The sequence below is a fragment of the Manis pentadactyla genome, chromosome 1 (assembly GCF_030020395.1).
Source record: "Manis pentadactyla isolate mManPen7 chromosome 1, mManPen7.hap1, whole genome shotgun sequence".
Classification (NCBI taxonomy): Eukaryota; Metazoa; Chordata; class Mammalia; order Pholidota; family Manidae; genus Manis; species Manis pentadactyla.
In genome coordinates, this window is record NC_080019.1 from 81,737,044 (window position 1) to 81,809,132 (window position 72,089).

The window sequence follows — 72,089 nt, forward strand, 5'->3', positions numbered from 1 at the left end:
CTGCTACTTCTATAGCTTTTCTTCTTCCTTCCTAATTACAACCCTTAAATAGAATTCGTGCCTCATATCAAATTTACCGAGTATCATAACTCCTCCAAGTGGTAAAGATACCTCAAGACAAATGCTGGGCATAGAAGCCACAGGGCATAAATATGCAAAGAAGTAAAAAGCTAACCTTTTCAAACAATAAGGCTTCTCTCTCACTTACCAACTTCACATTTCCCTGTATGGCCCCGGAAGATGACTGGTTAGCCAGAGACGGGTAAGATTCCTCAAGGGAGGAACAACCTAAGACAGGCACAGTCGCAGGGGGGCCATCAGGTGAGAAATTGGGGATCAACAGAGGTGAGGCTTAGAACCTCACCCCCCCGTTCTGAGAGAAATCTTCTGCATACGTGGATGTTTTATTGCCCTGGTCTAGCTTGGATTAACACATAGTCTACAGGCACACACCTGATCATCTACATTTGCTCTCTTACAACACTAAACTATGTTTTCTACCTTTATCTTGTATCTACCTACCACTTCAGCATTTTATTAAAAATAATAATAATAAAGAGAGAAATGTGGTATCCACATATAAATCAAGTATAAAAACCAAATGAGTATTCATATTTGAACTGATTGTTTAGAGTTTATAATGCATGAGCAAAACCGAAAGTTTCTGTGATGACTGCCCTTGTACTGTTCACTATGTAACTTATTCATTATGTAAGAATTTGTTCTACATGTAAGAACTTGTTTGTTATGCCTCAGAAGATTGGAGACTCACGAAAATTAGGCTTGGGGTGGATTAATGATTGTGCATTGAGCACTGACTCCCCTATACAGAATTTTATTGTATTTGATCAATAAATATGAGAGATGCCCTCACAAAAAAAAAAAAAAAAAAAAAAAGGACAGACTTCCAATGGTAAAATAAATAAGTAACCGGGATGTAATGTATAGCATAAGGAATATAGTCAAGATATTGTAACAGCTTGGTAGGGTGATAGCTGGAACCTAGAATTATGTATATAAATGTTCTACCACTGTGTTGTACACTTGAAACTAATGTAATGTAATACTGTGCGTCAACTACCCTTCAATAAAAAATAATTATTTAAAAAAAAAAAAAAAACATGTTGTTGTAAACTTAGTGTGTTTTTAGGTTGGAGTGAAATTAGGGGTGTGTGTGTGTGTGTGTGTATGTGTGTGTGTGCACATGTATGTGTGTTTTCATATTAACCCAGAAAAAGCACTTGACTTGAATTGGTTATGTTCCTTGGGTCAGTCATGGGGTGGCTCTGACCTGGGTAGCCTGGTGCCACATCTAGTGGAAAGATCTCAGTGGCCTGGTCTGTATATCCTGCTCTGCCTGCCCTGTTAGACACACTCAAGCTTGACTCCTTACATTAGTTTCCTGCCAGATATCCCAGTTCCTCCAGGGCTGGAATCTTGTTCTAATCCTCAGCCTCATCTTGCTAAGCAGGAAGCAGAACTGGCAGGAATCTTTCTGAATATAAATAGCTGGGTTTTTATAATAGTAACCCTGAATTGCCCCAGTTCCTCATAGCTTTCCAGTGGGACAGGCCAGAGGCTGGGGTTTAGGGGCCTGAGTCTGATGGCTGTGATGTTCATATTCTCCAGCCATGTGATGAAAGGAAGTGTGGGTTATCTTGCACTTTGTCCAGCCTAGCAATACTCACCTTTCGCCTTTGTCTTCTTTCTTTTTCCAGATTTATGACCCTATGCTGTCCCTATGACCCCACGACCTTCCTCCATCCCCTTTCCCTTCTGTTGTGTTTGTGGCATCTTCAGATCTTGGCCATCCCAAATCTGCTCCAACTGCACCTAGGTCCTGATTTAAGTCGCCCTGGTTCTTAGAGCTTTACATATACCAACTCACTTAATAGTCACAACTCCATCATTCCCATTTTACAGATTCAGAAACTGAGGCACAGATACAGTAAGCCACACAGGCAAGGCAGAACCCAGATTTGAATCTAAACAATCTGACTGCAGAATACATCTTTAAACCACTATGTTATAAGCCACTTACAAATTGCATCCATGTGCCAAACACTATTTTCTGAGATACATATACAAATTACTATACATATATACATTCATTCAGTCCTCATAGAAACTGTAGATCAAGCAACCAACTGAAAAGGAAAGATGTTGAGGATCCATTAGATCAAAATTAACATCTTGATCTAATGGACACATAAAGAATCCTACATCTAATATTTGCAGAAAACACATACTTTGAAAGTACATAGAACATTTACAAATATTAGCACAAAGCAACTCTTAAAATGTTTTAAATATCAGAATCATATAGACCACATTCTATGATCACAATACAATTAAGTTGGAAATCAGACAAGAAAACACAACACAAGCACATGTATTTGGGATTTTAAAGCACATTTAAAAACTCACAGATGGAAAAATAAATCATAAGGAAAAGTAGGAAATATTTATAACTGAATAAGGAAAATATAGTATTTTAAAACTTGTGAGATGAAGCCAAAGTGGTACTTACAGAAGAAAATGCAGTCTTAATGTTTATTTTGGGAAGACATGTTGTAAATTAGAAAGCTAGGCATTTAAGAAGTTTGGAAAGGTACAATGAGATAGAAGCAAGGAAAATAAGAGGGAAATAATAAATGTAAGAACATCTGTGCATAAAATAGAATTCATTCTCAATTAGGATTAGCTGGCAATATTCAGGCTCTCTGAGAATTTATAAAATGGAAAGAATATTTTCTAAAGAGGGTAAGAAAAAGGGCTATCACTCACATACCCTCATGCCTAGTTCTTCCCTGTTTTAAACTCAAGTGGATTTTACAGAAAGCACTTGCTTTTTAAATTTTTTCTAATTATTCAAGAAGTACATTTTCAAAGGAAAATTTGAAAATAGAGAACAATGTAAAGAAAGGAAGTATAACTCATAAAATCCCATCATTTGGCAGTAATTATTAACTATTAATATTTTGGTGTTTTTTCCATCATTTTTTCTATGTATCTGAAAGTTTTGTACATGTCTACAATGAATTATATAGTTGTGTAAAAATGTGGGCTAAACTGGACACATGGATTTGCATCCAGCTTTTTTACTTAAAATTACACCGTCAACATATACTCTTTAAATACAAAATTTTTGGTGGCTATGGTAATATTTAATTTACTAATAGATAGATTGTACTGCGTTTAACTGTGCCCCTGTTGTTAGGCAATGTTTCCAGTTCTATGATGGAGTTACTCAGATGACGTCTATTCATGGTCCACCCTTCGTATGGTACCATATGGAATCTAAACAATATTAAGATAATCTGCAAGTGTCTAACTGACTGGTGGGGTTGACCCACTGGAAGTCTGTATACAAAAGGGCTGAGGAGTCTTTGGGAGAACCGGTCAAGAGGCGCAAGATATAATGAGCTTCTGGGCTGGACGGAGTAATCAGATACTCTCCGTGTGCTGGTGTTCTTCCTCGTCCTTCAGTGAGCTTTCTGATAGCAATGCCGGGGGCTGCCCATTCTTCACTTCCCAGTTCAAACTCTCAAGCAAGATCGACCACCCATGTGGTGTGAACCCTGCTTTACTTTAGGCTAACTCAGAGCCAGTGGGGTGGCACCTGGCTGCCCGTAACTTGGTTCTGGGATAAGGGCATGGGGGTGATGGGGTCCACAGTATGGCTCGCTTCCAAGAGGCTTGCTTCAGCAAAAGCTGTGGACTGGGTGGCTATGCTTAAAGGAGGCTGCAGGCAGTTCCGGCACCAAGGTGAGAGGCATTTCTCCCTTTTCCCCCAGGCTACAGCCCAGCGTTGGCAAGAACAGGTATTGGCAGAGCATGTGGACAGCATCCATGGAGGGCAGAGTGGGGAAGTGGCAGAAGTGTTAGAGCCCAGTGGACCTACGATGGAGACAAGTGCTCAGCAGAGCAGCCGCGGAGACCAGAAGGGCCTGCCCTGAATACCCAACACCTGAGTGCCTACTGTGCCCATCTGTGCTGGGCCTATGGATGACAGGAAAATATGAGACATGGCTGCTGTCCTCAAAGAGGTCATGGTAAGTATAGGCAGATGGTTTATAAATGTTTTACTTAAAAAAAACTTGTTTTTAAATCTTACCATTTGCAGCAACATGGATGGAGCTAGATGGTATTATGCTCAGTGAAATAAGCCAGTGGGGAAAGACAAGTACCAAATGATTTCCCTGATTTGTGGAGTATAACAACAAAGCAAAACTGAAGGAACAAAACAGCAGCAGACTCACAGACTCCAAGAAGGGACTAGTGGTTACCAAAGGGGAGGGGTGGGGAAGATCTGGTGGGGAGGGAGGGAGGAAGGGAGAAGGAGATGAAGGGGTATTATGATTAGCACACATAATGTAGGGGGGTCATGGGGAAGACAGTATAGCACATAGAAGACAAGTAGTGACTTTACAGCATCTTACTACACTGATGGGTAGTGACTGCAATGGGGTGTGGGGTGGGACTTGATAATATGGGTGAATGTAGTAACCAAAATGTTGCTTGTGTGAAATCTTCATAAGATTGTATATCAATGATACCTTAATAAAAAAAAATTGTTTTTTATAAATAAGGTAGTAGTAACTCCTCACGACACAGGTATCAGCTGGTCAATGTGCACCTTCTCTAATCCCATCTGCTCATTTATTTCAAGGCTAAGACTGTGGCCACCACACTCATCACCACAAGTGAGAAAAGATGACCAGCAGCTCAGTTAGAATACCTAAGTTTATATAAAACTATTTTGGGCTTATTTATCTCACTACTTTCCTCACTGAACATTGAAATGTTATTCTTTGATGTTGACAGCTACTCGAGGTTGGAAAATGTGGAAAAAACATATCTTTAAAGGTTGGAAAAACAGCAGAAATTTTTCATAGTAAAAATACAAGTTTTGTAAAACATAATAAAACTTAGAAAACAGAGAAAAGTAAGAACGGTCACCTGTGACCCAAAAATCAACCACAGTTGGCATTTGTGTAAATCCTTCTAGATTTACTTTTGATCCTCAATTTGATTATCTGGAGTTTTGTTTGTTTATTTTAGATAGTAATGTTTATACTGTAAGCAGAAATTTGTAATCTGTTTTTCACAGAGCTGTATTCATAATCTTTAAAACTTCATGTGTAATGACTATATAATGTTTTGTAATGATTATATTCTATTATCACTAATGTACCACTCTTTATTTAATCCTTCCCCTGAAAGAGGCTTTGTGGTATTTCGAATTTTCCAGAATATTAAATAATGTTGCAATGTATCTGTATAAAGTTGCATTTGTATCTTATTTATTCCCATAGTATAGATTGGAAATGGATGTGTTTGATCAAAGAGTGTAAACATTTCTGAGTTTCTGACACATGTCATTTAGAAAAAAGTTCTAAATGGAAAGGTGGCATGATTGTAATTACCAGCAGATTTCACAAATGGGCAAAGTAAACACCAAATGGTGAAAATACCATCATTTGAATATTGCCCTCCAGTCTACACAGTGGCTATGAGACAGTTGACCATATCTTGATGATTGGAAACATTCTTGTCCTTCTTCAAATAATTCCAGGCTATTAAAAAAGGAAAAATAAAGTGAGTAAAATAGTAAATTTAGCTTGATTAATGATTCATAATCCAGGTGACAACTTAAACTTATATTAAAAACATGATTGAATAGGAAAATATCTATTTGAAACCACTAGGAAAGTTATTATATGTTATATGTTATTATATGTTATATTATATGTAATAACATTATATGTTATTAAACAAGACACATGGTAACTTATTGTTTTCACTCTAGACTTGCTGGAAAAGTTTGGAAGCTTCAGCCATAACTAAATTAACATTAGTGTTTAAGCAGATGAAGCAGAAGCAGTTGCTAATGATTCAGTATAAAGAAGGTTATTAATTAAATGTAGCAGCGTGATTCAAAAGAGAAATTATTTCAATGGAAAAATGTTGTGAGCCTACAATTATCTTATTAACAGGGAAATTCTGAATAAATGGTAAGACTTCTTTGTGCTTTGGGTTATTTCTCCATAGTGCACTGAAATTTTGCTTATTCATAGCACTTGTACTGTTTTCATTGTTCAACATGGAATGCAGATTTTACAGTTACTCCATTGACCTAGTCCATTCAGACAAGCCAACAAACACATTGGAATACCAGAAAAAACTGAGATATTAGAGCTTGAGTAAAGACAAGGGCAGTAGGAATGGACAGAAGATGAAGGAGTTCTAAAAATCTTTTCAACAAGACTCACTGAGACCTGGGCAGTAGGGGTAAAATAGAGGAGGTACAGGTGCCAGTGGTGGTCTGTTACCTGGATGATGACTGAATAGGTTCCACACAGTATCTTGGATAACTGAATGACTACTCTGGCGAGGCAAACGATTACTTGAAGCCCACTGAGAGCTATGAGAATGGAAAATAAAATGATGTTCCACTCCACTACATGTGCAGGTTCCAGACACTGAGTCCATATGCTGGAATCTGTGAGGAACCTGAGAGAAAGGACAGAAATGGCTGGTAAGACCCATGGTCAGGCTTAAATTCTTGGTCCAAGGAAGAAAGCTACAGGTATTTCTATGTTTGTGAAATTCATATATATGATTAATACGCATAATACTATTACACATTAATTAACATATTTTAAGAAATCATTCAGATAAATATACTGAACACATAATACGCGTAACACTGGGCTATGCTTATTATAAATGTGGTGCCTGCCTCAGAGACAATTCTAACTCGTTTAGAAGGCAAGACACATACTGAAAAGTTTCAATAGAAATGAAAGACAGCACATGTCAATAGCAGGAGAGGTAAAGGTTGCCCATTCCTTAGGAGTCCAGAACTTAGCTCAGGATGGCAGGGACAAGGCTGAGCTTATGCTGGAAATAAAATCAGGCATGTGGCAAAATAGCAAAGAGAAATGCTGCTAGAAATTCCTAGGATCTGTCACAAAGCCCTTCAGAGCAGCAGTTCTCAAACTTGAGCATGCATCAGGATCATCTGGAGGCAAGTGAAATGCAGATTGCTGGGCCCCACCCCAGAGTTTCTGATTCAAAGGATCTGCCTGGGGCTCAAGGTTTTGCATTTCTGACTTCCCAGATGATGCTGTTCCTGCTGTTCTGGGGTCCACAGTGCGAGAACCTCTGCTGTAGAACATGGCAGTACTGCAGCTGTGAAGAAGAGTTAGATTATGGGATAAGAATGCAAAAGATTGAACGGTCCAATGAGTCTGGTTTAGGACAGGATTATGAGACTTAAACCATTCCCGAGATACTCTTGAAACCACACTGAATCTACCTGACTGACTTCTGCTCACTTCCAGGTCGGCCATGGCCATTTGCACCTCTAAGGGTCACCGAAACCCTCTCCATTCCACTACATCTAAATGCAGAACTGGTCTCTTCAAAAAATTCCCCAAATGAAAACAATCAAACCTATTTATTGGGCAGAGTTGTTTATAAATATCTTGCCTTTTTTTAAAGACAACGATTCAGCCACTCTGGATACCAGCCAAGTGGCCTGGGCACTGTCGTCTGTGGTGAAAAAGGGTGAATTCTCTATTTTGGTGACCACCACCACCATGACCTCTTCCTATCCCTCCTCTATTTCTCCCCTACCCCTTCCTTTAGCTCTCTCCTTCCTTCCTTAATTTCCTACTCTCTCTGTTCCAGGACAGTCAGCAGCACTCTGAGGATTTCTAGATGTTGCTAATGCCAGTGGCCCTTCGGTCTCCAGTGGCAGAGCACTGAGTATGGAGCAGGAACGCTTGCATCTGCGGGTTCTTTGGCAAGGGGCTTTATGTCACTGACCGCCCTGGTCTTGTTTGGACAATGGACTTAAAAGATCCAACCCTACGGCTAGTATTGAATATTCGGTAAAAGGTATGTAAAAATGAGTTGGACTCGGTAAAGCACGATACGGATGTGATTTCCTGTTACCATTTCCCTAGACCCAGTTCCTAAGCCCTCATACTTCTAACTCCGTCTCAGCCACCACGGAAGCTAACCCCTTTCAGATTCTTACCCTGGACTGGTCTCAGAAGCTCTGCACAGATCATCCAATACTTAAAAGCTGGATGATTTGCAGGGTTTCTATTTTTCTTCCAGACTCTGGTACTATTTCTTCTTATAAACCACGGACAGTCCTAAGTGCACTAGCGAGGTCTACAATGATCGGAGAAGCTTTCCCTGACACTCACTCCCTATACAATCTGCATACACAGATCTAACCTCATCACTTACTCTGGTATGTTGTAATTCTGTCTGAATCTGTATCTGTATCTGTATACTATACTGTGTACTCTAAGAGCACTACTGTGATTTATTCATCTCTGAAGAGCCAGGTCTAAGACCCAAGGCAATACCTGGTGCATTACAAAGATCAACAAATGCCTGTTGAATGAAACACTCAGCATCCTTGCCAGTCACCATGCCAGTGGCTGGACCTATTGGCCAACTAGAAAATTGAGGACATTATGTGGCAAAAAAAAAAAAAAGCAGGGTAATGATGTTAGGGATAAAATCTGGCATGTTTTGATAATTTGTGTTTTACTTCCATTTAATTCTCAATTCTGTGAGGTAGAAATGATTATTATCTTCAATTTAGAGAGGCTCAGATGCATCTAGGTATTTTTCTAAGGTCACACAGTTTGTAAAGAAGAGACAAGAGACTGAAGCCTCGATCCATAAGCACTGAAGGCCTGTATTCCAAGGGCAATGTTCACGTGAAGGCTTCCATCTCAGTAGAATGTTCTGTCAGGTCTGTTTGAGTGCCTAGAGGGAAGGCAACCTGTGTAATTTATCTTTATTCTCTAGCACCTAATTCAAGGCCTGGACAAAGTAGGTGCTCACTAAATATTTGTTGAATAAGTGCACAGTAAATGAATAGCTTATTTGTGTAACTTCAGCTTTAAGGTGTGCTCCACCCTGAATTTTCCAAGCCTTAAAAATTTCTCTAGGAGACAAGAGATTTAGCTTCCCCTCATGGCCTCCAAACAATGTTTCACCTGCAGACATTTTTATGTAGCTGTAATCAGGTGAATACAAACGTCAAGGGCAACTTCAAAGGAGTAATGGAGAGGCATGTGGCAGCCTGAGATTTTTGCATTGAAAGAGGAGGCTTCCTTGGCTTGGAGTGGGGAAAAATTCAGGAGCTGATGGCATAAAAATGATTTTTTTTGCACTCAGTGGGGTGTTCTACCTTAGAGTCCCCTTTCCTGACCCTTCAATACCACAAGAATGTCTCCAAGTGCTCAGAAAGGCCTGAGGCTATCTTCTAGGTTCTCATGGCATGAGGGCTCTCTGCTCACATCACGTGGCATCTTGCAGAAGCTTTGGGATTAAGGCAGCTGTGCATGCAGAAGCAGTTTGGCCATACAGGCCTGACCATGTTAGACCTCAAAGAGATGTGGGCCTTGAATAGAGCCAGACATGGGGAGTCGAGAAGAAATTGTAATTTCCCCAGATACTCCCTCATTTTATTCCATCAGAACTCTGAGCACAGGACCAGACAGGGAGAGATTCAGGGGACCTCCTCTGTATCCATCTGGGCCCTGCTACCTCGTAACCTGCCTCTGCAGGTGCTGGTAGGCCATGAAACCCAGCACAATGCCAGTGTGAGGTGTTCTGCCATCCAAGACTGGGTCTGTCAACACCTGACCGAGCTACCAGTCGTCTGAACAAGGGGGCCTCCCTAGACTTTCCTGCAACACGTGCTGGCTAAGCTCCTGGCTCCTTCTACAGCTCCTGTACTTAGTCATGTCTCTGGATCTCAGACTGCACCTTGCTGCTCACCCTGCCAGGTTCTCTCTCTGCATAACCCCTGACAGTATGGCCAGGGGGTACCAGCCAAGGGCACTGTGATTCTCTCCCAGCCAAGCTCTTTCACCTCTGTCACAGACCACAAGTCCAACCTGGCCACAAAATGAGATGGAATTTCTAGAGCCACTGAAGTCCCAGGCTCCGGCGGTCACCAGAACATAATAACCACGAAGCTTTGTTCTGAAGTATGGGAGACACATGCATGCCTCCCCTTCAGATATCTCCATGACAGCCTCAAAATAGTGAATGCATGTGGCATTAAAGACTGGAGAAAAAAGCATCTAAACAAAGATCTTTGTAGGAACAAATTGATATTAGTAAACTAATAGGAAAATTCTGCACTCTGGTAATGTGATCATGCAAATGAGTATGAGCAGGAAGCCAGGTGCCTCCGGTTTTCAGATTCCCTTGATCTGGGGAATTATTCCTTACCGTCCTGCAGTGTCTTCAAAAGCATACTCCCAGCCATTGGGAGTGTGGCAGTATGGGCCCTGAACAAGGCCCAGAGCAGATATGGCCAGGCAGTATCCAGAGAAAGCAATTCCAAGGGCAGAAAAGATAATCGACAGCAGTGTCTAAATTAAATATAGAAGAAGGAAGTTAGTGCCATAGAAGGGGACAAGAGCATATTGTGGATTAATGATCAGATAGGTACCTTCCCAAACTCACCCAAGCCCACTGCAGTCTATGTAATACCAAATGTCCACGTAAAAACAGAAGCATTTAATCCAAACCCACTTCATCTTAAAATTATTTTTTAAATGACTTTGTTTGGCATTCCACACAGGAAACTAACTTATTTACTAAATGTCTTCTTTTTTTCCCTGGAATTCTGATATCAAAATAATGATGACATCATTCATAAATACTATAAAGGGATGTAACCAATCAATCTGTACTTTTTTATTGAAGATATTATTTTCTAGGTAGAGTGGGTTCTTTAAGAATCACAAGCTATGATCCCTGTTTTTCTCTTATGAAGATGATATTTGAATATCTTCACATACAGGACTATGAAAGGAAATATCAGGTGTTAGCCTAGATGGTCATATTTACATTCAAGTGAGGGTGGGATTGAAGGGAGGGGGCTGTTTTCATTTGAGTAGAGAGAATGAGCCGCGTTCCCAGGCAAATTGGTACAAGCAGAGTTATGAGAGTAAGTAGATCAGTCTGATCTAAGGGGGGTCCTACTGAGGAGTAGAGGGGAGAAGTTCTTGAGACCAGTTTGACACAATGCTCATGCTGGGAAGCAGGGTTGCTAGGACACAACCCAGCCCTGGAGTCACTTTGGAGTGAGTGCAGTTCGGCAGATCTGGGCAGAAGACGGCTTTGAATGCTGGGTGACGGAGGCTGGACTTCATCCTTCAGGACCAGTGACTTTTCCCCCATAAGTAAAATTTTCAAATCTACACAAATCTGAAGGTATAGTACAATGAACCTCTATATACCCTTTTCACCGAGATTTACCTTTTATGAATGTTTTACCATTCTCACTTGCTCTCTCTCTGTATGGATATTATACACACACACACACACACATTTATTTATTTCCACACCTATGTTGCTGAACCGTTTGAAAGTTGTTGCAGACATTGTGATATCTCACTTCAAAACATATCAGCACTTATCCCCCAAGAAAAAAAATACTGTTATTCTACAACTGTTTTGACATTTTCATGCAGGATCCAATGAAGGTTTATGAACAAGGTTCCGTTTCTTTAGTTTCTTTTTATCTACACTAGTCTTGCTGTCATTTTGTTTTTCAGAATATTAAATTGTTTTTGAAGAAAATCTCAGCCAGTTATCTTGTAGAATGTCCTACATGGGGCTTTCCTGTTTGTTTCCTCACAACCAGACTTGGGTTAAATATTTTGGCAAGAAAACTTAAGTGGTGTGGGTATATTATAGGCCTCTCATTACTATTGGTGACACTAAGTTTGATATCTTGGTTGAGGTAGTGTCCTTCAGATCTTTTAAATGTACATTTTCCAGTTTGCAATTGGTCAATAATTCCTGAGCTCATAACTTTGAGACTGTGTCATATCCTGTCCCTAAAAACATTTTGATGGATGGGTTTAACATCATTGATGATCTTCATCTCTACTGATCACCATTTATCACAATAATTGGTTGCAATGTGCTGCTTTTCTAATTTTATCATTTCTTCTGCATTTTACAGGCTATCATTTGTCTGCCCAGAACAACTTCTATTTCTCATTTCTCTATCTGCCTTTCCTGTATGACTCTCCTGTATCCTCTCCTGTATTACTGCAGACTCATGGATTTTATAATTCAATATGTTCAAATTCATAAAGATGCTCAGATGGTCCATATATGGCCAGTGGGAACATCCCTTCAAGCCAATTCCTGTGCCCTTTGACAGATTCCAGCCATGCTTTGAACACTTCCTTACTTCCCTGCACAGGATGTCCTAAACTCATTTTAAATTCATGCTGCCCTAGACCTGGAATAACTCCTTGTCCAGCAAACCATGTAGTTGGGTTTGGAGGAAAGAAATGACATGAGCCAATATGTAATTTTGGAAGGCTGCTCTGGCAGTGGGGGTATACCAGCCGGGCATGAGAGAGCCTAAAAATAAGGATTACACGGAGACAATGAAATCCAGGAGACAAAGATATGCAATGGAGGTAAAGACACTGATGGGGAAATGACTATCTGCAGATGGATTGAAAAAAAAATCCCAGACCTTGGGCCTTGGATGAAAAGGAGACAGAAATGGGGATGGCAAGAAGGGTAGTTTGGTTTGGAAGAAAATATTTAATTTAGCTTTACAAAATAAGTTGTACAAGTGATAGTAGGAGCGAAACAGAAACATGCAGTAGCCAGGTGGTGATAAAATCCAACGCTGGGAGCAGAAAAATCAAGACCTGCAATAATTTGGGACAAAAGTTATCTCAGATGATGCTTCTTTGTTTAAAATTATTTTACTGATTATAACATGAATACCTGCTCATTATGGAAAATTGGAAGAAAGATTTAAAAGCGCAAAGAAGAGAAGAATAATTCTGCTTTTTTCCTATTTGGTACTAATTGTTTCATTGTCATCTTTGCATATGATTAAGAGCTTTCAAATTATTTTTCTTATATTGATAGTCAGAGAGTTTTGGCTCACAGGGGATAAAATAAAGAGAGCTACTTTTTCCTTAATAGGAGATTATACTGTTATACTTTATAAAGAAAATTTACCTATTCACCCATGCTCTATCTTCGAAAAGGGAAGAAGGATGTTTTGAAAAGACTGAGCTCTTTGTTTACCAAATGTAAGCTTAAGCGGTTCACTGGGAAGATCAGTGAAGGATTTCTTCATTTAAGGAAACTGGCAAGCAGAGCAGGATACATATGTGTGTACACATACACAAATTACAATCCAGTGAGTGGATACCATTGCACAATCAAGGTAAGCTTCAAAATAAAGTGGGATTAAGAATCGCAGTTCCATTTTCTGTAAAATGTAGGTGATTTTAGGTATCAGGACTATTTCGAAAATTAAAGGACACAATGGATATAAAAAGTACTTTAAAAGCATAAAGTATAATCAAAATATTACCTATTATTTCAGGTGCCCTTATTTAGCCATATTTATTTTCAAGGGATAACCACCCACCAAATCTTGACAGAAGAGACTCTACAGAGGAATGGGTAGCAACCGAGACATTGGTAGGGTTCAGGTCACAATATGCCAAAATACGGCACCTGGGTATGTGGAGTAGTTTAAGCTGAAGGAGTGCTGAGAAAACAGTAGAAGGAGGAAGGTCACTCTGACCTCCCTGAGCCCCTCACCCTTCTTCTCTGAAACAGGTCATAGCATTCCCTTGTACAAGCTTCTCTCTCTCTACCAGGGGGAAGCAGTGCATTCTTATCACAGAAGACAGGGAATTTGGGGCCGAGAAGTCTGTATAAGCAAACCTTGTTAAATGAAACCTCATCTCCATAGTTCATCTTCATGTTTACTACCACTAACTCAAACACCTCTGTCTTGGCCAATTCTTTACAAATTTACTGTTTCTTTGTCTAAAAGGTAGAGAAGCTTGCTGCTCTGCTCCCTTCTTCAGGTATTCATTCTCTTGTGAAAGCTCCCAGGTGCATGTAAAAATTCAATATAATTTGTATGCTTTTCTCTTGCTAAACTGTCTCTGTCAGTTTAATTTTCCAGACCCAGCCAGGGCCCCTAAAAAGGTCGAGTGAAATCTTTTCTCCTCTACAATTTCTGGCACCCAATGTGGGGCACCATCGGCTGGAGGCACCTTGCTCAGTCTGGAAGCGTCAATTAGAGATCCTGGACCTCTAAAAGACTGCTGGCAGGAGAGTCCTCACCACACCAGTCTCTTGTATGTTCCTCTGTACAAACTGGCCAAGTGAAGGTGGCGAGAGGCGTTTCCTTTCCAGATTTAGAGTGGTGAAAGAAAAACATCTGTAAGAATTTGTTCTTTGGATTTTGACTGGTTAAAATTTGGTTTGGGAGTGCCCATCAGCTACTGATCCTTTCCTTCTTAGGAACAGATACTACTTTCCTGTTTGTCTCTTGTTTTGTGTCCCGAGAACTGGGCTTGGCTGTCTGCCTGTCAGGGCACACAGTGTCAGTTCCTGTATGTGCAGGCCACCAATTGTCAGATGGTGGACCCCAAAATATGGCTATACAGAACTGTGGTTTGCACCCCACTTGTGGCTAGCATCTTCCCATGGACTGCTGCCAGCTCTCAGGAGGGCTTGTCTAAATCTTCTTTCCTTTTGGCTGTCTTTGGAAGTGGTTCTTATCTTGAGAGGGCTGCAAATTTTGTGCATGCCTGTTGCATCCGTAGTTAATTACTGGCCTTGGTTTTTAAGTCACTTGACAGGTATATCTTTGATTTAAATATTTGAAAAAAAAATTTTTTAAAGGAGTCCTATGGTCAGAAGTTGGCCAGGTTGGTAGTTGATATTCAGAGCCTGGTAGAAAATTTTTTATTAAGGCTTCTCTCCTAAGCTAAAATGGATCTCTGAACTCAGAGGAAAAGAAAATATGCCAAAAGTTTTATGGAACAATTTTTGAAAACATCCCAAAGACACACAGTTCTAAATCTAGAATATAGAAATCTATGTCTCTGAAATATAAACACCCCAGGAGATAACTAAAACATTGCCTACAACCACCTGAAACTGAAATTTTAAAAAAAGGGAAGAGAAGTGTCTTAAAAAATACAAGCTGCTATAAAATCTCCCTTACCCAAAATCTAGTCCACAGCCTCCATAAGATTTCTTGTCAAAGGTAGTTACAAATCTTAAAAGTCTTCTCCACAAATATTAGGAAAAGCTTGAGCCATCTGAATGGAGGTAACCATAACTTTACCCATCTGACAGAAACATAATTTGAATTCTTTTATAAGCTAGTGAGTCTTGTATTAATGTACCTGACACAGGCTAAAATTAAAAGCAAAAACTACTAGATGTCTGTTTGCATCTACCTGATTATTTGTGTCTATATATGAATGTTATAGATGTGTGATTTTTTTCTACATCCAGATGGTATTACCAAATTAATTTATAACATCACTCAAAAGATTCTGTTCAAATTGGTGCAGAGATAAATGAGCACTCGTATAAATTAAGTATTCTTAAAACTCTCAGAAATAAACTAATTCAAAAAAAATTTTTTTAAGTTCATATCATTTGCTTAATCTTTGGTAAATAAAGGTAGTTTTAAAATTGTTGGGAAAAAACCCGACAAGCCTATCTTTACAGTTGTCAGCATTAAATATAGTGCAGTCATGCCATTTTTTTCTACCTAGGTTTATTAGTCAAACAAATTTATGTCTACTAGATGTTTAAGATTATAAAACTATAAAGCCAACCTGAAAACAAGCATATGATAAAAGTAAATTTCTTACTATACATCAAACACAACAGTTAAAATTAAAAAGAGAGAAGTAATATGTTCAACTTTTTAGGTACTTTGTTTCCGTGTTTGATGCTTGCCAAATATATATATGTCATAAAACTTATTAACAAGAAAAATAGCTTAAGATGATGGCTAACTTTGCCTAATGTCTCATGAAATTTTCATGAGTAATCTGAACATAATTGTGAAGAGCAAGTGAATTAAATAAATGTGATAAAAGTTTATAAGTGAATTTTTAAACAATGATTGTGTTTTATAAAATGTGTATGCTTTAAAATAGCTTCCAAAATATTTTTGGTAATTTGAAACCATAAAGTTATAACCTTAAAATTAAGTTAAATGATGGTAATTCACTGAATATCTAGATCATTTACAAATAAAATAAAATACTGAAACATCAATCACTGAATATAATTTCCCTACTTTGTCTTCCTATTACAGAGGGACTGAAGATATTGGGTCTGTAAGTAAACATGTCTTGTGCCACACAGAAAAGTTATACTATAAGGAAATGTATACTTCTAGAAATTATGAAATGTATACTCATGAAGTTGCCAATCCACAGAAGGTTGATATGTAACAGTTCTCAATTACTTACTTCCCAGTTTTCACTAGAAATTGAGGTTTCTAAGAGTTAAGAATTCTAATTAATATTTACATAATTAAAACTGCTTAAAGTAATAAGGGACCAACTCTGTATGCAAGAAAAGTAGGGTGTGTTTTTGGTAAAAAAAAAAAAATGTAGGCAGAATAGAGATGCATTTTTGTTAAGGAAAAAGATAGGGACGAGGAAAATTTCTCCTCCTTTACAAAGCAAATTTTAGGTGACCTCAATTCCCATTCCAAATCTTCAGAAGTCACAAACTGGCACAGACTCAAATTTGACCTGCAAGATATGCTTTATTTAGTTTAAATGAGAATTAACTGCCAACATTTTATAATCAGAAGTTTTACATAAAATCCGTATTTCTACTTTCTGTTGAAACCTGAGAATTTTGCCCAATTTTGTCATAGTAACAATAGACTGGACTTGAATAGCAGCTCCCTCTCTTCTCTGAATAGAAATTTTGCTCTAATGCCTACCAGGCAGGCTTCTTGCACTTCCCCCAGGTGTTTGGCTCCTGGGGGAGTTGGGGCCCCTATTGGAGAGCCTGCTTGGAAAGAGCCTAGGGATCCCAGGGAGTCCTCTCTCCCTGTCTTTTGCTCTTCCCATTGAGATGTCATACATCTCAACCGATGTTGCATATAAAACACTGTGCAGACTTCATTATTCCTTGAATCTGCTTGTGCTGGGGATGCTAATAGTGAGTTAAGGCAAATTGAGTACATTGATTTTTATTATATGCTTAATGGCACATACATTTACTTCTAGAAAAATCACTGAGTATCACAGGTAAAATTTACCTGTCCATTCCTTCACCTAGGCAATTTTGAAATATTTTCTATAAGTAAATAGAAACAGCTACTATTGTTGGGGATGTCTGAGTCAATTGGCTAAGATAACTAATTTAATCTTCCAAACACATCAGCCAAAGAAAGCTGGCCATACCTGTCTTCGCTGACATGAAAATCTGATTGCACCTCAGACCAACTAAACCAGGGTCTCTGGGGGTGGGATTCCGACTCCAAGCTCCCTGATGATTCAAATGTGCAGCCAAGATAAGGAATCTTTGCTGCAAAGAATGCCTGGCATACCTCTGGTTAAGTTCCCCCTAGGTAGTACATGTTCTCTTTGAACCAAAGGTGACTCATGTATGAAATAAGAGTAGCGATGATCTGATTAATTGGGTAAATGTGAAAGAACTACTAACTGCTATGCAAATATGAATGAATGAATGATGTTCGTCATGAGGAGGAGGAGGAGGAGGAGGAGATGGATAATGATAGAAAGGTAGAGCCCAGTGCCTGCCTGCTGAGCACAGGCTAAGAAAATTTGGTTGTATTATTCTCTCTTGATTCTATTTTAATAATGTTTAAAGTTCCAATCTAAGAACACCCATCACATATACCCAACACATGGATAAATCTAACCATTTGCTGGGTGAAAGAAGCCAGATATAAAAGACAAATATTGTATGATTCTATTTATATAGAATATAAACTATTCTATAATGTAATGACAAAAAGCATATCAAAGATTAATCTTTTGGGGATGATAGAAAGGTTCTGTATCTTGTGATTGTGGTTTCATGGATATATTCAACTGTCAAAACTCATGGAATGGTATACTTTTAATGGATGCTATTTATTGTATGTTAATCAGTCCTCAGTAAAATTGATCAGGGAAAAAACAGACTTACAGGAACCCAGTTAGGAAAAGGCAGTATTATTTTCTAATTTTATGTGTCTCTAAATGCTGAATTTTCTGGAAGAAAGGTAGAGGAATGACTGTAAACAGAAGAGAATTTTTGGAGTAAACTGTAAGGTTCTAAATGGAAAGGATCATGGAGAGGTACAATAGCGTCAATATTTTCATATTTCTGAGTGGAAGGAAAGAAAACTGAGCCCATTCAACTGTCCTCAAAATACTCTTGCTCTTACCATGTATTTTTTGCTGCAGTTTTCACTCTGGCAGCACTTACAGTTGTTATCACTCTCCAGGACAAGAAGAACTGCTGCTACTATAAGCATCTATAGTAGGGACGAGAGAAAGTATTAGAAATGGAATAGTAGTTACATTCATGCTAATAGTCAGAGGGCAATGATTTGGAGTATAGACTTTGGGGTCAAGTAGAACGGGGTTCAAATCCCAGCTCAGCCACTTCCTAGCTGTGTGAACTCCAGTCCTTCCCTTAAAATGGTGTTGAGAACTCACTCATGGGGTTGCTGTGAGTTAACATATGTAAATTTTGAACTTAGTACCTGATTCATAGTAAGTGATTGAGAACTGTTAGTTATTATTATCATAGTTACCAGTCATTAAAAACTAATGATTAAAGAAAAGTAAATTGTATTTACTACATGGGAATGCCACTGTAGGCAGCAAACCTGCATTTTTCACTGACTTGTGGAGGGCTAAGGAAAGTCATTCATCAGATTGTCATTTGTCAGTCTCTCTTCATTTCCTGCCCCCAGGGAATGCAGGTAAGAGGCGTGGTTAATCTGAAACTACATCTCTTAATGCAAAGTGAATTAAGTTCAATTTCCCATGCATTCAGACCATCTCAGGATCAAAATTTCCAGTGTTTTGTCTGTATCAAGCCAGCAAACTGGGATAATTCAATGTATTCTGCTTCCTTGTCTTGGTATTGTAGACAAAGGGCTCAGGTTCTGGAAAGAACATGGATTTATTTTCTATTACAATTTTTGGTTTGAGCAGGTATGGACTATGTATTGCTTCTGAGAAATTCTCCACCTATCTTTCATTCTCTCTGTTCGGTACTGAATTTTGAAGCTGAGTTCAATGTTACTTTATTGTTTGTGGACAGCATTTCCAGTTTCCAAATTCCTTTAACCTTCATGTATTTATCTACTCATTTAATTATATAGATATTCCTCTCCTTTCTCCTAAGAGGATTTGATGTAGTAACAATAACATTTTTCAAGGATTCCTAGACAGTGAAAAATAGAGAACAATTTCTTTCCCGTCTAAAATTTTACATGAATATAAGCAGAAGAGTCCTGTCTTCCTCTCCTTTCAACACCATGAGTTAACGCAGATTTTAATAGGTTCTGGTTTAGCTTTATTAATGCCTTGCAACTCTTCCATTTATTACAATTACATATTGAGAGAAACAATAATAAGATAAGATACAGTTAGCCAGGTACAGTAACTGGTTTCATAACAATATTGGTAGAGATACTTCGACTTAGACCCTGGAGTCCTGTGTCAAAAGAGAAACACAGACATCGCCTGTGTTGAAAGGGAAACTGCTTTCTTTTTTGATTGTAAAATAAAACTTCAATATAGAGGGCTCAAGAATAATGGGGGAAAACTACCACAAATTCCACTAACCTCACATGTTTTTATGTATTTAGTCCTAGTGTCTTCCCACATGTGTATATTTTACATAGTTGTAATCATAATTATTCACAACTTTGTTACATCTTTTCTTCACTTAACACAAAATAATATGCATTTTCCATGCTGTTACATCTTCATAATTATGATTTTTGTCATGATATGAAGTGCATGTACCATAATTTATGCTAAGATGTGTCTAGATATTTACTATTATAAATAATACTGCCATAAATGACTGTGTACACATCTTTTTATTCGTTTTGGCTTATCTCCTAGGATTCTCAGGTTCAGGGTTACTGAGTCAAAAGATGCGAGCATTTTCATGGATCTTAACATAGCCTATCAAAATCTTTTCCAAAAGCTTTGCATTTATTTATAATATCACCACCAACATTCATTATGTATCTGTCACATAGCAACTTCAATAGCATCATATGAATATTTTAAAGTTTACCAATTTAATATGCAAAATAGTAACTAAATGAAATCTTTCCAATATAGCTCTTCAGATATTATAATGATTAAACACCCACAAAGGTATACAGATAGATCGCAATGCACTTTCTTTTATGTTATTGGTGGTATAGTAAGCTTACAGTGCACAATGTACTGTTTTTAGAAACGATATGATCAGGAAAAGTGCCTTTTCCTCTAAGCTGCCAACATGATTTACTCTGTTTATTTTTAAAGGGCACAAAGTCATCAGAAAAACATTCATAGATTCTCACCATGGATGATTTGATTTAGTTTTCAAAAACACCCTCCATGATTAGGGGTATAATGTCAGACTATTTAATGATGATATAGCCCATCCTTCAACAAATACTTATAATCACAATAGTCACTGGATACCTACTACATGTCTGTCTCTGTCCTAGGCATGTCATACATGAGTTTTTATTTAATCCCCATAATTAGCCTAAAAAGTGTATGTCATTATTTCCATTTTTCAAATGAAGACACTGAATCCCTCAGAGATACGGAGCAACTTCTCAAGGTCTCACGGCACAAATGATAGAGCTTGGATTTTAATTCAAGTTTGTCTGAATCTCCAAGTCTCTGCTTTTTCCAAGCTATCTTAACACACCTCCAACCTAGCGAAATCATGAGTCCAGAGAGAAAATCTGTTCTGGAAAAGAGCAGTGCCACTGGAGATTATATAGCTTGAACTGACACACGAGGTTCATGAAGACATAATATTTCTACAAGCCAATGTCCCACAAGCTTTCATTAGGACAAATTTCCTGCATTGCTGCAATAACACAAATGAGCAGCTTAGAGGAAACAAGACTTCTCTCCGAGTCCTAATGGACTACCTGCCCCTCTACCCTTACCCAATTTCCAAATTCCAACCCCAGGAGTAGCAGAATGATTTTTCCATTATTCATTATGTCCACAAGGAGCAAGGCAATTCTTAGTTTTAAAAACTCCCCCTTCTGTGATCCCCAGTCTCCAAGTCACACTTACCATGATACCTGAGAAACAGATTCCTTCAAAATACCAGACGTAGTTGGTGAGTTTATTGCTGGATGCGTAGGAAGTTTGCCCATTTGGGAAATACAATAATATATTCACAATTATACTCCAAAGTGCAAGCGGAATCAGCAGACCACTGAGGCAGCTTCCACATTTCCGAGACCCCATTTTCCCCTGCTCAGAACCTGCAGGAGATTTCAAGAGTGTAGAATTACATAAAGCCTGGTTTTCTCCCTACCTGTCTTTTTTTTTTTTTTTTTCCTAATCACCTACCACTTTCTGGGTCAGAGCCCTTCACTTCATATTTATGAAGCGCCCAGGACTCAGACAGGACTGCAGCCCACAGTCTCTTGATGTGAAATAATGGTTTACTGTTTGGAGAACAATAGACGATGATCAACAGCCGAAGAGCTGAGCTGGTCTTCATCCTGTGCCAAAGGAATGCGGTGTTTTTACTGCTTTTTAAAATAAGTCATTTTCCTCTGGATTAGAGCACTAAAGGCTTAACCCTGAGACTGTTTTAAGAAGGAAGTTGGGGTAGGGGTTGGAACTGAGTCTGGCAGATTTCATCCAACAGTGGGCAGGAGGTAAAAGAGAAAACTACCAAAGGAGCGTAAGCCAGCGCACGGTGTGTGGCAGGTTTGCTCAAATATCCTGACTTTATTTATCTCTTGTTTACTCAATGTTCTTTAACGTGTGCCCACTATTCACCAAGCATTGTTCAAACTGCAGGGCGCACAAAAATGACAAAGAAAGGGACTGACTGGTGTGCAAGAAAAGTAAGACATCACGCTTGGTGAGTTACTGTTACAAGTCCAGCTTTCCTTCCCAGAGTTCCTGTCTGTTCTCTCTACCTCTCTGAAAAATAATGACAGGAATACATTCATACTTTCTGGCTGCATAAAAAATGAAGTTAAGAGACATCGACTAATTTGGTTAAGACATTATGAGTAACAAGTTTGAAACAAGGGTGTAAGAATTCTCCCATTCAAATTGGTGCCCTGAATTTAAAGAAGCACGGGTCAAATCCCCTCTAATTATGATGAGATGAGAAGATTATGAGAGGGAATTTTGGCAACATGTTAAAGGGATGATGTAGAGAGTGGTGGTAAAGAATTCAAAGATTGCCTGACCTTGTTGCCCCCTTTTACTACTGGTAACGTCAGAGCTCTGCTTGACTTAACTTTCTTAAGTCTCAACTTCCTCAGCTGTGAAATGGGAATAAAAAATGATACCTTCCCCAGAAGGATAATGTGAAGATTAAGAAAGATTATGCACGCAAAGCGCAAAGTCAGGTGATTCAGGAGTAGGCAATAAACGGGAACCATCATTAATAACAAAAAAAACAGTTACAGGAACATAATTGTCAAAATAGTACAGAGATCAGAAGTAAAGTCTGCTTACTTGCCCCTCTCAGTCCCCAAAGAGTTCTGTATCATGAACTCTTTTAAAATTTTGGTTGCAGAAGTATTAATATTTAATTTTGTTATTGCCCTCCAGAAAGTATTAATATTGTATAACTCCATACTTTTAATTCAAGATAATAAAAATCTACTTTTAAATAAATGATTTTAAATTGTATTATACTTTTTTAAAAAATTGGGGATTCTTGGAGCCCCTTTCGGATTCAAACAAACCCAGAAACTAGCAGTCTTATGGGTTCCAAAGAGAGTTTTGGCGCCTTCTGGTGGATGTGACTTTTATTCCTCTGGTATTTTTCAAGCAAAGTGCATCACCAAAGTCTGGTTATTAGATTTTTTTCCCAACGACATAGAAGCAAAGTAAAATGGTATTTATGAGAGACCTCGTGATGAAGCAGAGAGCAACACTTTCGGCTGAATATTTATTTGAGCACCTCCTGTGTGCCAGGCACTGTTGTAACACCTAGGGAGAGATCGATTAACAAGACAGTCTAAAATCCTTGCCTTGTGGGGCTTTCATTCTACTGTAGGCAAGACTAACAATGAAAAAATATGTAAGTAAAACATAGCTTATCCTATCAGATGGTGATGTGTGTGGCTAAAATAAATCAGGAAAGGGCAACCAGGAATACCAGAGAATGGGGTTGAAGATGTCATTTCAAAAAGGGTGGTCAGGGAAGAACTTACTAGAAGGTGACATTTGAGTAAAAACCTGAAGGAAGCAGAGGGTGTGAGCCATGCAGAGGACTTGGGGAAAAGCATTCGAGGCAGAGAGAAGGGCCACAGGAAGAAGGGACCACAGCGAGGAGCCCAGTGAAGGGTGGGGGGAGCAGTAGACCCATCTGAGATTAGTTTTGAGTAGCAAAATAACTTGATATGTTAAAAGGCTCACTCTGCCTCCTGTGTTGCAAACAGGTTGTAAATCACGAAGATAAGTTCTGAAGTTGTTTAACAATCCAGGTGAGAGACTATCATGGCTCAGACAATGATAGTCGCAGTAGCAGAGATGGTGAAAAAAGGCTGGATTCTGTATATATTTTAAGGATAGAGTCAACAGTATTTGGTGACAAATTGGATTGGATGTAAGAGAGAAAAAGAGGAGTCGAAAATGACTGTGTGGTTTCAGGCCTGAGCAACCAGATGAATGAAGTTGCCAGTCACTGAAATGAACCAGCAGCAAGTTGAGCTGTTTTGGGAGTGGGAAGATGAGGTGGTCAGTTTCAGATATCCCAAGGTTTGATGCACCTATTAGAAATACAAGTGGAAATGCCAAGTTGGCAGTTGGAAATATAAACATGAAGTTCAGGGACGAGGTCTGGGATGAAATGTATGGGAGTTGTCAGAGTATAAATTATACTAAAGCCATGAAACTTCATGGGAATGAGTGTAGATAGAAAAGAGACCCAAGCACTAAATCCTGGGCAGACCAAGGAATTGGTCTGGGGACATGAAGGGACAGCAAAGGAGACTGAGAAGCGGCCAGGGAATTAGAAGAAAACCAAGAGTTTCTCATGGAAGTCAAGTTTCTAGTTGAGGAGGAAGGGATCAACTGAGTCAAATGCCTGTAGAGCAAGTCAAATGCGGGCACTGAGAACTGCCTGCTGGATTTAGCATGTGGAGGTCATCAGTGACCTAGACAAGGGGAGCTTTAGTGGTGGGATGGACATGACAGTCTATCCAGAATGAGTTCATGAGAAAAAAAAGACAAGGGGAGCTGGAAACTGAGCAAAAAGGCAACTCTTTTGGAGAGTTCTGCTGTAAAGGAGAGCAGAGAAATGGGCCAGTAGCTGGAGGGGAAAGTGGGGGTCAAGGGAAACAGTTTAGTGGGAAGAATTACAGCATGTCCACATACTGATGGTAATGTTCTTATTGGGAGTGTTTGGGGGTGAGGTGAGGATTGATAACTAAGAGACAGAGGGGAGAATTGATGAAGTGGTGTCCTTGAGAAAATGAGAAGGGATGGGAGCATGTGCACAGAAGGAGGAGCTGGCCTTAGATAGCAGCAGGGGCGGTTCAGTACTAGTAGCTAGAAGGGAAGACAGAGCTTATGGAGGTAGAGGGAAATTCTGACTGCTTCGGTTTTCACAGTGAAACAGGAAGCAGGTTTATCAGGTGAAAATGAGGTTGGGGAGAGAGCGTTGGAGGTTTGGAGACAAAGACGGTATGAAACACTTGGTAGGAAAGTAGGATGGGGAATGGTCTAGAGAAAGTGGCAGGATTGCTTGCAGGCACTGAAGGCCCCTGGAAGTTATGGATTTATAGTGTGACTAAGCAGTGTGGTTGAGTGTTTGCTAGTGAAGATCAGCTGCGGGGTGTGGGCAGAGTGGTGAGAATGCTGGAATCAGCCAGGATTTGGACTTTGACAGACAAGTACCTTGAAGAGAGAGAAGGACAAAGGAATCAAGAATATATGTCAGAAAGTGATTGTGATGATGGATGGTGGAACTTAATCTGAATAAGGAGGTAGTAGGGACATGAGAGAATGTGAGGAACAGTATATAAGGAGATGGATTTGTAGATTGTGTCTCAGTGTAGTTGAAAATTTATTGGTTTGGGGTGGCAGAGAAAGAAAGAACAGGAAAGACAGAAGTTAGTGATGGAAAAGTGGGATGCTGGAATTTGAGATTAAGATGTTTTAGGAATTGATGAAGACACAGCCTAAAAGTGTGCTATAGGCTGAATTGTGTCCCCTCAAAGCTCATATGTTGAATCCCTAACCCCCATCACCTCAGAATATGACTTTGTCTGGAGACAGGGCCTTTAAAGTGGTGATCAAGTTAAATGAGTCTAGTACGATGGTGTGAATCCTGCCCTTGCAAGAAGAGGACATTTGAGCATACAAAAGAGATACCAGGGGTGCCTGTGCACACAGAGGAGACCATAGGAAAACGCAACAAGAAGGCGGCATCTGCACAAGGAGAGGGGTCTCAGGGGACGCCAAACCTGTCGGCATTGATCTTGGATTTCTCGCTTCCATGACTGAGCGAAAATACATTTCCGTCGTTTAAGCCAATTCCTCAGTGGCATTTTGTAATGGCAGACTAACACAAGGTATGACCGTGGGAGTGAGTGGCCGAGGCAGGGTGGAGGAAAGCAAGTGAGAGAGCCAGGCTTTGGAATGATTACTTGATAATGAATATTTAAATCAACTCTGTTGACAAAGGTAGTTTGGGAAAAGAATGACCACACTTGGAGAGCCAGGTGCCAAAGTCTTCAAGGAACAAAGGAAGTAATCTCGAGGTGAGTCAGCTGAGGGTGGGAGGTGATGGCCATCATCCTGCACTGAAATTTACCTTCTCTCCAGCCAATACGCAGGACCTCCTGTCCCATCAACTTTTAAGTAGAGTCATTAAAAAAAAAAAATCCTGAAATTGTTTAATTCATCTTCCAGGTTTTCTCAGCTTGAAACTTCTTGTCATAGAGATTCTCACTGCTGCTAAAATGAACAGAAGAGGGGAGAAGAGGATCATCTCTGAAGAGGGTAATTGGCTACCCAGAAACCCAGGAGCAGCTGTGTTTTAGGACATATTTGCAAGGTTTGCCAAAGGGTTTGGTTGAGATTTCATAAAAGGTTTCATTGCCAATATTTTGCACTCTGGAGATGAGTGACCAAGGGAACCTTTTGTTAAAGTTTATGCAGAGTGGAATCATGGAGCACTTGCCACTCTGTAGCAGTGCTGTGCCTTCCAGGAATTTGCTGGTTCGGTTAGGTGAGCTCTCACTCCAAATTAGGGCCTCCCTCAAAATAATCATGATAAACCGACATCTATTTGTTATGGTAGGCACTGTGTTAGAAGCTTTCCCATACATTAAAAACAAAAAATGAATTCTCCCAAAGACACTAAATGAAGGCACAATTAACCCCATTTTGCATATGAAAAAAAAAATGAATCTAAGAAAAAAATTTTCAACTTGCCTAGGAACTAGAAGCTAAGCCCAAGACTTTAAGCCCAAGACTTTAATATTCTTTGGACTCTTCTATCAGGTTCACCTTTGCCTGATACACGTTTATGCATTAAGCCCCTTCTTCTTCATTGAAAATTGGTTTCAAATTTGGACTCCTTGCCTGCCTCCCGTGTTTTTTGAAGACACCCTAGTTTTGAGGGGAAAGACTTACAGGCCAGAGAGCTTAGCTAGATTGATTACTAATGTGTGCTGTGGCGGGGTCACGGAAGGGCAGTATGAAGGGCTAGTATTCCTTTGGTCTTAGCCAAACCCCAAAAGATGTCTCTAGTGATACTTCCATGTCACAGGTAGTTATGAGGATCTGGGGAGGCTCAGGACCCATTATCATTTGGAAGACTGCTCCATAAGGGTGACAGAAGTAAATGACTGGCTAGAAAATTTGATAAAGTTGTGGAAAGGAGAGCTGAGCAATTTCCTCATCTTTGGTTATCCCATTAATGAAAGCTTGTAATGAAGTTTCTCAGACAACTAGAAAATTTACCTAAGAATATTTTTTCACCTGCCTCCTGGAAAAAAAATATACATACTCATAAAAAAATTCCTGAAGCCATTTGTCTCCAGTAAACTCCCAATTTTCCTGCCAAGGAATTCTTACTAAATCAGGATTTTCTTTCTGGTCGTCCAGGAACTGGGAAGAGTCACTGGAGTGCTGCGTTTATTGGCTGCTCCTGGCTTGGCTTCCTGACCAGCAGAGCTGAGGAAATCCGCAGGATGCCTGCTCCCGGGGACCGAGGTGACTCAGGAGGAAACACGCCACCTAAAATAGTCCTGGTGTGCAGCCTCTGAGTCACTTTGGAATCAGAGTTAACATATGATCCTGGAATTAATCCCATAGATGAGGGGAAGTGGAGAAGAAGGAAGCGTCTGACAGAAATTTACCAAAAAGAAAAGTTTGCCACAAAAATGAAAGTTTAACAACAGAAAAGGCTAATATCAGAGAGAAAATTCAACCTGGACATTAAAGGCAGATGAATCATGATTTCTACTACTGACCATGGCCTTAAAATGCTGGTTGTGGTCCAATCTAGAGACCACTAGTTCCTTACAAATACATTAGGAAAGCAGCAGTAGAGATGTGCAAACAGAAACGGACTGTTATGATGCAGTGTCCTTGATTCTGGTGTTTATAATTCCTTCACTAGAATTATCTGACCCAAAATATCTGTGGTGCCACTAAGCTCCAGGTTTATCTCTACTGAATGTTAAACATCTAGTGTTTTGCCTGCTGAAAGGGGAAGGCGTATACAGTTCACATTCAAAGTTCCTCTAGCAAAATTCTGTATCTGGAATGGCCTCTCAGACTCTTGTCTTTTCTGCCTTTTACCTGCTTCCCCCTGGCATTCTACATGGCAATACCAAAAATCTTGATTTCTAATAGTATTAGCCTATTTACTTCTTTGCTTTATTCTATAATATACATAAAATAGCTTTAGAATTACAACTTAATATTACTACCAGTCATAAATCTATGAAGTAGAGTGTAGGTTTTTTTGCAGTCCGTTGTCTCTTTAGAATGTAAGGACACCAGCATACACATACTTGTGTGTTTAGTACAGAGCAGAGCAATTCAAGTAACTTTGAACACAGTCCTCTGTACATCCTTAGTAACATGTAGTCTAGTCTAAAAACAAAAGGGATTGCAAGGAGATCTTGATAATAACTTGATAGACTTTTTTTTATATTTGATTTTAGGGTTGGTTTTTAAAATATTTTTATTACATTTTACTTTATTTTTTTATGGATCACTTTTACTTGGTTCAAAAGTCAGAACAATTTTACAAGGTATATGCAAAGAAATGCTACTCTTATCCTTTTCCTCCACTCTGTTCCCACCATCTCCATAATCAGTATTTTCAGTCTCTGTTTCAATCTTCCTGTATTCCTTTTTTGCAAAAAATAAGAACATGTATATATATATATACATGTTCTTATGTTCCCTTATTTTTTTACAAGGTAATGTACCATATGCACCTCATTTTTTTCACTTAACAATATATCCTGGCAATCATGCCGTATCAGTTTATTGAAATCTGTCTCCTTTTTTCGTTATGAGTGCACAGTTTGTAGCTGTAGCACACTTTGATTTTGTAATGGATGCTTGGATTGTTTCCATTATCTTATTATTACAAATAGTATTATAATGAAGAACACTATGAATGTATTCTTTCATATTTGTGGATGTTACTTTCAAGGCAATTTCCTAGAAGTGACTTTCCTGAGTAAATACATAATTATTATTGTTAAATATTGCCCAGTTCCCTTCACTAGGGTTGGATCACTTTGCATTCCCACCAACATCGTATGAATGTGTTTATTTCCCTGCAGATTTTCCAACAATGTGTTTCCAAAGCTTTTGAATTGTCAGTCTCATGTGAGAAATATCTCTGTATAGCTTTAATCTGCACTTATCTTATTTTGAGTAAATTTTAACATCCTTTCACATATTTAAGAATCATCTGTACATCTCTTTCTGTAGATTGTCTGTTTATGATTTTGTCCATTTTTATATCAGGTTTTGGATTTTATTCTTTTTTACTTTAATTTAACCACTCTTTATATAGTAAGTATATTAATCCTTCGCAGTATGTTGCAGATATTTTACACTAATTTACCAATTGCCTTTTGACTTGCTTATGATGTTTTATACATTGGAAAAACTAAAAACTTAATTTTTATGTAGTCTAATTTATCAAGATTTTCTACTGTTGCTTTGAGATCTTGTTTTGTATCTTTGAGAAGTTCTTTCCAAACCCAGTTATATTTTCTTCTAGTACTTTTTTGCTTGACTTTATTCACACTTAGATTACTGATCTCTTTGGAATTTATTCTGGTCTATGGTGTGATAGAGGGATCTAATTTTGACTTTTCGTTCATTCATTTCTTTTAATTGAAGTATAGTTAATATACTATATTGGTTCCACATACATAGCATAGTGATTTGACAACTGCATACATTACTAAATACAACAAAAAGTGTAGTTATCATAAATTTTATCTTTTTTCAATGACTATCCAGTTGCCCCTCCACCATTTATTTAAGTTAATATTTTCCCATCCTTATCATTTATTATATTTCCATATATACTTGGGTCTATTTTGGAATGCCTAATTTTGTGTATATGTCCATCTATTCATACTATCTATTTTAAAATCATATGCAAGTATTACCCACCACCCTTTCCCTGACTCCATTTCTCTTGAATACTGATTTTTAAAAAGAATGCAGAGTCTATGGGGTTTGGTGACTAATTGAATGTGGAGGTTGAAATAGAGGGAAGTCTCCTGTTTTACTCCCAGACTTCGTTCCTTTTTGCCTTGGGCAGAGTAAGGCTGTTTGCCAATAGGTGCCAGGGAGAGGATGTAAGGAGAGAGTGTCAACAAAGAATGGAAACCTTGAATGACACCAAGTATACACAGAAAGAAGAAACCAAGAAAAGGGCTGAGAATGTACAGTTAAGGAAATGTAAATTAGTTTCCGAAGGTGCCATAACAAATTACCACAAACTGGGTGGCTCGAAACAACAGAAATGTGTTATCTCACAGTTCGGGAGACTAGAGGTCCAAAAATCAAGATGCCAGCAAGTCTGGTCCCTTGGAGGTTCTGAGGGAGAATCTGTTCCACGCCTGTGTCCCAGCTTCAGTGATAGCTGGTGCTCCTTGGCTCCAAGTGTGTCAGCCAGTCTCTGCTTCTGTCATCACGTGACCGTCATCTCTGTATCTTCACATGGGCTTCTTATAAGAGCACCAGTCATTGGATTTATGGCCTACCATAGTTCTAACTAATCATCTTAACTAATGACATCAGCAAAAACCCTGTTCCAAATAAGGTCACAGTTTGAGGTTCTAGGTGGATATGAATGGGGGGCACTAGTCAATCTCATATAAGATGGGAGAAAACCAAGGGGTATAAGCAACATGGAAATCAAGGGGAGACAGTTTCAAGGTTTAGTAGGTTCAGTGCCTTATGGAGGTCAAATGAAACATGTCAAGAGAATCATCTGCTGCCTCTTGCCTGCCACTATCCAACCATCCAAACTGCCTTTCAGTTGCCCAAAACTTCAGAGTGTCCTGTTCTGAGGCCCCGTCCTAGCTGTTCCTATTGCCTAGAATTCTATGCCCACCTGCCTTGGCAGATGCGTGCCATCTCATCCTTCAGTCTCATCTTGGAGCCACACAGTTCATGCTTCACATCCCTCTTAGACAAATGTAAAGCCAGTGCCTCTCACTGTGCTTGGTACACAGTAGATTGTTAACAAGTGTTTGTTGAATGAATGAAGGTACTTCTAAGTAAATGGCATTGTATAAAGCATATTATTCAATAAATGCTCTTTAGTTGTTACCATCATTTTCTATATTTTTCTTCTTAACAATAAATCAAACAGCCTACCTTCTGGTGCCATCTGGTACAGATCTCACTAGCCATATTAGGAGTTCTGCTTGAACCACCCTTGGAGTGTGGACTCTCAAATTGGGTACCTCATTGTTAATTTCTCACCACTAAGATGTAGGTTGAAGTTAATTAACACTCTTATAGTCTATTTCTACTGGTGTATCTTAAAGTAAATAGCAGATGATATAACACTGCGATAAAAAGTATTTTTATTTAACACATGGTGCTTACTATATTTTAGCTACTGTTTTAAGCATTTTACCAATATTAACTTATTTAATCCTCACAGCAACCTAATGATTAGATATGGAATTTGATGGAAAAGGAAACTGAGGCAACAGAGAAGTTAAATCACTTGCCTGAAGTCACGCAGCTGGGAAGACTTGAAGTCGGGATTTAAATCAGGCTAAATGATTGTAGATGGAGTCTGTGCTCTAGGCTGCCTCTCAACATACCTTTAACCTTTCATTAGATGGGCCATTGCCCTTTTCATACAACCTTTTTCTGCAGCAGGAGATGAAAACAGCAGCCTGTAGCCTTCTCCATGCTCCTTACTTACAAACTCCATCTCTGCATCCCACTGCTTACAACACAACACACGCACAACTTCGTAGGAACACACAGCAATGCACACACGCAAGGTGGTCCAAACCAGTTTTAGGAAAGTGTTAAAGTCACTAGCTTAGGCCCAAGTTGGAGTTTCTCATTCTAAGCCCCTCACGAGCAAACCAAAACTTTTACCTAAGCTTCAGTGCTGGGCTCTCTCGGAAAAGGAAGGGCTAGCTCAACCAGTCTGTGCTTGCCTGCTCAGAGCCGGTTACCTGACCCAGCTCCAAGGCTCCCCTTTGTTCCATATCAGGAAAAGAATCTTGGAATAACCAATCTGCTTTTGCCCAGCATGACTTCTTTGTTCCTGCTCAGTTTGGTCTATAAAAACCTCTCTAATTGTACAACTATTTGGAACTCCTTTCTATCTGCTAGAATGGATGCTGCTGAATTCATGAGTCCCTGCATAAAGGTCAATAAGACCTTTAAAATTTACTCAGTTGAATTTTGTTCTTTAACAAAAAGAAAGCATTCTCTTACTTTACCATAACTCGAAAGCAAATTGTGCTAGAAAACCCAAAAACAAAACCAAAAAGAAAGACCTGTTCAATTCATATTACTAATTAGAACCCCTAACTTCAATTGTTTACTTATTATTCTCAGTGAAATTGCAGAGACCCTTATGCTTTATATTTGCATAACAAAACTCATGACAGTAATTATTTTTCCACAAAAAAGGAGTCATTTTATCTATTTTACCTTGCATGCTTGCACCTGAGATGGCATTTTGCAAAAGCTTTATCATCACAAGCCACTGATTAGGATAGAAAATAGAGTGCACTCTGCAGTATTGCTGCTGTGAAACTTAGTACATTGAACTGCTATAGAAAATAGTCCCAGTCATCGAAGCTTTGCTATGAGGTGGTGGAAAACTTCACTCTTGTCAGCAGAAATGATAATTTATAGAAGAACATTTATACAGTTTCAGAAAACACAACGATTAATTTCTACTGGGTATTTGGTTTCATTTGTATAGTATTTTATGGTTTACAAGATGCTTTATGGACATAATGTCATTGGCCTAAGAATAGCTCTGTGGGGTATGCAGGAAGGGCATTCTCATCTCTATAAACACACACACATAACAAAATCAGGCTGGGACAGGCAGACTGACTTGTGCATAGTCTCTTTTTATTTTTATTTATTTATTTATTTAAGTGCATAGTCTCTTGGCTGGGCCATGGCAGAGCTGTCCCCAGAATCCACCCTTCTAACCACAGCCTTTTAGGCAGCCCACAGCTGCTGGCTGAGGACTGTGCTTTAAGGACCTACAGACGCTTTAGGGAATTAGAATGACAGGTGCCTCGGGCAAGTGTTCAGCACTTGGTGGCTGTGCTGTGCATCCTTTATCATTTAGACTGCGGGTGTAAGAGAAAAAGGTCATCAGCAACAAACTGGTTGCTTGTGACCCAAGACCAGGCCTGCTCTCTCTTCACTTTCAGTTAAACCAGGAGGTCGCAACCTGGGCTGCACATTAATTCACGACTGAAAATCCTGAAGCCCCAGGTACAGTCCACACCAGCTGCCTCGGACTCTGGGGTTGAGTCTGGGCATCAGTTTCAAAGCTCCTAAGGTGATTCTGTTATGTAGGTGAGGTCAAGTTCCAAAGAATTAGACAAATATGGCAAATCTCATTTGGTTGAGGCTGGCAAATCTTTATTAAATTGTCAACGCTTGATTTGAACATAACAAAAAACATCAATGATCTGATTGGTCTACAAATTTTTTACTATCATTATATCAATAAAGATCAATTTTTGGAGCAGTCCTGCTCAGCATCACACGTTGCCAGTATTATCTAGTTTAAACCTCTTTTGAGGTAGATATTCTCTTCAATTACACAGGCAGGGAAGCTGAGGCATTTGGCACTTAGTGACATGCCCAAGATCACATAGCTGGTAAGTGGTGGTATTGGAGTTCAAACCCAGGTTGTCTTGATTCTAACACTCAACATACTTCTGAGCAGCCCTGCTCGTATATGAATTATTGGCGTCATGGGCTGGTTCTGTGTTTGTCGACATTCATCTATGTCTTTAGGCCTCTCAAAATTGGTGGTAGCATTGAGACTAGTCAGGTCTTCCTCCTCTCTGCATTTACAGTGTCTTGGGATTCTCTCCAGCCAGGCAGGCTTCTTGAGGGGAGGCCATATTTTTCTAAACCACTCTGTCTTCTATGCTCAGAATAATGCCTGACACCGAGTGGGGCTCATGCACTACTTACTGTTAGAGTGAATGACGCTCTAAGCCACATGGACTATACCTATCTGACAAGTTTACACAGCCATAGTCCTAATAAATTTTTTAATGTCTTGAGAAACTGACACAGTAGAGTTCAGCTGGAAATAAAATGAAATATTTAATCAACTAGATGTCCTTAATGAGTAGCATGAATAAATTTTCCAGGGCATTCTCAAAACATTAAGCAGTTCCTTATAAAACTGTAGACATTTTGAGCTGAAAGATAACTTTAAGAAAAATTTAATAACCCCAGAGTAGTCCCATTTGCAATTCAAAAATTAGGTCCTTCCACTCTTCCTCTCGTTTTTTTTTTCAAAAAATAAGTTGGCCCGCCATGTGGCGAAAGAGGAAATGAATTCTTGTGTTCCTTGGTCTGGAGGGCAATGCTCAGGAGCTCTTTCAAAACCCTACAGAAGTCAAAATGATGTAGGTACAGATATTCAGAAATATAAGTAATGTCTGTTTATAACATTTATTCTAGAATGTATTTAACCAGCATGAACTGCTTCAAAAACTCAAAATATCAATACTGAACAAAATAGATGTAGCCCCACCCAGCCTAATAGCAAGAAGCCTAGTGTTCTCTTTGAAGTGAACCCTCACAAATTGCACAAGTTTGGGTGTAGACTGGCCAGGCCTTCTCAGCCCCTGAGGAGACTGTGTTTACTTCTCTCGGCCACACGGTGTCACTGTTGAAGACCAGTCAGTTCACCTTAATATGCTTCCCATCTGCTGTAAGGAGCCCTCAGCGCGCCGGTCCTCGCAGGGACCACGGAGGCTCTGACGGAGGACGGTGCCTGCCCTCAGGACTTTGCCCTGCGAGCGGGCCCCTACGTGTCTGTCCTTCCAACCCGGCCCTTTTAGTTTCTATAAACCCAGAGCTGGCCCCTGAAACTGAATTGGAATGGATTCCACTGTTTGCAGAATGCCCTCCATCCGTTCTCTCTACTGAGACTGCTGACAAAAAACTCAGAGACTGAGCCATCTCTGAAATAAAAGGGTTCATTGAGATTTTACACATGCTAGCCAAATAAAGGACCGAGTTCTGGGACAGGAAGTTTCTGCTTCACAGCAGCAAGGCCAGTTCTCAGAAACAACCTGTCCACCAGATGCAAGAAAGGGGGCTTTTATAAGGGGTCTTAAGAAAGTTCTTTAAATTTGTCTGGGCTATAGATAAGGAAGGTGGGCTAACATGAAGCGGGGCAAGTCCAGGGATAGGTGGTTAGCACATAGAGAAGGTTCATGGGTTACTCGTTGATGATGGTCAGGTCCTGGGGACCTTCTAGGTAAATGGTGAAATGACTGCATCCAGGAACTTGGAGTTTCTGGTTAGCTACAGCCTGAGGCTATTGACTGATTATCTTCCCTTATCTCTCTCCCTCATTCTTGGGTCCTTATGTCACTTAATTTAGGACATTTCAGAATTCTTCCTTTTCACTGCCAACGGGCAGGGTAGCAGCTTTATCTGCACCACCCATCTCCCCACCCTCCTAACTCCCCAAACAGAAACGGTCTTTATCACCTTTTCTTAGACAATCTAGGTTATTCACCCTTTACTTACATGTATTCTGTGGTTTAAAGGATATGCATCCTTTTAAGGGAAAACCCCGCTCTCCTAGAAGTTCACAAAGTTATTTTCTGTCCTGCACAGAAGGAAAAGTAGCTTGTACTACTCTCATTGAAGTAGTGAAGAGATGCAAGAGAAGATTAACTCCTATGAGGCTAAGATAAAATAATACCAAATATATTTTCATTCTATCATTTTTATTTTTCAATGAAATTACTGATCTGTAATGTGATATTTTTGTGATAGTAAATGTATCCAAACCCCTCACGTTGTTTCATCCTTCCAGTTCTTCCCACCGCAGCCCTGCCCATGTTTTTACCATATTCAGCTTAAATATTATCTGGTCTAATGTCATGCTTATTGAGAAGGGAGTGAACTTGATCAAGTCAGGGGCAAACCTGGGATTAAGGTCTGACTCCTAGTCCAGTGCTTTCTCTGCAACCCTACCTGGCATCTCCATTTCTGGAAATACCACCAGGCTGGAAGGCCAAGAGGCCGGATGGGAGAGAGAGGTGAGTCAAGGTGGATGGTCGGGTTCTCTCAGGGAGCTACCTTTGAGAATTTCATGCGATCTTGGTGAATTTGGCCCATACCAGCCACCTGTAGCCACCCACTGGTACAAACACACGTCCCACGCCCAGACGGTGAAAGGAAAGGATTTTACAATGGTCAGTGGTTCTCACACGTCAGAGTGTTGAGAGTATCAGAGTCACTTGGAAGGTTCATTGACACACAGATGGCTCACGAGGCTTCACTCCCATGTGGGCTAATTTAGCAGGTCTGGAGTGAGGACTGAGAATTTGTGTTTTGATTCAGTTCCCAAGTGATGTTGATGACGCTGGGCCAGGGCCACACTTTGAGACTCTGAACTCCACCTCCTTAATCCAGGTAGCTGACCAGATCCCTTGATTTTCACTGCCCAACTTTATGGATGGGGAGCTCTCTCAAGGACTTAGCTGGGTTAGTCATGAGGCTTACCTGCTTGGTTTCACATCTCTCAAGCGTCATTGTCTTTTACTGCTGTACTGTGCCTTGAAAACTGTTGTTTCACATTTTATCCGCTATTCTAGTTGTCTCAAGTGACAGGGTAAATCTGGTTCATTCTACTCCATCTGGGCTATAAACTGAAGGTGGAGTCAAGAATGTCCATTTTATAGACATTATAAAATATAAAATAAAAAATATTTTATGTTTTATAAGGGCACAAGAGTATCATGTCTAACAGGTGTTAAAATCACTGATATTTTGGGTAGAAATACATATTTAACATACTTATGCTCTGGTCTCTCTGTCAAGGTCTTGGTTAAAACTGCATGTTTGAAAGAAGAATCTAAAACTTCAGAGCCTACAGACTATGTATTTTTCATCTTTGCCTCTCTCATGTGACTTCGCAGAGCACCTACTTACATTCAGTGCTAAAGAAAGAATGTTCCCAGGTACACTTACAGAGCTGTGTTGTGTATATAACGCTTTCTTGGTCTGTGGCTTATGTGACTGTGCATCTGAACTCCCCTGCCACTTTTTCCTGGAGTCTTTTTACATGTTTAATGTTTTCTTGAATAATTTTTTTTCAAAATGCTTCAACTAAAAATTGATTTCAAAACACCTAAGCATTTCAAATTGCTTTACCTTCTTCACAGGTCTTCTTTAACTATGTGATCTGTAACAAATATAAATTCTTATTTTCACTTAGAATATAACCATTTGATTTGTTATCCAAATTCTAAGTAATTTTGTATGACATACATCATTTAATTTTTTATATTTATTTAATTATCTAAAGCAATGTTAGCCAATAGAAATATAATGTGAGCCACATATGGAGTTTTTAATTTTCTAGTACTAAAATTAAAAACATAGAAAGGAATAGGTGAAATTAATTTTAATATTGCATTTAACTTGACTCAATATACCAAATTTGAGTCATTTCAACATTGAATCAGTAAGAATGACATGTTAATAATCTGTTTTATATTCTTTGTTTCATAATAAGACTCCAAAATCCAGTGCATAGCTGGGCGCTGCATCCGGGGAAGTCTCTCCCTGCGCACTAGGTGAAACCTCAGCCCGGTCAGGGGAGGGTTCTTGACTCTGACAGAGAAAAAATTCTCAAACAGGTCGATGAGTGTAGATAAGGAAGGAATTCATTAAAGTGAGAGTAGTAGTGAATGGCAGCAGCCTTGCAGGCAGCAGAGAGCAACAAGGAACAGAGGGAGGAAGGGAAAGTTCACAGAACTCCTGCCCGTCATACTGCACATCCCTTACCAACTTCTGAAGCCAGAGTCACTTGGTGTCCAGTGTCTGTATGAATCTACACGGTATGGAAACTATGCCCCTACCAGCTCAGGATTTGGGGAAGCCACAGAGCATTGGAGGGAGTGAGACTATGTTCTGAGAACTTCCCAAAGACAAAGAAAGGAGATTTGGGGGCAGACTACTAAAGAGCATGACTGTAAGCTGCAGTCCTGTCTGGGTCACCCAGGCAATGGGAACTTGCCAGCCCAAATCAGAGATCTCACTAGCCCTTCCCTACTTGTCTGAAGTAGGACAGTGAGAGTGAAGACCTGTGCTTATGTCTAGAAAATGGAATGAAATAGTGAAGTAACAAAGACGCTTACCTCTGGGAAAGCGCAGAGACACAATGCAGTAAGTTGAGCAGTGATAAGTCTTTATTTAAGGCAAAGTACACACTGGAAGAAATGGGGAAGTAGGCAACCTCAGAGAGGAGCTGAGCTTAAAGGCTTAGGATTCTGCCTTTTAAGGATATCAAGAAACGAGCAAAGCACCAGGGGAGGAGGACATGTAGGTTTGACATGTGGTCTTGAGATGTCTGTCTCCGGTGAGAGACCTTATGTCACCTTTCATTGCAGAATATCTTCTAGATTAAAATATATAAATAAAATAAAAATAAATTAAAATTAAAAATGAATACAATTAAAATAAAAACTAAAAAGGTAACACAAGGAATTTCTTGATCCTGTCCTTCTCCAACATCATTGTCACCCTCAAGCAGCGGGAACATATCCTTTAGGACTGCTTGCCCTGCCTTAAGATAGGGACAGTAGTTGGCTACTTACCATAAAGTATGCTGGGAATCTTACGTCTTAACTCCCTCGTGTTTTAAAATGGAATCTTAGCCTTAAGATGGAGTCCCTTCTGCTCTTACTATATTGTTTGTATCGGCATTTTTCATCATAGGCAGGAAAAATTAATCATGATGCTTGTCCCATGTCCCTGCTCTACCTCAAGTACATATTTAATGTTTATAGCACATTTCAATCAGACTAGTCACTCTTCAACAGCTCAGTAGCCACTTAATGGCTAGTGGCTATCATAGTGGATAAGTTACACCTAAATAATAATTTTGAGGTCATTTTCAGCAACTATAGTAAGTTAATGCTAGGATTTGATTTGTCTGGCATGTTAATAAGCCACATACCAACTACAGTAAATACTCGAATTAACAACAATGCCTTTGGCTATTTTGAAGACTTCTAGCCATGGATCTTATTTTTAATTATAGATTGAAATGGGAAATTCTTTAAAAACATAAGTTCTCTTAATTATCATGTTAGTCAAAGGAAGGCTTCTTTCTGGATTCTTAATCAGCACTGTCTTCTATGTTTCCAGGTACTGAAGTACAAATATAATGCATATGCGGCCCTTTAAAATCAGCACAAGGCAGCCTCCAGCTTCTCAGAATAGTTGACATCGAGTGTCTACTCCACCCCAGCATTTTCACGTACTTTATCTCAGCCATCATTCCTGCTGGACATATGAGGGAACAGAAGCTGAGAGAGTCATTAAGAACCTTGCCTAAGATAACAAAACTAGGAAGTGAAGAAGGCTGGACTCTCCCAGGCTGTCCGTGCTGCTACCCCTCCCACATCTCTGTGCCTTCTCTGAAGAACAGTGGTGCAGCCTGTCTCCTGGCCTTAAACGATACTCACAGCAGAGCAAAAAAGGCAGCCGACTCCTGTGAAAGGTTTCAGTGGCCTCTAAATATGCCTTTTTTCTTTCATCTTGGGAACACAGAGTGTTTCATAAACATTATCTCATTTGTTCTCATAACACCAGACATTTTCAAACAAATGAGTTAATGTTTGCAGAAAGTATTTGAGCTTTGAAGACTATAGGCACAATCTGAAGGTAGAGCATTGTCCCAAAGCCTGAACAGCTGTCACAGAGTCACAGCCTTGGAAAGCTCTCCTATGAAAATGTCAGACTCCCCCAGACATGGAGATGGGGGCAAGAATGGAGGGAGACATGTCGGTCCAAAAAAGCCATCTCCGTTTGGAGATGGAATAAATCTATAGAGCAGAGATGTCAAAGGGATTCTATCAACTGTGGATGCCTGTCTAAGCAGCTGAGTAGAGAAGGATCCTAAAGCTATGTCTGGACTCAGGTCTGGGAATGATTGGTGATTTCTACTATGGATACAGGTGTGGAGAATTTGGAGCATATGTTCCAGGAATTTGCTCCTCCTGCTAGAGATGAGTGATTCTCAACCCTGGTTGCATATTAAAATTGTCTGAAAAGCTTTTAAAAAATTCTAGTATCCAGGTCTTATTCTAGAATAATTGAATCAGAAATTCAGGGAGTGAGGCCTGGTCATCTATATATATTTTAAGTGCAGGTGATTCTAATGGTATCAAAGTCTGAGTTCCACTGCTGTAAGGTATCACCTTCCAGGGCCATGCTTCTCAGCCTTGACTGTACATTGGGATTACACGGGCTATATAAAAATTTACTGATGTCTAGTTTGCATCCTCGTATGTCCTGATTTAATTGAGTGGGGGTGTGGCGTAGACATTGAGAATTTCCAAAGCTATCAGGTGTTTGGGTTTTTTTGCAGACTTCATTTTTAGAGAAGTTGGAGATTTACAAGAAAAATTGAAAACAACTTCTCATACACCCTCTGTCCCCATGCATGTTTAGTTTCCTCCATTATCAATACCCCCACCAGAGTGGTACATTTTTTACAATTGGTGAATCTACATTTATACTTGATAATCATCTAAAGTCTATATTTTACATTAAGGTTCACTCTTGGTGTGTACAGTCTACAGGTTTAGATAACTGTATAGAAGTATGTATCCATAATTATAGTATCATACAAAGTAGTTTCACTGTCTTAAAAATCCTCTGTCCTCTCCGTATTTATTTCCCTCCTTCCCAACTCCAGCAGCCACTGATTTTTTCACTTAGTTTTCCCTTTTCTGACATGTCATATAGTTGGAATTGTAGAGTATATAGCCTTTTGGACTGGCTTCTTTCATTTAATAATATGCATTTAAGGTTCCTCCATGTCTTTTCATAGCCTGATAGCTCATTTGTTTTTAACACGGAATTATATTCCACCATTTGGATGTACCATAGTTTATTTATTCATTCTACTGAAGGACATCTTAGTTGCTTCCAAGTTTTGACAATCATGAGTAAAGCTACCATAAACATTTATGTTAGGTTTTTATGAGACTATCAATTTTCAACTCATTTAGGTAAATGCCAGGACTGAAATTGCTGGATTGTATGGTAAGAATATGCTCCGTTTTCTAAGAAATTGCCAAATCTGTCTTCCAAAGTTGCATTCCCACCAGCAATGAATGAGAGTTCCTGTTGCTTCACATCCTCACAAGTATCTGGTGTTGTCAGAGTTTTGGATTTCGGCTATTTTAATAGATTTGTAGTGCTATCACAATTCTCTAATGACATCTGATGTTGAGCATCTTTCATATGTTTATTTGTCATTTGTGTATCTTCTTTGTCGGGATGTCTGGTCAGGTCTTTTGCCCGTTTTTAAATCATATTGTTTTCTTATTGTTGAGATTTAAGAGTTCTTTATATATTTTGGATAACTATCCTTTATCAGATGTGTCTTTTGCAAATATTTTCTCTCAGTCTGTGACTTGTCTTCTCATTCTCTTGACAGTGTCTTTCATAGAGCAGCAGTTTTTTATTTTAATAAAGTCCAATTTGTAAACTATTTAATTCATAGATTATGCCTTTTGTGTTGCAGCTAAAAAGTCATTGCCATACCCAAGATAATGTGGATTTTCCCCTATATTATCTCTAGGAGTTTTATATTTCTATATCAGTTAGGTCTATGATGCATTTTGAGTTAAATTTAGTGGAGTGTGTAAGGTCCATGTCTGGATCCATTTTTTTTCTTTTTGCTTGTGGATATCCACTCATGCCAGTGCCATTTGTTGAAAAGACTGTCTGTCATTGCTTCATTTGTATTGTCTTTGCTCTTTCATCAGAAATCAGTTGACTATATTTATGAGGGTCATTTCTGAGCTCTCTGTTCTGCTCTATTTATCTATTCATCTATTCTTTTGCCAACACCACACTGTCTTAATTACTATAGCTTTACAGTAAGTCTTGAAGTTAAATAGTATACTCCAACTCTGTTCTTCCTCTTCAGTATTGTGTGGGCTGTTCTGGCTGTTTTGTTCTCCATATAAACTTTGCAATCAGTTTGTTAATATTCACAAGTTACCTTGCTGTGATTTTGAGGGATCGGGAAGAACTAACATCTTGATGTATTGAGTCTATCTATCCATGAATATAGATTTATTTAGTTTTTCCTTGATTTCCCTCATCAGCATTTTATAGTGTTCCCCATATAGATCTTATACATATTTTGTTGCATTTATAGCTAAGTATTTAATTTTTTAGATGGTAATGTAAATGGTATTGTGTTTTCAATTTCAAATTCCATTTGCTCATTGCCAGTATATAAGAAAGAAATTGACTTTTGTATATTAACTTTGCATCCTGCAACTTTACTGTAATCATTTATTAGTCCTCAGAGTTTTTAGTCGATCCTTTTGGATCTTCTATGGAAACAATCATGTTATCTGTGAACAAAGACATTTTATTGCTTTCTTTCTGACGTGATTACCTTTTATACCCTTTTCTTGTCTTTTTGCGTTATCTAGGACTTCCAGTATGGCATTGAAAAGGAGTGGGAAGAGGAGACATAATTGCCTTGTTCTTGATCTTAGCAGGGAAGCTTCTAGTTAATCATCATTAAGTATGACACTAGTTGTAGATCTTTTATAGATATTCTTTATCAACTTGAGGAAGTTCCCTGTAGTCCTAGTTTGATGAGAGTTTTTTTCATGAATGGGCATTGGTCTGCCTATTGGTATAATCAGGTGATTTTTTTGAGTCTGATGTGATGGATTAAATTAAATTGATTTTTAAATGTTGAATAACCTTGCATATGGGGCATAAATTCCACTTGGTTGTAATGTATAATTCCTTTGTTGGATTCAATTTGCTAATATATTGTTGAAGATTTTGCATCTATTTTCATGAAAGATACTGCTCTGTAGTTACCAGGTGATTTTAACATGCCGCACGAGCTAAGAATCCCTGTTCTCAGTGTTGAAAGCAAGAAAAAAGTATGTGAGAAGTTCTTTACATGTTGAGTGGCTAGTGAATCCCAGGGTCCATGATTTATGTGAGAAAGAAGAAAATGATATAAGAATTAATGAGAGTGATAATATAGTGGAACGACTAATCTTTTTATTCATGGGCAAAATAATAATATATTTGATATAAAACTTTATAGTTTACAATGTATTTTCATATAGGATCTACCAATTCATATAGGATTTATCAATTCCAATCACAGTAAGCAGTTAGAGATAATATTATCCCCTCTACTTTACAGATTAAAAAATTGAGGCTCAGAGAGAAAAACTGACTTGTCCGAGTTCAACAGCCATAACCCAAATCTAGCGCTCCTAGGTGAAACAGTTTATGATTCTTCAGCTATTCAACTTTCTGTGGTTCTTCAGTTACTCAAATGTGCTTATCACTCAAATGTGATAAGAGTTCAGTAATCATTTAATTCCCTGTTGCATTAAAATGAGAATGACTTCCAAAGAAAAAAGAAGGAATCTTCAAAAAGGCAAATGGAGAGAACCACCTGCCTCTGGTGTCTGGAAACCTTTTAGTTTGCTTTGCTTTCAGAAGCAGAGCTAATGAGAGAGTGTAAGGTGTGGAGCCATGAAAAGTGTGGTGCTCAGCGAGGAATCAAAGGGGCCTTTGCAGCCCCCCTCATTCTTTCTCTCTGTACTTGAGCCCTGTTCTCCCATCTGGCACATCTCTACAAACCATCAAACCCTAACGTCCTCAGCTGCACAGGGAGCCCTGATGATCTGAACATGAATTCTTCTCTCATTATACAAGATCAGACTCATCATTGCCTCTAGTGTGACGCTTGCCTGGGCCAAAGAAACACCCAGTTGCTCACAGGTTACCTGACTCACCTCTAGCCAAAGACGCTGAAGACTGAGTCACCCAGATTGCCTTTCCAGAAACTAGGTACTAACATGTCATTTCAGTTCTGTCTGTTTACATCTTCAAGCTTTGCCTGCTCTGTATCCACCCCATGTCCTTGTCACCGATACCTCTACAGCTATACAAAAGAGGATGTATGTGCAAATGCAGAGGGAAGTTGCCTCTCAAACTTTGCAGAGCTTTGTAGGTTACACATACTCACATGCTCACATACAAGCACTCCCCATGATAAACAGTGGGACTCAGAAATGGGTTTGGTGGGAGGACTGGTTTGAACCTAAAGAATAAAGGATAAAATGCTTTTATAACTGGGTTATTTATATCTCTGAAATTCTGTTGTCTCACTCAGAGAGTTCTCCCACTCGAAGACCATTACAGCTACAATTTTAACTCCAAAGTTGTGACATTAGAAATCAGGACGTCCCCCAAAACCTAGGAAGCTAGAGTCCTTAAGGGGCATATAACATATTCTCCCAGAGAACTGGAGCAAGATCCACAAGGGTGGTACCCCTGCACACACCTATTCTAGAGCAGAAGATATGGACAAAGCACATCAGAATTCCTGTCCACTAGACAGGCAGCAGCTAATTATATTGAGAACTTTCTTTTGCTCAAAGCTCCCAGTTGTCACTGAAGGACTCCTCTGACCTCTGTCCTCTATTGGCATTTAATGAGTTTTCCATGTTTTTAGTTCTGTGCCTTTCTTCTCATCTGCTGGTCAGTTTCTTTCAAAACCTGCAACCCTGAAGTCTGATAATTAAATAATTTGGGAAATTTTGAGTTAAATGGATTTTTACAAGGTTTCTCAGAGCTTATAGAATGTTAATGTGTGTGGTGAATTTTCGGGAGATTTATATTGTGTGCACTATTTCCCAGACTTTTTCAAGGGCATCTCATAGGACATCTGTTTGGCTTAGATGATGCTAGTGGAGTCTCAGACAGGGACTGCTATCTCTTCCTCTGCTATGGGTTGAATTGTGTCCTCTCAAAAAAGATAAGCTGAAGTCTTAATATGCAATATCTCACAATGTGACCTTATTTGGAAATATGGTCTTCATAGAAGTAATCAAATTAAAATGGGGCCATTAGGGCAGGCCCTAATGCAATAGGACCTGTGTCCTTATGAAAAAGCAAAATTTGGACACAGAAACAGACATAGGCAGAGGAAAGGTGATGTAAAGAGACACAGGGAGAAGGTGGTCTTTGATCAGCCAAGGAATGCCTGAAGCTTTCAGAAGCTAGGAGAGAAGTCTGGAATAGATCCTTCTCTGGTTCCTTCAGTGGCCTGGCTGACAACTTGATATCAGACTTCGGGCCTCCAGAACTGTGAGGCAATAAACTTCTGCTGTACTAACCTATCCAGTTTAGAGTGCTTTGTGATGACAGCCCTAGGAAATGAATGCATTCCCTAGTATCCATTCCTGGGATATAGGAATGGTGGTAGATCAATCAGACTCATTTTCCTCTCTCTGCTTTTTTTAAAAAATACATTTGAAATTTTCCATAATAAGCTTAAAAATAACAAAAATGCCCACTGTAATAGAAGCTAATTTTTAGCCAGGCAAATGGTCTGGTAGAGGTTAGCAAACTCTTTCTGAAAAGAGCAAGATAGTAAATATTTCAGGCCTGTGAGACTATGTTCACTATCAGAACTACTCAGTTCTGCCATCATAGCAGGAAAGCACCATCGACAGTATGTAAACAAATGGACGTGCCTGTGTTCCCATAAAAGTTTATTTACTGAAACAGGCAAAAGACTCAATTGGCCAATGGGTCATAGTTTGCTGACCCCTGATCATTGAGCACCTACTGCATGCTGGGCAGTGTTCTAGAGCTGAGGATACCATAGTGAGCAACATAATCAAGGACTCTGCCTCATGGAGCTTAGAAAACCTTGTTCACAGCTGTGACCTCAGCATCTTGTGCAGTTTAGTGCACACAATGGGAATGCAGTAATATTGAACTGTGAGTGACTGGCAGTTCCTCAGACAGAGAAGATGAGCCCAAACCTTGGGAGTGCTGGGCAGGGGGAAACTCTGAGCCCCCTGAGATGCTAATTAAAGCACAACAAAAGACTCTCCATTGGCAGTTTGATTCCTTAACAAGAAAAAAACAGAAAACCAATACCCATGAGCTCTTACATGCAGCAAAAAACATGTCTAAGAATGATCATAGCAACATGTTTCCTAAGAGGCAAAACTGAAAATAACCCAAATACCCATTGATAAATAGGTAATGGGTAAATAAACTGTAGAATATTCAAACCATGGAATACTGCACAGCAAAGGAAAAGACGGCATGGGTGAATCTCAAAATTACTGTGGACTGAAACCACCTATTCCTCATTCCCAGCTTGGACACAGAACTGAAACCATAATCTGCTCCATAGCTTATTGTCAGTGATATCAGGATTTTATTATTCCATAGTCTTAGCATAGTTTTACTATTGCAAGATACTTTTGCTCAGCCAAATAACTTTATTGTTCATTATAGGAACTTCCTGAAAGACCCATCATCTCTTCAATAGAAAACATCAACAGTTTACATCTCAAGAGTCCTTGAATCTCTCACCTCAAAATCACTGTCGTGCTGATCCCACCAATCCTAAACCATACCATAATCCTTGCCACTCCTATTCCAACCTTCACATCAAAAACTCATCTTACACCAGAATCAAAATGTCAAATTTAGCTTTTTCCTTCCCTCTCCGACGCACAACCAAAGCTCTTTCAAGGTGGTGTTGTCCCTGATGGCAGTGAGCAATACACAGCTTTGTCTTGTGAACAGATGGTTCTGATGATGTTTTGGCAGCCAACATTCAGCAACATAATATGTAGTGAGAAAAAACAGACACAAAAGAGAACATGCATTATGAATCAATTATATAAAGCTCAAGAACAGGCTCAACTAATCTATGGTGACAGAAATCAGAACCGTGGTTCCCCAGGGTGTGTACAATGGTGGTGGGGTGCACATTGCCTGGGAGAGGACATGAAAGAGCTTTCTGGGTGCTAGAAATGTCCTATATCTTGATCTAGATGGTGGTTACATGGATATAAACACATGAAAAATCCATTGGGTTATACATTTTTGTGTGCATTTTTCTGAATGTGAAATGTGATTAAAAAAAGATTAAAAAATGTTAAAAGGCTAAACATTTAATAGGTGTCAGAGATAATCAGCAGAGCTGGTACTGTTTTAGTGAGGGGGTGGTCTTAACCAACACAGAGTTAGGTACTGGGATCCCAACCTGGATACCTTGGTTTAGCTTTTCAACCTTTCTAAGCAGCGTCTACCTCTGAGATCCTAGCAGCCATTGCAATTGGCCCTGAGCCCTGCACCCAAGTCAGTGGTATGTATACACATGGAACAGAGTAGGGTGTGGTGAGAATTAGCAAGTGGAATGCTTGACACAGAGTCTTCCACTTGCAGGATGCAACTTGTGAACATAGACATCTTGAAACAGCTCCTCTTGGAGAACGATCATGCTGCAATAAAAACCTAGTGTGGGAAATGTTGCATAAGGGGACTCATCACCCCTTTCTCTGTTCTAAGGATTTAGCTACGTTAGTTAAGATTATGTCCAGGATTGTGTCATCAATATTGGGGGAAGAGACGGGGTAGATGATTTCTGTTCTCAGTGTTTGTGAGAGGTTCCCATGTTGTCTCAGGCAGCAGGAGTTTGTTCTTTTTAATTGCTGTACAATGGGAAAATATGTGTATATGTGGTCTGTGTGTGTGTGTTTGTGTGAGTGTGCATGTGTGTGTGTGTATGTGTGTGAGAGAGAGAGAAAGACTTGACTGATTGGTCGATTCCAGGAATTAACATGAAATCCAGCTCCAGAAAGGCTGAGCAGGCTTTTTTTAACTACAGTAATTAAAGTAAATATCTAAACTGATCATAACGTACACACACAAAAATATTTCACGTTAAAAGAGGAGGAACAATTTGTACTAGCCTGAGGTGGGTGACTCAATTTCTCTGCTTGTTAAGATGCATTGGATCATTTCCATAAACTAGGCTGAGCCAAATTCTATAAACCCATGCTATTGTTAACCCTCAGAAAAGTTAGGAAAATTCAGGCTCTACTACAAAAAGCCCTGATAAAAGTCCAATGCATAAAGCAAAAGTATTTCATTACTTTCATTTTTAAAATGGAAAAACAGGTATGTAGTTGATATTTATGAAAATCTTATTTAGTAGCTAGACTAAGTAGATATCGTGTATTTACATTTCCCAAATGCAGAATGGGAATAGTGGCCACCCCTTATTTTAGCCTGTGGTTATTGCCAGCCTCACCTGGTCCATCTCTCCGCCTAAATGCAGGGAAATTATTCTCCAGTGTTTACTTAGAATGACTCCTTTGTTCACCCACAAGAACAATGGTTTTCTCATACATTTGGGGAGTTGCCTTTAAAGACTGTGGACCACTCCCTGATTGAGTTTAGGATTGAATCTTTCTTTGCCCATTTTTGTTTTCTTTCCAAAAGTAGTATGAATTTATTGTAGAAACTTCAGTAATTATAGGTAAGCAAAATGAATCAAGACAAAATCACCCAGAATCTTATCAATATTACTTTTTAGTGTATATATACATATGTTATACATTACTTATAAATATGTGATTTTATTGTGTCAACAACATTTTATCAGCCCAGTTCCTTGTTGGACATTTAGGCTTTTGTCATTTTTCTTTGTATAAACAATACTCCCAAAATTATCCCTGGAAACTGAACATCCTTGATGATACTCTTAAAATAAGTTTCTAAAAGTAAAATGGTGGTTTACAAAGGATGTGCAGACTTGATAGACTGTGGCTTTTCTGAAAAGCTGCACTGAATCCCACCCCACACCTGTTCCCACCATGGGTAAGCCTCAGGGGACATGTATTCAAAGACCCCTGACACACACACAAGAAACAAACTGTAGTGCAGGTAGCATTGCATCAGTTCCTTAGATATCAATTCAAGAAATTCCTTTATTTGGATAATTATTTGTGGGTTTGGTAACTATGGTAAATTGCTACTCAGAGGCATCTACCTTATCTAACACTGAGGCCATGTGTGCTATTCAGGTGATACAGATTCTACAGTAATTTGTAATGTTTTTAGGTTGCCAGGTGATAATGAGCTGTTCTGGTATAATCTCTGAGGGAATTTCTGGCCAAATTGAGGGGTTTAGGATAATATAGACCCAGAGTATGAGCTATAAATACAATCAACTAAAATAGACGGTAACTTGTGTAAGCCGTTTCCTCTGGACAATGGCTGTATCTACTCCTAAAGAATTTACCAACTAGGGGAAACTTTGAGTCACTCAGGCTTGGGCTCTGGAACTGGGATGACTCAGGGTCCTAGGGGCCTTCCAAAGCCCCTAGTAGGTGGGTGGAAAGGAGAAGGCAAGACTCCAGCACCTGGACAAGGGCAGCAGAGGAGGTGGGGGCCGAGGGGAGCAGCTGGAACAGCACATGCCTTCGTGTTAGACTGACCTGGATTTGAATCATACTTGTTTCACATGCTGAGGATATGGCCTTGGGCGGATTTCTTAACCTCTCAGAGCTTTGACTCCGTAAAATGGAGACAAGCACCATCTACTAGGGCTACTAAGAGATTTCAGTGAAATACTAGGTATAGAAACTAAGTACAGTAACTGACACATTTAAGAAAATTAATAAATAGTTGCTGTTATTACTATCATTGTTAATAATTATTATCACCATTTCCTCTGAGGACACATTTAGGGAGAAAATGTGCTTATAGCTGATCATGATGCCACTTTTTTGGATCCTCTATTACAGGGGTTCTTAACTTGTCCAAGATCTCCCAAGAGGCATATAGATATCTGGGAGGGGGTGTTAAACTTGAATGGGAAAAACGTCACTATTTTTATTAACCTCTAATACAAATTTAGGATTTCCTTCCTGCAGGCAACAAATTATAGTAGTATCAGCAAAACAGATCATGCTTTGCTCAACAACACAGAACCACATATTATTTTCATATCACATTAAAACTGTTGCATATACCTCAAAATATCATTTCAATCAGAATCAAATTTCAAAAGTACAGTAGTCCTTAGGCCCACTCACCAGACTGCTGCTAGATCACACATAATCGATCTTCCCATCTACAGATGGTGCAATGGAGTTGGCTATGAGGACAACTATAGTATAATTTTCAAAAGTATGTTGATGAAATATTCCCATATATTGATTTACTTTAGCAACTATTTTATGCTGCTGTCTAACAGCCAATGAAGTTTTATTAACTCGTTTGTCTGTTGCCCAGGCCAATAAGCACCAAAAGCAGAAAATTTTGGAAGACACTTCCCAATAGATGAGGAGCCCTGTTTCTTGAAAGGGATTAATTCTGTACCACAGATACAAAATGTGAAGAGAGAAAATGTCTGTGCCTTCTCCAGAAGCTTGAGGCCTGGAGTGCCCAGCAGAAAGTTAGCTACCTGGGTGCAGGCCCCAAGGGGTGGCAGAGCAGCCGCAGTGCGTGAATAGTGGGTGAAGGTAGAAAAGGAGGGACAGGATGAGCTAGAGAAAGTGGGATAAAGAAACCAGAAGACACAAAGCCCCAGCCATGGGCATGGCACAACCTGCAAGCTTGAAAATAAAATGGGGAGAAAAAAGGAGCAACTTTAAACAAAGGACAATGAAACCAAACAAAGAAAAAAATGGTATTGAATCCTTTATTTTGTTGTATGTAAACAAGCAAGTTTTGGGGGTATTTCCTCAGGGCCCTTTGGCTTCTTCTCCTCCTCCCCATTTTCCCATGATGCTGATCAACTGCTTTATTCCGTTTCCCACCTTTCTTCTTGTCCATGAACCATCCCTTCCCTTTTTAAATACATGATCCTTAGTGCTTGTCTTTGAAGGACAAAAAAACCTTCCATGTGTTAGGAAAATTCAGGATCTGGTAGAACTCCCAGCACCTAGCCACACTGCATGTTTTGATGCATTCATTTGGCTGGGTATATGCATTCTGTCAGTCTCCCTCTCCCACCAAGTCCCTGTCTCTCACAGAACACAAAACAATTCAAAAAGGCCCCTTAGTGATTTGCAGGCATATGAATGGGAAACACCATATAAACAGTGAAAAAAACACATCTTTTCATGTTGTTGGATTTTCTCCTTCATGGTCTTAAAAAAAAGCAACTAGAAATCTTTCATTTAATAAATGCATGCACATATATATATACAATACTAATTGGAATGTGATATTTACCCTTGTAATGTTTCTCAAAAACATTACTTTAGGCCAGAGTTTATCTCAGATATGCTGAGGACCCGTCACTCAGTCTGTGAATGACCTCCCAAGTGTGGTTTATTTTTTCATTTCAAAAAAATGTTTTTTTGCTAAGTTCCAACACTGACATCACATGAAGATGCCAGTCTTTATGCACACTTATAAAAGTAGAATATGTGGAGTATGATACACTAGTACAAAGTTTTACAAATTAATACAAGTAAAATATATAAATTACAATGAAATAAAGGAAGACTGTGGTTCGGTCTTGGGGTGGATCTCTTAGCAGTCATATCGCTGTGAAGAAAATGAAATATTCATTAGGTTCAAAAGGCTCAAAAACAGTGATGACATTTCAGTCCTTTAATTCCTGTTTTAAGCAAACAAAGCAGACTCATCTCAACTTGAGCAGAGTTTGGGCCAACAACACTGAAAGCTTAGGCAATGCTCATGACATGTTTCCTAAACAAACTAGACCTGTTGTCCTCTCTGAGTAAAAGCTGCAGGGAGGGGCCATGGAAACTACCTCACTGATACTTGGTTGGCTTTGAATATGTTTGAGGTAGATTTTTAATCTTAGGGCTTTAAGAGAATGCTGTGGAAATTTCACACCGCGGAGGCTAAATGTGGGTATCTTTTTCAATGAGATGCTACTGAGTTACAGACTCAACTCGTCTACATCAAAAACTTTGCCCTTTGAAAGTGTCTTTTATCTTATAAACAAAGGTAGCCAATCTGCACTGTTGTTTCTAGGAGGAAGCCATCTCTATTGCAACTCGCATGGGAAACCCAGCGGGACTATTTGCTCCTCCCACTAGAGGAGAGGGGCACTCTGCCAAATGACTACAGCAATTTCGGTGATTGACTTGTTCTGCCTGTTCCCAACATGCACAAGCACTGAAGCCTAGTGGGGCCTCACCTAATTTAAACTCTGTCTCCTGCAAAATTCAAGGCTAAAGATAGGCTGCATTACAGCAATCCCGAGAGGATTTTTCTCTGCCTCTCCCCAACCATATTGCCTGGAAACAACTCCATATTGAAAGTTTCCCACTCTGTTGTTTTCTTGGAAATCTGGCAAGCGACCAAGGGAATTATTAATCTTGCTGTACTTGCCTGATAAGGAAAACTAGATTTTAATTTGAACTTCCCTCAAAAAGTATACAAAGTTTCCATTTATTTGCAGCAGAGTTTTTCATGGTAGCAATGGGATTTTAGTTTTCATTAGGTTTTGTCTTATTTTAAAAGCAAGTTAAGAGAGCAGGAACCACAGGAGCAAATGGTTAGAAAAATACAAGTTCAGTGAATTTCTGTTTACCTAATCCTGTTTTATAGAATAAGACATACACAAACCCACCAAAACTGGACCAAAACTGGACTTCCATCAATTCAATAATATGTTTTTTAGAAGGACAAAGAAATAAGAACTTTCCCCGCTACTAACAAATGCATATTTTTCTCTGAAATCATATCCCCAGGAAACAAGTGCTTCCTGGTTTTCTTTCACAGTGAAAGGCTTTCATGAGTTGCTCTTCAAAGACTACTAGTGACTCTCAGTGCCTAGCTGTTTATGCATTTTCGAGGCTCCTTATTAGGAAGGAACTGAGAAAGCCCAACAGGACAGCAAGTGTTGCGTACAAGTTAAGAGCAAGAGCGGTGGCATAAAATGACCCAGGGGGTGAAGCCTGTTACTCTCTGACTAGGTGATCTTAGATATATTGCTTCATCTCTGAGTCATAGTCTCATCTGAAGGAAGGGTTTAGTCCAGGGCCTGGAGCAATGAACGTTGCTTATTATTTGTGTATACTCCCTGGGAACAGGAGATCAGGCAAAGACAGGAGCTTTCTTTTGTGTCTCTGCAGCCAGGGCAGGGGTCATGAAAGGGGCCGTGGGTTAGCTCCTGCAGGGACCCTCTGTCTGTGAGTGGCATTTTCCTGTATACACAGAGCCGATCACAAAAAAACAAGATAACTCAGTGACTGTGACACTCAAGGAAGCTGATGATTGAGAGCAAAACTGAATGCTGTGAATGCTTTGCTGCAAAGATGGTGCAGGAATAAGTACTGGTAGGTTGAGCAGTGTTTGATTTGGCCTTTTTTTTCTTTCTGGTGATGACACAATTGTGCATTATGGCAACTGAATACCCAGGACTGGGTTTCAACATTTTCACACAGGTCCTTACCTGTTGGCGAGAGCAGCAATAGCCACATATGCCTCCCAGCACTCCATTTATTACTTGAATGAGACACAAAATGAATTCAATTCCACCAAGTCCCAAGAGAATAGAAAACAGAGAGACATTCCACTCCACAACATGCTTGGGTTCAATGCACTGGGACCACGTGGATCTATTGAGGAGGTACCTGTGGATAAAAAGACAAACTCCTAACACATGACCACACCTAATGGGATGTCTCATAAGCTGTTTTTTGTGTGGCATTTTCATTCAAAATGCCACACAAAAAAAGAAGTGGATTAATTCAATGGCCTATGCCACATTCTTTCAGTCAGAGCCATTCCACAAAATTAGGAATTAAACCCAGATTTTGTTGCGGTGACAAACATAAAACTTAATGAAGACTTCTGAGCCCTCAATACGAGTTAGACATTGAGCCGGGGCTGGGAATATGGCAGTGAACACACGTGATCTCTGCCCTGGAGAAGCAAGGCCTCGAAGGGAAGGGACACTAGACAAACTTAATGCAACAAGTGTGCTGATCAGGTAAACCATGCATGAGAGGGCCAGGAGAAGGGCCCCTAACCTCGACCAGGGGCTTATGTGTCTATTGCACAAGTCTGAACTCCATGAAAGCAGAAACCAGACTGTTCATCATTGTATGTCCAGCCCTAGTTCCGTATCAGTAACTAACCCTTCCAAAATGCAAGGAAGGGTGTCATTCATTTATCATCATGTACATTAGTTTCTATTAGCTATTTCTCTTATTTTCTCAATAATGGATAAGAAATAAGTATCAACAAAAAAGCCACAGGGCCTCTTAAATATCCTAATGTTAAAGTTGTGATTAAGACCTGTCTTCTGTAGCCTGGTCATGTTCAATAAAGGGCATGTTGTATGTTATTATCCTATATGTGAGTATACGTATATGAGGGTAGTAGGAGTTTCCCTGAGCTTTGGTCAACTATTCAATTTCCATCCATATTCTATAAAGATTCCATAATATTCTCTTACATAACAGTAAAATCAGCCAATTGTTCTGGTAGAGTGTATGCACTATGTGAGCACAGACTCTACAGCCAGGCTAACTGGGTTCAAATTCTGGCTGCCATGTTCCAGCAATAGAACTTTGGATGAGTCACTGCTTTTCTCTGTGTCTCCATTTCCTTCTCAGGAAAATGCGAGCAACCATGGAAGTTGCCCCATCAGGCCATCATGAGAACCGAATCAGCAAACCCATTAGAAAGCCTGGGCAGCCATCTGACACATCATTGCCTAACCGTGCCTGAGTCACTGTGATAATCCTGGCCGAGTGGATAGATGACTGCATGGCTAATGCCTTTTTAGTTCGATCAGTTTGTCACTAAGCACATGTGGTGGATAAGAATGTGCGGCCTGGTACGGAACAAGTACTTACTGTCCCTCAGTGTTGGCAAAGGTGTAGTTCCACCGGCCAGAGTGATCGAGACACCGTGGTCCCTCTGCTAAGCCCAGGGCTGCCACAATGACGCAGTAGCCAGACCCTGCAATCCCGATGAGAGCGGCCAGCACAGAAGACAGCATCTAGGGAAAGGAGGAGCGCCTGAAGTGAGCATGGCGTGCCACACAGCCCCTAAGGAGCCACTTTCCCCACCGGAGCAGACGACCTACCGCGCATCTCTTGCCACAGTTTTCATGACCGCAGCAGCCACAGCAGTCTTCCTGTTCCAGCCCGATGAAGACAAATGCTGGCAGGAATATCTGGTTAGACAACGAGCAGATTAAAGTCATTGCCTTTCCCCAGGGCCCTAAGGGTCAGACCAAGCATCTTTTGGTAAAATGTATTTCTTTGGAACAGTACTGAATGGCTTTGGGTTAGGCTGACCAAATATCTCCAAGAATATAAAACCACGAGGAGAAAAACCTCTATGTGTAGTATCTGCTTGTTTTCATGTAATGTGTCAAGGCATTCTTTATGGTAAGTGTGAAGTATGGGAGGGGTAAGATAATAACCAATAAAATGTGTTCATAACATAGTTCCAGATGCAAACTGTTTTGGAGCTCATAAACCCTAGCTTTAAATCTGATTTTGTTTTCCTTGTGAAAATAGAAAATATCAACAAATCTTTCATAGAATGACTGCAACATTTTTTTGTAAATGATAGAGATGAAAGCACTCTGTAGTAAATGTAATCTGACTCTTTGAAGATATGATTGTATGGTTGTAGTTCCACAATAAAGATCTTTAAATAAAGTAAGCATGAAATACTTTGAGTTCAACATCAAAAGAAGCTTAAACAAGTGCAGTGTTATATTAAGGACAAATGACTGTGTTAACATAACAATTATCATACATTCAAAGCAATTTTGCCATACCATAATGAGTGCATTAAGTTTAAATGTTTTAAAATCCTTTTCTTGACTAAGAAAAATATTCTGTGTGATACTAGCAATTCCATAAAATTTATCTTAAAAATTCTCAATCCCACCATTTTATGTAGCAAACTCAAGTGTGTCACATTCTTTCCATGCTGTGGTTGAAGCTAATACTTTCAGCTCCTAGGTTGGCAGGGCAAATTCCTTTCACTTCAATTAAAAACAAACCTTGGAAAAAACAACACATTCCACTATTAGCTTCAGACACTGATTTGTTAACTGTAGGATTTTTCCTAGACACCACACCCCAGCTTACATAAAGGAGAGGATTCTTAGTTCTTTCTAAATAGCAATGCACTTGCAATTCGTTATTTTTTTTTTCTTTTTCTTTTCTTTTTCTGTCACAGATGCCTGAGAAAGTACAGCAGAGAATTTGGGTCCAAAACTGTTGATTTAGAGAAAGAACCAGCCGAATCCTCTCAGCACTCCAGGGCAAATGTTAAATGACTGCCCACGTCAGTAGGAGAAACTCTATAGTCTTTCAAATCTGATTTAAAAGCTAGTATCTGTTTTCTAGCTGTGAAGAGAATTTAGCAAAAAAGGTAACTCACTTTTAGTTGAAAGAGGGTTTTGTAGACCATCTAATAAAACGAATACAACTAGACCTATCTCAGTTTTGTATAATCTGCTTTTAAAAGAGTGAACAAAAATAACTGGATTTGGCAATATGCGTTATGGCAAACTTCCCATGAAAACATCATGTTCACAATTTTTTAAGTTTATAATAATTCCAAACAACTTACCAGCAAGCCTCCTCCTACGATTCCAGAAAAGAACCAGACAAAGCGGCTGAGATGGTTTTCAGAAGCATACCTAGTTTCCCCATTGGGAAAGTAAAGCAAAATATTAGCTACAATGCAGAGAACAGCGAGCCACGCCAGCCAATGTCCGATGCATCGAGCGCATTTGCCATAGCACATGGTGGTGTCAGGAAGTCTGGGAGGTTTTTCCCCTTCCCTCGGCAGCTCAGTGCTGACCCAGATCAGATGAGAGTGTGATGGTCAGCAGAGAAAGCAAAAGCAATTCCCAGCCCATTCCTGCAACCTCTTTCTTAAATACTCTGTGTTCTTAGTCCCGGAGTGGATGAGGTGCTCTGCTTTCATTGGTCCTGATTGCAGGCTCAGGCTGGGGTGGGCGGAGGTAGGAGGAATGTCCCGCCCCTAAAATGAAGTCCTGGGGACAAGTGAAACCAGGGGCAGGACCTGCAAACGGCCAGTCATAGGCAAGAGAGAAAAAAGTGATTATTCCTTAACAAGGAATTCACTGTGCAACTTCTTCACAGGAATAAAGAATTGCCAGGAAAGTCGAACAGAACCTTCCAGTAAGGGCCAACTGTTCCAGCTGAGGCTTTGAAAGACAGCAGGCTGAAATCCTGCCCCACAGGGACAGCGCTGGGTTCAGGCCTACCTCTGCACTGCTTTAATTTGAGACCCAGGGCGGGTCTGAGCTCTGAGCTGTTTTCTTTGTTAAATGCAAGGTGTCTGACCCATCACCGACAGATTTGAAGAGGCTATTGGGAAAATTACAGAGCAGCCTCCTTTCCTCTGCCAACGGCATGCTTCGGAGGACCGAGCCTACTGGACAGCCTTCTTGGGCATCTGCCTCCAAAACAAAGGTGGCGTTAGTCAACATGAAGGGCTCAGGCATCTTTTTATTCCTGAGTATGGCTGTCAGGCAAAGTGATGCTTGAAAGGGCCAATGGAGGCCCAAAGCAGGGGGGAAGAAAAAAAAGGAAAGAAAGGGACAGAAGAGAAAGGGGCTCATCAAGCAGTGTGGGAAAACAAGACTGAGAGAAGCTGAAATGGCAGGGAGAGTTGTGGTCACTGATCAGGGCACAGGGCTGAACACAGCCAGGTCCTGAGCTGTGCGGCTGCAAACTCCCACGCGAAGGCAGAGTGTGCTAGGCGAACGTTCTCAGGTTATCTGGCAAGGAGGGGTCAGGCTCTGAATAAGTCTAGCCTTTGAATCACAGGTTGCACCAGCCAGCTGGGTGGGGAGAGGGTAGGTTGGATGGGTGGGGCCAGGACTGGAGGGGCTTTGTCACCAGGACAGAAAAGAAGCAGAAGGCCAAGATAGGGAGTTGTTAGTTCAGAGGAAGGTGTGCAGGGCTGGTGAATCCAGAATCTCAGGTTGAGGCCAGAGTCTGAAGGATCTGGGCCAAAACTGGAGGGCAGGACTCATACCAAATTTGATGAGGCCCACTGGGTTCAGTGGTGGGGAATCCAGACTGCGAAGAACATTCTCATAGGGTTGAGGCCATGATCCAGGCTGGCCTGAGGAAGCAGATGGATGGAAACCTGAGTGGTGACAGGGAAGCCTAGAGCCACCCACCTGCTCAGGTATAGAGGCTGGTCTCAAGGACAATCACTGCATCACTACCATTACGTCCAACACCTGGGTGCACGTGCCCTCTGTCCTGGCTTCCAGTCTTACTGGGGCTGGGACGGGGCAGGGTGTGGTGGCAGTGAAGTGAGTGACAAGGTGTTTTGTGGAGGTAGCATCATCCCGCCCCTCCAGGCTGCTATCTACCCAGCCTGGGGCTAAAATAGGGGAGAGACATCCTTTTGAGGACTTGCCCCGAAGTGCTTAATCCCCTTCTTCCACTCTCCCCTACTCCTAGTCAGCAGGGCAGGGCAAAGAGAGTGGAAAGAGGAAGAAATTGGAAAAAGAAAATCTGAAGCGACCCCCCAGCTCCGCTGTCTCTCAGTTTTGTGGATCCGGTGAGTCCCTCACATTCCTGGGACTGTTTCCTACTCTCTAAGACAAGGTACAGAACTAGATCAGCAGTTCTGGAGTTTTTGAGAATCTTATAATGACATGGACCCTCTGCCTAGGAAATGTGCATATATGCAAACACACACATTTTTCATTTCATTTCTTGGGGTTCACAGACTCCCTGAAGCTCCTTAGTGGATCTGCTTCCACCTTTCTCAAGGTGTGGCCTGTCTGGAGACCACCTGCATCACAAATGCAGATTCCTGGTCCCATCTGCCACATAATGAAAAGGGATTTTGGGGGAGTGGAGCCCAGTCTTCTGCATTTTTTACAAACACTCCAAATGAACCTTTTGTGTGCTCAGGTTTGGGGACCACTGACCTATTCTGCAACCCAGATGAGATCATTTATCTTGTCTGCTCTCTGAGGCCACCCCACCCTATAGGCTCCAGAGCTCCAGCCAGACATACAGTGCATGTGAGAATGTGGGGCACACAGTGGAATTCAGTGTAAGGTACTTACAGGTTTGAGCTGACACAATTCTCTTGTAACATGGAGCCCCTCTCCACTGCTGCTGTCATCTATACAGCACTCTGTGGCTACCCTCAGCTAGAACCTAAAGCAGTGTCTTTTCTGATTTGGGCTCCTGGCTTAAGACCAAATATGCTTTTCTGGACAGTTCTTTAACCACTTGGCTGTGCTCCCAGCCAGACTTTGCCCAGCCGATGACTCTGGCCTTTCTCCTGGCTGTGTACTCTCCATTTCCTGTGCCCAGCTGCCATCTCACCTTCCATCCAGGTTTCATTCCATTCTCTGGCCCCCACCTTGACCCTCCCGCACCTTTGCCTCCCTGTCTGCCTTGTTTTGAGCCTTATCTTCTTCCAGCACTTCATGCTGAAGGAGTCTGCTCACAGATCCCCGTCTAATGATGTTCTGCCCCCTCCCCCAGTTACTGGCCACACGTCACCCTGTTCTAGTATCATCCCAGAAATTATTCTGTGGTTTGCTTGTTTCCTTTTATATCGTCTGTCTCCCCTCCCCTCCCCTCTGAGGGTAGAAACCTTTCTGTCTTGTCCACTATTGTTTCTCCAGGGCCTGGAACAATGCCTGGTGCATAGTAGGTCCTCCATAAATATTTGCTGAAGAGTTGAATGGATAAATAAGTGAATTAATAAACTTTTAAGCCTCTTCTTACCAGGTTGATGCCCTCAATTCTATTATGCCTCTCTGAGAGCCACAGTCCCATGGAAAAGCCCTCTTAGCCATTCACACCACTGATTCCTGGTCTGCCACTGCCTGGTTGTTTGGTGTGGGACAAGTGATGAACTATTCTGTACCTCAGTTTCTCTCATTTTTTTTCAACAGTCTTTATTGGGTTCCTACTCTGTTGTCTAAGTTTTGAAAATACAGCAATAAACAAAGTTAACAAAAATCCTTGCTGTTAAGGGGAGTCTGTTCTAAAAAAAGGAAAGACAGATGAAAAATAATACTAAGTAAATAAAATACACTGTGTATTAGATGGTGATAAGTACAGGAAAGGGAATAGGCATGGGAGGGGGAGGGTCTCCTGAGCCAGAATAACAAAGGAACCTACAGCACGGAGTTGTGATATGTGAAGTGAGTCAATGTGTATAAAGTATGAAGCACCTGGATTTAACAATCACTCCATAAATGTTACCTATTATTACTTCTTATTTTCATTAGCTCACTATTCTAGGAAAGGTATCTCTACACCATTTATTATTCACTCTATCTCCTTCTCTGGGATTCCATCGCTGCAATATATATGTGATCCCTTTCTTATCTCTTATGACTGATTTCTAAATACTGGAGTTCTCACAGTTATATTAATAGCTCACTTTTATCCCCCTCATTCCCTCTGGAATCAGCCTCAAACACAAATACTTTTGGAAAGGGTGGTTTTGACTTCACCACAGAACTGCAGGTCCCTTAGCACTAGGTACTGGTTCCCCACCCCATGTTCTGGGTTTTGGGTTTGGGGTATGCTGTCCCGCCGTCACAGAGGCTGTCCCACTGCCACCAACGCTGTGTTCCGCCTTCTTACCCTGCTCCACCTCAGGTGGTTGTGCCTTTGGCTGAATTCATCACTTTTCCCATGACATCTCCTATCACACCCCAGGCCTGCTCAGCACTCACTCCCATTTTGTCCATGAACACACCTCCATCCAGTACCGATTAGATCACGATGCGCTAATGGGTCTCCTTACCCACCTCTCCAACTCTGCTGAGGTCCCAGAGAGCAGGTTATCTTTTCTTCTCAAAGGCTGTAACAGTTAGCAGAGCATCAGGCATTTAGTTGGTGCTCAATAAATATTTGCTAAATTATGTTCAGATAAATAGGGGAGTTGAGTATGTTCAGTTCTAAGGTTATTTGCTTTTAAGCAAAGCCAAAATGTCCTAGGCAAAAAGAAGAGAAGTTGGGCAAAATTGACATTTGTTTCATTTAACTTAGAAAAATTTCAGTTTTACCTATCATTCATATGAACATCTGGCATATGCTTCTTATGGTTGGCTTTTCTAACCATGTGATGTGCAAAATGTGGCTTCAAGAATAATTCCAGGAGAAACTCTTTTGCGTAATCTTAAGTGCTGTCTAAGTAAGGGTTTTAATGTTAGAAGAAGCCTCAATAGAATGAATGGCTCAGTTCCCTTCACAGAATCTTTATGGCCATTTTATAGTTAAACCCACAGGAGTTAAAAACTGGCCAGTATCATCTAGCTGGTGTGCAATGGGAATGAGTTACCTGTAAGAACTAATGTCAATGGTCTATGATTCTATGTGGTTGTGGGATTCTAAGAGGAAGATTTGAACTCAGATTTCCGGCCTCCTGATTGCTTCCTCCACATGTGTTTTGCCTTCCTTGTTGGGAGAGCACTAGTTTCTCACTCATTTGCACATGAAAAATATAATGATTTCTACATAGTAACCATACCCATTAGAGCTTTTTTGATTATAGGTAACAGAAGCCAGTCCCGGCTTTCTTAACCAAAAGGGTATTAACTATGAACTCCAAAGGTAGGGATGCAGTGGGACGGCAGGACTCATGGACAAGGAACTCTGTAGGAAATCCAGAATGTCCTCCTGCATTTCCATCTGCGTCACTGACTCTTTTATCTAAACTTCATGCTTCATAATGCAGACTCATTTTCTCCCTTTCACAGTCCAAATTGGAGAATAGGGCTACTGACAGTTCCCAAGGGTACACATTTCCCTGTTCAAGGGACCCGGCCCGGCCCCACGCTCTGAGGAAGGGAGTTCTATTGGGCAAGATTAAGTTAAGACATGTGTCCACGCACCTGGAGCCTGAATAAAGCCAAGCGGCTGCCGGGGAGCCATCCCCGCACCCATCCAGATGGGGGCGCAGTCATTCTCAGGGAAAGCGAGCGCAGGACTAGGTGGAGAGCCAGGGGCTGTCCTTTATTTGAAACTATGATCAGGGAGTACAATCACAAGCAGCGTTAAGCCATGTTGCCTACAAACTCCTGGCTTTCCCCTCATTTTAGATTGTAGCTCATCTTATTCATGTAGGTTAAAAATAAGCTTCTTGGTTATATAAAACCAAAGTTTATCTTTATCTTCATCCCCTCAATTCCCCATCTCTATCTGGAAGTTGTAGTGCAACACCTCACAGTGGCCATCTTACTTCATCAGGCCAGGGGTTCCCTCGGCCTCACTGTCATTTTCAGACAAGCCGCCTCCTAGGATGCCTGCTCCATTGTCTGTAGCTTGACATGTGGGTCTGACTCTCCGCTCCCAGGCGCTGGCTGCTCAGAAGGTCTAGCCTGCTGCCCCCTTGGGCTTCGTTTCTGGTTTCAGTATCATTTCCTTGGGTTTTGTAATAGAGCCTGGCATGTGAGATGGTGGAGGCCTTCAAAGACCATCTGTGTCTCAACAAAGAACACCTACGGGTTTCTAAAAACCACATACACTGGTCCAGCCCAAGGGAAACAGGGAAGCTCTGAGAGTAGGGCCAGGAAGCTGCATTTTAAGAAAGCTCCTCAGGTGATTCTAATGCACAGCCAGAGTTGAAATCCACTGATACAGGTAGTCTAACTTCCCCCTTTTATAAATGAGGCCTCTGGACCTCATTTACAGGGTTTAATTTCAGTTCAGAAGAAAAGCCACAGATTAAGTTAAAACAATAACAAACCCCAAGATACTAAAACTGATGAAGCCACTTATTTGTATATTTAGAACCTGGTCAACCAGGTGGTTCTCTTTGTGGTTCTTTTTATTTCCCCAGATCTCAGCTGCCTTTGGGGAGGATGAAAAAAATGTTATCTAGTTCCTGTACATTTAGGGGAAGGGAGGGACAGTTACATAGTGTGCAGAATAGACACATGCCAGTCCCTCCCCGGTTGTAATTGAACTTTATGGGAAAGGAGGTTCATGTGGGTTAAATATGCAGGCTAACGTCACAAGGCTGGTGACTGACACTCTCTGGACTCCTCCTCAACTGTCCCTGACTCAGACAGACATGTTCTTTCATTTATACGTTTGGCTTATTTATACTACTTCACGCTTGCCAATGAAAAACATTGACCAGATTTAAGGACTTTTTATTTGGCAATTCAGAATAACATAATCCTGAGACATTAATCATTTGGGTTCTACTTTAATGAGATATAGGATTTCAAAGTTAACCTAGTGTTTTTCAAATAAGAAAGCTTTCCACCTGTGTGGGTTGAATGGTCAGAACTCTGGTAGACAGCGCAGGAGGAAAGCTAGAGCCAATATTCAATAAACTTGGTTTCATTGTGACAAAATAGAACTGTCAACAATCAAGATACGTGCAAAATTGAAAGACAAAAGAGTAATGTTTTTTTTTAGATCCAAGTATAGGAGAGAAATAATAAAGCCTATCTATTTCCTTCACCCTGGTCTAACGTCTCAAAAGGTTTTCCCTACCTGGCCTCTGACCTTATATAAAAAATACGTTTGGCTTTTTTTCAGAGAGGTCGGGGTGGAATTCTCCTCCTCCTGCTTTCATGCTATTTAAAATTCAGCCCAGTGGGGCTTCTATCAGTTGGAAGTTGAAGATCATACAAGGATGAAAAGTGAGGGTGGTTGGCTCAGAGCTGAATTTAGACACCACTTTTCAGGGATCCCTGGTGAAAAGGGGGCTCTTTTTGTGTGGTAAGTTGTGAATAAAAGAATCTTCCTGCTGTACATTTGCTTAGTGGTTTCTATGCCTCCAGCACCCTCAGAGTCTTAGAGCGAAGCCTAAGTGGCAACGTGAGCGTGCTCCAGGCCGTCCTTCCGTGTTGGTGAGCTACTGCTCCACCTAGACCTCGTGCGCGGCCTCACCACACACACGCTGTCCAACTGCTTTTTGTGGCTGTCAGTCAACGTCCAACATGGCAAGGTTCCCACTGACACTGAAAGAGCTGACAACTCGTGTCACTGTTGATTTTGCCCTAGGAAATTTTACCCAGAAGAGCATTAGAGCAGTGGAACAGTAGGGACTTGATGTGTGTGTGTGTGTGTGTGTGTGTGTGTCTGTGTCTGTGAGAGTGAGAGAGACAGACAGACAGACAGACACCAAGGAGACATGTCCGATTTGGGCTGGCTGCATGGCTCTGTTCTGGCCGAGGGGATGGTTGCCCTTACCTGCCACGTCCCTGTTCACAGTCCCAGCCTGGCGCTGAGGAAGACCTGAAGTCCGAGGAAGCATTACCCTGGCAGCTCATATAAACACCAAGCCTCCAGTCTCCTCCGCAGAAAGGGAGTTCAGAGTCCCACTGGCTGACTCATCTAGCAGCAACTCCTTTCATCGTATTAGGTTCCAAAAACACAGTCGTGTACTATTGGGAACCCTGATGGGAAAACCATTCCATTTTCAAGTTAAACCATTCTCCTAGCCTGTTTCAAGCAATGAAAACATTTGTCAACAGTGCCTTCATGGTGATCTGGAAATTACTTTTTCAGACTTAAAAAGGTGAGGAAAAATCATGAGCAAGAGTTACAAAAGAACTGAAATACCAATTTGAAATGTAAAAATTATCTAGGATATTTCTAATGCATTTATTTCTTGCCCAATAGGAACCAAATAAGCTTCTCTGGTGAGACCCTTCAAAATAGCTGTCCCTATAAGAAATAAAATCAGGAATTTGGAATAGAGAAGAAATTATGAAAAACAAGGCCAGGATGTGGAATCCCTGCTTTGCCTTGCACCTTCTTTTGCAAATGCAGTTTCTGGCCGTGCTCACCCCCCTTCGTGGGAACACCTGGGGCAGCTGACTGCAGTGCCTTATCCTTCACGACCTTCCTCCTTCTCCTATTTCCTGACTGCCTTTTCAATGCTCCTGGTGTCTTATGTGATGACTAGATGATCAGAGGCCCAGACACAGAGTCTCATCTAGTTTTGGAACCAGTCTTGTGTAAGTTCCCTTCTCACTTCTTTTTTATGACAAAGAAGGAAGAACATGAACACATGCAAGTGGAAAGCATTTTTTTAAATCTAGAATACTATGTGTGACATTTCACAGGGATGTCTTCCAACGTCTCACAACATATAAAGATAAGTTTTAGATTGTTGAAGGAATTTTTAAAGAAAATAATCCCACAGGAGGATGAAGATCTCTGACAAATTCACTTTTCATTGCTTTTCTGGAAAGGATGTAGATCAGGGTTTTCCCCTCATTTTCATTCTTCAGAGCTTCTGACCAACATGAGGACATGCATTCAACAAGTATTTACTGAGCAATTACTATGTGCCATGCATGAGTCTAAGAACTTTACATGTATATCTCACTAAATTCTCACAATAACCTTTTGTGAGAAGTAGGCACTATGATAAACATCAGCACACAGGTGATCAACTTGTAAGAGCTTAAATGACTTTCCCATAGCCTCGCAACTTGTTCCCAGTGGCTAGAATTTGAATTCAGGCAGTCTGGGTCCAGAGCCCACCCTCTTAACCACTCAATGTTTTTGCTATCATTATTGCTTCCAACCCAGGGAGCTTGGTCAGATGAGCACAGATATAGCAGCCAGTATTAACACTGAAAAAAGTAAAATACACCTAGGATCCAGATATTGTTTTCTATATTTCTCCAATAAAAGAAAGCAAGTTTCCCCAGAAAAGTGACTGATTCCAGAGCTGAAGTAAGGAAACTACAAGATAACTCTGGAATATCTGGTGTTAGTGTTCGGTGTTCTTTTATATGATGATCACTCAGGTGCAGCTACAGAGGACACACAGAAGCAGCTAGGGAAAACAAAGCATATCATACTTGGAGTCCTAGAAACAGGAGGCCCAGCATGCCATGAAGGACCACATGGAAAAGACACCACAGTGATCAGGTGGCAGGAGGGGCAGGCGGGAGGGAGGGCCCAGGCCGCCTTTATTGGAGTTGCTAGGCAAAGGCAAGTGAGGCCCTGGAAAACACCTTAGGATGGGCTAGTTTGAATAACTTGGTGGGCTGTGAGCCAGAGGGATGGTCCCTAATTGCCTGGCACCTGGCCCAGGGATGATCAAGCAGAGGAATATTGCCTCCAGCAGTTACGGACCAGAGAGAAAGGCAGTCTGGCTCTGGATTGGTTGCTTTGCCCATCAAAGGCACACGCCAAACTGGGTCTTTGCTACCTTTGAGAATTGGTGGTCTCCTCCTAGACAGGAAGATTTTTAAGGTGCCAAAACATCATAATATACAGAAATAAGAAATATAAATGATACAGCCAGAAATAAGGAAGTGCTTAGGAAATGATGGATCCCTGTTAAAAGAACATAGGGACCAGCTTTAATGGGTTTTCACAGGCCAGATCTGGAACAATCTGAGCATCGTAATGGATTATATTTTGTTGACTATAATAGGAATTCATCGGTTCATAGAGATATTAATTAAAAGTTTGATGAATGTACAATATGGACATTGTCTCAGGGTATCTCTCTACCAAATGCTTACTATTTATAGTGAGAATACAGCATCACTGTGGTGGAATTTAATGTGACCCTTATAACCCCTGCCTCCTGGTATTCATGTCCTTGTGTAACCCCCTCATCTTGAGTGGGTGACTGGCTTCCATCAGTAGACTATGGCAAAGGTGCTGGAATGGCATCCTGTGATAATATCGCATTTTATAAGGCTCTGTCTTACAAACAGACTCACTCGAGAGCCTTTCTCTGCTTGCTGACTTTGAAGAAGTGTGGGTTTTACAACCACAAGGAAATGTCGTGCTAACAACCTGAGTGAGTTTGGAAGCAGACCCTTCATCAGTAGAGCCGTGAGATGAGAAAGAACTCAGCCCTTGGCTGGACCTAAATTTCAGCTCATAGAGCGCTCAGCTACCCTGTGCCCAAGGGCCTGACTCACAGAAAGTGCGAGATAATAACTGTGTAAGCTGCTGAATTTGTGGTAATTTTTCCATAGTATAGAAAACAAATGCAGTCACTTCTATGATATTCCTGCCAAGGCTGCCTGCAGCCTTCAAAGGGGCAAAGTGTTGAAAGTAAGGAAAGCTTGAGGGGATAGGTTAGGTTGAAGGAGACTGAAGACACATAGCAGCTAAATGCCAGGTAAGATCTTGGACCAGAGGGAAAAACATTGCTATTAAGAATATTATTAGGACAGTTGGTGAAATTTAAATATGGTCTGTGACTTAGATAATAGCATTATATGAATATTGAATTTCTTGATTTCAATCACTGTATGGTAGTTATATAAAAAATGATAAGTGACTATGGCAACATGTTAACAGTTGGTGAATCTGGATAAATGATCTACAGGAGTATTTGTCACTTTTGCAACTTTTCAGTAAATCTGAAATTATTTCAAAATATAAAGAATTTAAAATGTTCAATATTAGATTTTTGCCTTTAAAATTGGCCTGGAAATAATTCAGAGAGCCCTATTGTCACTTTGGGAATGCTTTGGGGACTTGGGGGTCATTGTCATATAAGATTGTCACTACCAGTGTCACATAAGTATAAAGATTGTGAATGATACAAAGCCTTTTATCACTTTATATGGGTTTGGTGTGTTGTCAGGAATTTGATGCAAAGACTTGCCCTTAGGGACGAAAAATTCTCACATTTAGGAGCAAGAATCCTTGGATCAGTGTGCAGTAAAGATGCTGTGGTGGCATCTGTAGGCACTGCCCAGGTCCCCTTCAGGCCTGAGCCCCTCATCCCCCCATGTGTTGAGAGTGTGCTGGAAGCATTAGCCATCACAGCTGAGGCTCAGTCTAAGAATTGCTCTCAGGCTAAGGAGGCTGCCTCACCCAATTCATGGCCCCTCCTGAGGGCAACCCACTTGGAGTGACTGGTGAGGGGGAACAGACCCAGCCTTCTTGCTTCAACTGGGACAGCCCAGAAGGGACACCCGAGCTGGAGCTCTCTGTGAGACAGACTGAAATTTCTGCTGTAACAGCATCATAATTCACCTCCTGCTGCCCAGTCCTGCCTCCTTCACTCCCCTCACCTCGGGAGTGATGATCCGCGAGCATCCCGAAGGAGCCCCTGCAAGCTAATCTCCACCATGAGCCCATTTCCCAGGCAAGCTGATCTTCAGCAACCGAGCAGTCACCTTCTCCAAACCCATCGACCTACCTCCTAAACACTGGTCTGCTTCTGCCTATGGAATGCAGATAGGAACATTCCAGATTCATATAGGATATGAATTTTAAGATTCCGATTCTTTTTAAACACAATGTGACAATAGAGCCTGACAGGCATGAGGTACTTCTCAGCCCCTCTCATGCCACAGTGTCCTCATTCAGGAAAAATTGACCTCTAGGAATTTCATTTATTTAAAAATTTTTAAACATATACAAAATTAGACTGAAAAGAATATAAGGCCCCCCAAAACAATTTGGTACTGGCACAAGAACAGGCCATAAATCAATGGAAGAGAACAGACAGCCAAAATATAAAACTACACATATATGATCAATTAATATATGATAAAGGACTGTGGACATACAAGGGGGAAATGACAGGCTCGTCAACAACTGGTGTTAGCAAAGCTGGACAGCTACATGTAAGAATGAAACTGGATTATTGTCTAACTCCATGCACAATAGTAAACTCTAAATGGATCAAAGACCTGAATGTAAGTCATGAAACCATAACACTCATAGAAGAAATCATAGACAAAAATCTCTTGAATATAATAAACATGAGCAACTTTTTCCTGAACACATTTCCTCAGGAAAGAAAAATAAAAGGAAAAATGAACAAATGGGACTACATCAAACTAAAATGCTTCTGTATAGCAAAGGACACCATCAGCAGAACAAAAAGGCATCCTACATATGGAAGAATATAGTCTTAAATGACATATCTGACAAGGGGTTAACATCCAAAATATATACAGAACTCACACACCTCAACACCCAAAAAGCAAATAACCCAATTAAAAAATAGGCAGAGAATAAAAACAGACAATTCTTCAAAGTAGAAATTCAGATGGCCAACAGGCACATGAAAAAATGCTCCACATCTCTAATCATCAGGGAGATGCAAATTAAAACCACAATAAGATATCACCTCACACCAGTTAGAATGGCCAATATCCAAAAGACAAACAACAACAAATGCTGGCGAGGATGTGGAGAAATGGAAACCCTCCTACACTTCTGGTGGGAATGTAAATTAGTTCAACCATTGTGGAAAGCAATATGGAGGTTCCTCAAAAAACTCAAAATAGAAATGCCATTTGACCCAGGAATTCCACTCCTAGGAATTTACCTGAAGAAAATAGATCCCAGATTCAAAAAGGCATATGCACCCCTATGTTTATTACAGCACTATTTACAATAGCCAAGATATGGAAGCAACCTAAGTGCCCATCAGTAGATAAATGGATAAAGAAGATGTGGTACATATATGCAACAGAATATTATTCAGCCATAAGAAGAAAACAAATCCTAGAATTTGCAACAACATGGATGGATCTTTAAGGTATTATGCTCACTGAAATAAGCCAGGTGGAGAAAGACAAGTACCAAATGATTTCACTCCTCTGTGCAGTATAAGAACAAAGCAAAAACTGAGGGAACAAAACAGCAGCAGACTCACAGAACTCAAGAATAGACTAACAGTTACTAAAGGGAAGGGGACTGGGGAGGATGGGTGGGAAGGGAGGGATAAGGGGTAAAAGGGGTATTATGATTAGCATACATAATGTAGGGGGTGGGCACGACAAGGCAGTACAGCCCAGAGAAGACAAGTAGTGACTCTATAGCATCTTACTATGCTGATGGACAGTGACTGTAATGGGGTATGTGGTGGGGACTTGATAATGGGGGGAATGTAGTAACTACAATGTTGCTCATGTAATTGTATATTAATGATACCAAAATTAAAAAAAAAAACCTTCATAAGATTGTATATCAATGATACCTTAATAAAAAACTATGCAAAAAAAAGATAAGGCCCCCACAGATCCCCTCACCCAGCTCTAGCAATTACTGATGGCCACTCTTTCTACATTGGTATGTCAACTGCTTCCTCTCTTCCATATTATTTGAAGCATATTGTGGACATGATATTTCTGTATGAAAACTATAAGTTTTCAGTATATATATTTAAAAGAGAATGGCTTTTTAAAAAGCATAACCACCATAGCATTATGTAAAATATTATAAATTAGTAAAGAAAAATTCCTTAATATCATCAAATGTGTTTTCAGTATTTAAATTTCCAATAGTCTAATAAATGTTATAAAAGTTGTCCTGCCTTGTTTGTACAGTTTGTATGTTTGAATCAAGATCCAAATAAGGTCTGCATGTAGTGACTGGTTGGCATGTGTCTGAAGGTTTCCCTCCACCCCTTTTATTTCCTCCCTCTCAGTGTCTGTGTTGAAGAAAGCTGTAGAGTCTCCCACAGTCTGGAAACCTGTATTGTTTAACATGCTCACCTGTATTTCCTGTAAATCCATAGTCAGACCTGGAGGCTTCATCAGATGCAGGTTTTTTGTTTGTTTTCTTTTTAGGTGGGATTGTGTTCTTTCATTATTAGGCCCCTAAGTCTGGTTGTTTCCCATTTGGTGATGCTCACAAGTGCTGATGATCAGTGCCTAGATAAATAATTCAGTAGGAATTACACAATAGTGTATTCCAGCTTTACATCTTCATTGATTAGCTAGACTACTTTTAAAAAAGAGAAACTTCCCCTTGCCTATTATTTGGTGACCCAATGGTACAGGTTGAATAAGAAAGTTAGGATAAATGTTGGATTCTTTCTCTTCACCTACCAGTGTCAAAATAATGAGTTGGGTCCCCATCATCTTCCCAGTATGACCAATTACTTTTCCTTTTGCTTAGTATTATTATGAACTTATAGAACTCATGATGTATTTCAGGCCACTGGAGTTACTACCCTTACTTATGCTGAGGCTGCTCCTGTCTGGTTGGTGGGAGCCTCTTCAAATTGGATCCTGAGCCCGTCTGCCATGGTGCTAGGAGTCTTTCGTGACTTCCTTGCAGGTAAAACACCATGTACCACGCCTCGTCTTGTCCGTTTCCTGCCCTAGATTTGGAATCAGTTATTTTCGGAACCCTGGCTCCTTGTAGTGGGAAAAGACATTTCAAAATTACAATATGGGCTCAAGGAACCATCCCAAGTAATTGTTTTTAAAATTCCTATGTTGGGAGGATATTAGAAAAAGAGATTCTTTTATTTTTTTATTTCTCTGTATTATTTGGATTTTTATCATGTGTATTCTTCTTGTCATTTATTTATTGCATACAAATAATATAGTTGAAAAAGTCAAAATTCAAAAAGAATAAAAGTAAAAATTATTTTACACATTTCCCATGCCACTTCCCCTGCCAGAGATAATTAGGTATCTGTTTGTTGTAAATTCTTCCAGTTTAGACAACATTTTACCTAAATACTACTAGTGCCCTAAGAATTCCAGAATTTATTTAAATCTATTTGGATGAGTCAAAGAAACAGTAATCTGAGGTAAAATACAACGGGTAGCAATTTAATTCTTCACTGAGACCAATTAACTCCAGGGGGTGCTATTTACGTCGCAGTTTCTGGGACGGATGACCCTGGGCGTTTGCAGCATACAGCAAACCAACAGGACAATAAGCAAAGGACACGAACACACAGAAAATGCTCTTAAGTATATGAAAAGAAGTTCATGTTTTCTCTCAATAAGACAAATGCAAAATAAAACTACACCAAGATACTATTTTTCATCTCTCAGACTGGCAAAGATTCAAATGCTTGCTAACATACCCTCACTCAGTGCTGGTGCGATGACTGTATTTCTGGCAGTTGGACAACATGCATTCAGTTACAAACGTATTACCACTTGCTAATTCAAAACACTTCTAGGAATTTACAAATATATACAAATACACTTGAATGTTTAGGAAATGATGTAAGTATAAAGCAGAGCTTCTTAGCAAGGGCTTTACAGAAAAATCTAGGGGATTTATCAACTCAGATGGGAAAGACTTGAGCTTTTGTTCTCACTAAACTCTAACTGAATTTTATGATTTCCTTGAATTATGAAAGTAGGCAGGAAACTACAACAGTATCAGCCTATACCTTTGTCTCTAGTAAAAATCAGATATTTTATGTCATACTACAATTGTTGCAGATATTTTGAAATATCAGCTATGTTCATCCATACTTTGAAATTAGAGTAGTTATTAGACCCACTGCTAGATCGTTTTGTAATTCATTAATAAATAAGTACATATATTTTTAATTTAAAAAATTTGATGGCTATATTCAGTGTAATTGGTTTCTTTGAAATCCTAAGGATTTTATTTTATATACCTGAAAACACAATGGTGAGAAGAAACTTAGAAGCTTCACCGGACTGCCAAAGGAGAGCATGGCACAAAGTTAAGAAGAGAGTTC

The 72,089-nt window shown here is 40.1% G+C and overlaps 2 protein-coding genes across 5 annotated transcripts; both read right to left on the bottom strand.

Annotated features, from left to right (window-relative positions):
* Window positions 1-5,284: 5,284 nt before the first annotated feature.
* Window positions 5,285-21,847, bottom strand: TM4SF18 (transmembrane 4 L six family member 18). Of its 2 annotated transcripts, XM_036896409.2 has the most exons (6): window positions 21,456-21,814; window positions 21,174-21,367; window positions 18,284-18,373; window positions 10,279-10,421; window positions 6,336-6,516; window positions 5,285-5,579 (listed from the first exon to the last, which is right to left on the bottom strand). In XM_036896409.2, exons 1-6 carry the CDS (start codon window positions 21,607-21,609, stop codon window positions 5,565-5,567), a joined length of 777 nt encoding a protein of 258 aa, XP_036752304.1. In that variant the 5' UTR covers window positions 21,610-21,814; the 3' UTR covers window positions 5,285-5,564. The 2 variants fall into 2 exon arrangements, with proteins under 2 accessions (XP_036752304.1, XP_036752305.1); XM_036896410.2 differs by lacking the exon at window positions 6,336-6,516 and having other exon boundaries at window positions 21,456-21,847.
* A 28,523-nt stretch (window positions 21,848-50,370) lies between these two features.
* On the bottom strand, window positions 50,371-56,574 carry TM4SF1 (transmembrane 4 L six family member 1). 3 transcript variants are annotated; one of them, XR_008996637.1, is made up of 6 exons: window positions 56,271-56,569; window positions 54,763-54,852; window positions 54,530-54,675; window positions 53,119-53,299; window positions 51,041-51,236; window positions 50,371-50,990 (listed from the first exon to the last, which is right to left on the bottom strand). XR_008996637.1 is itself a non-coding variant. In XM_057499044.1 (5 exons), the coding sequence occupies exons 1-5, from the start codon at window positions 56,445-56,447 to the stop codon at window positions 51,131-51,133; spliced, it is 720 nt and encodes a 239-aa protein (XP_057355027.1). In that variant the 5' UTR covers window positions 56,448-56,574; the 3' UTR covers window positions 50,371-51,130. The 3 variants fall into 3 exon arrangements, 2 of the variants coding, with proteins under 2 accessions (XP_057355027.1, XP_057355024.1); XM_057499044.1 differs by having other exon boundaries at window positions 50,371-51,236; window positions 53,099-53,299; window positions 56,271-56,574; XM_057499041.1 differs by having other exon boundaries at window positions 50,371-51,236.
* Window positions 56,575-72,089: the final 15,515 nt, after the last annotated feature.

What these genes read in the sequence shown, in the direction of transcription:
- TM4SF18 (XM_036896409.2), bottom strand. Translation starts at nt 21,609, where the DNA reads ATGAAGACCAGCTCAGCTCTTCGGCTGTTGATCATCGTCTATTGTTCT. An exon ending in GGGCTCTGACCCAGAAAGTG is followed by an intron (nt 21,368 to 21,455) that starts GTAGGTGATTAG and finishes AATCTCCTGCAG; the next exon opens with GTTCTGAGCAGGGGAAAATG. An exon ending in ACTGCAGCAAAAAATACATG is followed by an intron (nt 10,422 to 18,283) that starts GTAAGAGCAAGA and finishes TATTTAATTTAG; the next exon opens with ACACTGCTGTCGATTATCTT.
- TM4SF1 (XM_057499044.1), bottom strand. Translation starts at nt 56,447, where the DNA reads ATGTGCTATGGCAAATGCGCTCGATGCATCGGACATTGGCTGGCGTGG. An exon ending in ACTGTGGCAAGAGATGCGCG is followed by an intron (nt 54,676 to 54,762) that starts GTAGGTCGTCTG and finishes TCCTTTCCCTAG; the next exon opens with ATGCTGTCTTCTGTGCTGGC. An exon ending in TTTGCCAACACTGAGGGACA is followed by an intron (nt 53,300 to 54,529) that starts GTAAGTACTTGT and finishes TTTTATCCACAG; the next exon opens with GTACCTCCTCAATAGATCCA.